Raw genomic sequence first — 65,815 nt, forward strand, 5'->3', positions numbered from 1 at the left:
GATGACTTTACTCTTTGGTTATACTTTCCTTTTGGGTGTTTAAGACCATACAGTTGGCCCAAATAAATCAATTTAGTTTTACATTTAAGGTCATTTGAGGATCTGTTCCTTATGGGTCACATGCGCTTGGGAGAGCTCCTGGCTCCTTTCTTTTACCAGTTCCATCTATGTGAAGATAAGTCAAAGGTCTTGCTCAACCATGTCTGGCTTCACTTGGAAGCAAGGATGAGATGTTTCCTCTGAGTTGACCCTCCTCTTTGTCGACTGGACACTGGTTCAAGTCCATCTTGTGGGGGTCTCCATGTCCTCCTTGAACAAGAGAACAGGTGACTCACCACATTTACAGGACATTTTGAGAGATGTTCTACAGTCCCCTGGAATTTAGTTGACCTTGGACGGCAAGGGGCAAAAACCGTCCTTTAAGTCCCTCTGTCCACATTAGTATAGGCCTCAAACTATGGTTGTTAAACATTCAATAAGGTTAGTTCTACCAGTCTGATACTTTTAATTATCATGTGCTATGTAGATAAGTCTTGGGTAAAAAAACAAATATTCTCAGATGAATCTCGACTAGATATATGTTTTGTTCCTTAAATTACTTGATTAAACTATGACCATAGAAATTTTAAGATTATGTGTATATTATTTTTGTTTCTTCCTTTATACATCATAACAAACCTAAACAGACCTTCATCACTTGCTTAGGCCTTCTCATTATTTCTATTTCAGAAAATATCTCCATTCCCATAGCCTTTTAACATTTTTTGCATTCTTATTTTCTTTTTTAAAAAATAATTATGAGACATAATAGCATTAACAAATAAAGTTTCCATCAGTTTTTAGACTTCTTTTCCTGGGCATGATAAGCAAGGCTTATTCCCTTTTAAGGTTCTAGTGTCAAGCCAATGTTTGATTAAAGTTTTCCTGGGGAACCAATGAATTTATTGAGTTACTTACTGAGATAACTGAGGGGTTGCTGAGGTTTATGTATGACCTGAGGATGTGCACACTGGGAAATTTAATTTAAAAAAAAAATAGTACACGAAGTTGTTCAGGAAAAAAGTGATGAGGAGATATGGGAGGAGTTGGAGGGGAGGGAGTGGGGATGGATTTGATCAAAACACCTTATATTCATGTATGAAATTCTCAATAATTTTTTTAAAGTTAAAAAAAATCCTGGAGCCAGGGTTTCCAGGGAGAAGGGCTGGCAGTCCATTGCTCAACTTGGTGAAGACCCTGAAGCCAAGATCTGGGTGTGGTCCCACAAAGCCCCCAAAACATTTTTCTGTTTCCTGTGGAGATTCGGTAGGAGGAAAACTGAGTCAGTGTGGCCTCTCAGGGCAGTGAGGAGGCTTGTGAAGCTAAGGGGAAGGTGTCCCCTATCCAGGAATTGCCTGGACATAACCAAGTAGCTAGGGTTGTCTTTATGCTTGTCAGCCAGTGAGCAAGCGCATTTGGAACCTTGGTGGTCATTACACGGTACCATGCAGGAGCGGGGAGTGCAGGACACTTTTTTTTCAGCACACATTTTTGTAAGTGTGGCATTCAAAGGGGAGTGACCACTGAAATACCAGTCTGGTAGGAATCTGTGTCTGGGGATTGGGGGAGGGGGCACTTTGAAGCTCCTTAATCTGAAACTAAATTCAAATATTAGGCAAGTATAGGCTGGTATCATACTTTTTCTAATCCACAGAGTTCTGTTCTCAAAGAGAATTTTTTTTTTTTCAGAACACTGCACAGTTTTACAGGTGGGTAAGAGAGTCCTGGTAATGATTAAACAGTGCTGAGACCTAACCTTACACCAACTTCACAAAGGGACTTAAGGCATGGTTCATAAGCCATTTGTGTGTGTGTGTGTGTGTGTGTGTGTGTGTGTGTGTGTGTGTGTGTGCGTGTGCGTGCGCATAGGTGCACAGGTATGCAGGTGCCTGGGCTCCAAGAGCACTGGATGCCCTAGAGTGGAGTCATAGGTGACTGTTAGCTGAGCCATGGGTCCTGTAGGCTGGGCCCAAACCCAAGTCCTCTATGAGATCAGTTTGTGTTCTTAAAAGCTGAGCCATCACCCTGCCCAAATAGCTCATAAAAGTAACCCAGGAATTGAATCCCCTTATTTCATTTTCATTTGCTTAACATTATATATTGTTTGTGTGTGGGCAGGCACACAGGTTAGGCATTGCTAATGCTGAACTCAGATAACTTGAGGAATTTGGTTATTTCCTTCTACTCTATGGATCAGTGGAAGCAATCTCCTTTGCCAGATAAGCCATGTTGCTGGCTTCATTTCTTTAACATTGTCTATTAATTTTTATGTGCATGTATATGTGAGTCTGTGAAGTTGTATGCCACATGTGTGGGGTGTCCTGGGTGTCCTGGACTTACAGGTGACTGTGAGCCAAAAAAACATTCATGCTCGGACACGATCCTTGGCTCTTCTGAAAGAGCAGATCTTAATCGATTTTCCATCTCCTTATACCTAATAGCACATTAAAAAGTACTCAAATCTTTTGTTGTTGGTTTTTTTTTGCTTTTTGTTTTGTTGTTTTACATTTTTATTTAATTTATCTGTGAATGCATGCACCTGCACAGAATAAGGCAGGAATGCTGAAATCAAATAACTTTTGGCAGTCTGTTGTCCCCTTCCACTGTGTAGATCTCAGGAATCAAACTCAGGTCCTCAGACTTAGTTGGAAGCTATTACCCTGTGAACCATGTGGCTGGCTCCTTTATTTTAAGATGAGTTTTTATTTATTGTTTTTATTTTATATGTATGATATATTGCTTGCGTGTGTGTAAGTGAAACTATGTTGTGCAATGCCCGCAAAAATCAGAAGGTTTCACATTCCACTGCAACCAGGTTAAGGATGGTTTTTAGGCACCTCGTGGGTGCTGGGAATCAAACCCAACTCTTCTGCAAGAGCAGCCAGTGCTCTTAACCCCTGAACCATCTCTCCAGCCCCAAATTTTTTAATTTGTATGTGCATATATGGGCACATCTGTGTGCCTATATGCCACATGTGTGGGATGTCCCAAAGGCCATCACAGATCACAGGGTCCATGGAGCTGGAGTTACAGGTGGTTGTGAGCAGCCAGCCATATGTGCTGGGACCTGAACTGGGGTCCTGTGTAAGAGCAGAATATGGTCTTAAGATCCGAGCTGTCTCCCCAGCCCCAAATGTCCATTATATACAAAAAAATAAACAACAACAAAACAACAAAAAACGAGCTGAATCTTTTTTTTTAACATTTTTATTTACTTTATCTTGTGTGTGCTTATGAGTCAACAGGGCCACAGGTGGGGGCACAGGATTGGGAGTGCAAATAATGAAGTCAAATAAAATGCCAAAGTTGGTTCCCATTGTCAACCATATGTGTCCTGGGGCTTAAACTCAAGTCATCTGGTTTGGCATCAAGTACTTTTAATCTGTATGCCATTTCTCCAGCCCTCAGTAGAGACTTCTCTGTATTTGCTATTGTATCTTCTTTTATGCCATCATGGCTATTGTTGGCTAAAAAAATATAGATTTTTGCTGTATGGTTTGATATAGGAAAGGGCTTTTCCTCATTCCAGAACACCATGAGTTTATTCAAAACTATAATATTCTCACGATGCTTCCATATAGATTTGGTTTTTACAACTGAGAATCAAAGCTTGGTTGACTGGGTGAATGTATTAGTCACTTTTCTGTTACTGTGATAGAAACGCTGACCAAAGCAACTTATAGAAGGAAGAGTTTATTTGAGCTTATGGTTCCAAGGGAATTACAGTCTGTCATGGTGGGGAGGCATGGTGGCTGGAGGTGGCTGGAACAGGAGCAGCAGAAGTTAAGCTCTCACATATTCAAGCAGGCACAGGAAGCAAGAGAGCAACCGGATATCTGGGCAAGGTTTAAGAACTCTCTAAGCCCACCCTCAGTGACGTGCTTCCTCCAGGATAGCCACACATAAGACTGCCCAAAACAGTGCCACCATCTGGGGACAAAATGTCCAAATACTTGGAGCCTATGGGGGGACATTCTCATTCAAACCACCACAGTGAATCAAAGTTGACATTCTCGGAGAGAAGAAAATGCCTTTTATGCAGTTCTGGGGATTTGATCCTGAGGTCTGAGTATGCTAAAAGAATACTCTACCCTTGAGCTCCATCCCCAGAACACAAGTGTCCTTTCTCTTCACTGGCTAGTGACTTGGTTGGAGGGAAAGACAGAATTATCCAGAAGTAGGAATGAAAATGTCCTAGAATATTGAAAGAGAACTGATGCCAACTAGGGATACAAGATGGAGTTTGTTTTCTCTGCTGAGTAAAGAATTCAAAAGAAGGAGAGAAGTGTTACCAGAAATCTTAGGGAATCCTATCAGAGCCATCATGTGGTAACAGTGGAACTCCCTCTCCTGGTTCTTCTCTCATTAATAAAAGTATTTTTGAATGGACACAAATAGAAGAATTAGGATAAAGAGTAGACTCAAACAAAAGTTTGAGGATAGATTATCAGAGTTTCAAAGGAAAATTTCAGGGAGGGCAAGCTGTAAATCTCCAGCTGGCTGGAGCAGTCAAATGGAGAGGATCAGCTGGCAAAGAGGTCAGCCATGTGGAGGCAGGCATGGAGGAGCTTTAGAAAGACAGCAAGGAAGCTTAAACCATTACTTAGGGAGTTTCAAAGAATACTTAGCCTCTGGGCAGTCTAAAGAAAAAGACAGAAGAGAAGAACATAATTACTGAAAAGTAGAAAGACCCAGCCAAACCCCATGGTGGCTTATAGGGATCTCAGGGGATGGGAATTCTGAGAAGGAAAAGTATATTATCGTAAGGTGAACCCCACTTCCTAGGTGTGGTACCCTAGCGAGTTCCCTGAGCTGCCCCACCGGATTAAGTCTTCAGGGAGGAGACAGGACCTGTCTCCACCTAAAAGTAGATTCCATTTGTGTAAGAGAAATGCTTGAAATGTTTGTCTACTGATCCAAGCTTCTTTACAAACTTTCTCAATCACATATACTGTATAGAATATTGTCTTGGTACTTTGGGACAGCTATATTTCTCATAGTTTTTTGAGACAAGGTATCTCTGTATTTCTAGCTTGCCTGCAATTCTCTGTGTAGACAAGGTTGGCCTCAAAATCACAGTGATCCCTTGCTTCTGCTTTCCCAGTGCTGAGATTAAAAGTTTGTGCCACCATGGCCCGAAGTTTTACATTTAATGATGATTCACTTCAAATTATGGTCCCATCTTCACTTGCATGGGAAACAAAAAAAATGAAAACAAGTGCTCTTTTGTATTGTCATCCTTGACGTGCAGATATCTCCTGTTTATATTTGTGGGGTTTTTTCCTCTCTTGTTTTTCTAAGTGATTTCCATCTTGCATCATAGAACAGAGCAATGTGCAGTTTCTACCTTTTGTTCAGGTACACAATGTTTTCCAAATGTTTCATACTAAATAAATACTGAGAACTGTAGAATACTGGCTATCTGAGAGAATTAATTTCCTAGAAAGATGATTCAGTAAACCTTTATAGAACTCCTGCCTTATCAAGAAGAATAATAGCTAAGCATTACTGGAGACACAACTTGAAAGCAGGATCCCTGTCCTCCAGGAAAACATAACATAGCAGAAATTGCACAGAATATCAAAACTGAAGACAGAAATCTGTTTCAAAATTTACACTGGTAACCCTGATGAAGTTAAGTCCTACAATGCAAATTCTGTGTGTATGAAAGAGAATCAACTGGGGTCTGGAGAGATGGCTCAACACAGGCCGTTCTTGTGGAGGAACCAGGGTGGGTAACCAGCACCCCATGGCAGTAAACAACCATAGGTAACTCCAGTTCTAGGGACTCCAATACCCACTTCTGTTTTCATCAGACATTGCGAGCACAGGCATGAGGTGTACTTATGTACATGCAGGAAAAACACATACATAAAATAAAAATAAAAATTTTAAAAACAGAAAGAACTCTCAATGGGAACCCACCTCAAAATATTCACATCTAAGAATAAAATAATAGTTGGGAAGGACTGCCAGAAAACTAGGAAACTTAAAAGTTTTAAATTGACGTTGTTCATGATCTAGTGTAGGGTCTGACAAGGACTGAACTGCCTTACTAAATGAAGATCCTGATAAGTATGACAAAAGCAGCCAGAATCCTCTGGCCGGGACTCAAGAAAGCCAAAAGCAGCTACCACTGCTGAGATGACACTAAACATCTGAGCATTATTCTTCTGTGGCTTTTGTCAGTAAGGTCAGCCCTTTTTCAGAAACTCAGCAGGGAAATTAGGATGTACATTACTTTGTGAACTGGAGACGGGACCTTAGGAGCAGGAATCAGGAAATCACACCCTTAACTCCAAGTCCAGGGAATCTAATTTTCTCTCTTCTGGCCTCTGGGGGCACTGATTGCTCATAGGTTAAGATTGAGGACCTAGGGCTAAAGAGATGGCTCAGCAGTTATGAGCACTGGCTGCTACTGCAGAAGACTGTTGCTTGAATCCCAACATCCACATGGAGGCTAAAAATGATCTGTAACTTCAGTTTCATGGAATCCCATGACCTTTTCTCTCCTCTGTGGGCATTGCATGACATGAACACAGCTATATACACACAGGCAATATACAGACACAAAAAGTAAAACTAATGCTTTATGGGATAGGATTTAACATATATGACAATGCATGCAATCAAGTGAGGGAAGCTAAGCGGGGTCACAGATGGTGGGGGGGTCTAAATTTGATTAAGATTTAGTGTATGAAATGCACAAAAACTCGATAAATTTTTTAAGTAAAAATAAATAATTCAAAGATTTTTTTTAAAGATTGTGGACCCACATGGTGGCTCAGGATTGCCTGTAACTCCAGATGCAGAGAATCCCATGCCCTCTTCTGGCCTCTGCAGCACTGCATGCACTCAGTGCATATGTGGAAACACAGGCACACAAAAATGGGCATTTTTTAGAAAAGTGGAGCCAGGGTTTCCGGGAGGAAGCCTGACAGTCCAGTCCTCTACTCAGTGAAGACACTGAAGCGGGAGACCTGGCTGTGGCTTCAGGAAGCCCTGGCTTCGTGGGGATTTATTAGGAGGCTGGCTGTGTCAACTCACAGAGCAGCGAGGAGGCTTGTCGAGGTAAAGAAAAGGAAAGTTGGGTCCACCTAGCCAGGAGTTACTTGGACATAACCAAGTAGCTAGGATTGTCTTTAGATTACGTTTGACAGCCCATGAGGGAGAGCATTTAGAACCTTGGTGGCCATTACACAGTAGCGCGCGGGAGTGGGTGATGCATGACCCTTTTTTTTCCCTACACATTTCCACAACTCTGGCATTCAGAGAGGGGTGACCACTGAAGTACCTCTGTGGTAGAAATCTGAGTCTTTGGGGGACTTTGAAGCTCCTTAATCTGCAACTAAGTTCAAATACTAGGCAAGTGTGGACTGGTATCCTCCTTTTTCTAATCCAGAGTTCTGTCATCAGAGAGATTTTTTTGGTACATTGTGTAGTTTTGTAATCATGGTATAGATTAAACAGTGATCAAACCTAACCTTACATAGACTTCACAGCAGGGTTAGACTTAAAGCTTGATCCATAAGCCATTTTTTGGTCTTTTTTGAGACAGGGCCTCCTTGTAGTCACAGCTGGCCTGGATTCGCTGTGGAGACCAGGCTGGCCTCAAACTCTGCCTGCTTCTGCCTCCTGAGTGCTGGGACTAAATGCATGTGCTACCATGCCTGCATTAGCCATTTTTTAATTTATTTTTTTATCCTGTATATATGTGAAGTGTAGAATGCTGAACTCAGTTCCTCAGTCTTAGCAGCAAACTCCTTTACCCACAGAGGCATGTTGCTGAATTTCTAAATATTTTTAAGATTGATTTATTTTATTTATTTATTTATTTATTTATTTATTTATTTGTTGTATGAGTGTATTGCCTGCATGTATTATATGCATCTGTGTCATGCAATGCCTGCAGTGGTCAGAGGAGGGCATAGGATCTCCTGGATCTGGAGTTATGGATGGTTATTAGCCACCATCTGAGTGCTGGGAACTGAATCATGGTTCTCTGCAAGAGCAGCTAGTGCTCTTAACCATTGAGCCATCTCTCCAACCCCTATTTCTTTATTATTTTTCTGTGCATACGTACGTGTGTTTTTGTGTCTATGCAACTTATGTTGGTGTGCCCCAGAGAGCAAAAGATGGTGCCCTGGGGCTGGAGTTACAGGTGATTGTGAGCTTCCAGGCATGGATGCTTGGAACTGTACTTAGGTCCTCTGCAAGAGTAGTAAGTACTGGTAACCACTGACCAGTCTCCCCAGCCCCAATAGCCTATTAACACACACACACAAGGGAATTGACTTTTTTAAATATTTTATTTACTTTATCTTGTGTTTACATGTGGTGGGCAGGCACACACCATCCACCACTCAAAGGGGGTAGTTGGATAACAGACTGAAGGTGGTTCCTGCCTTCCACTGTGTGGGTCTCAGGAATCACACTGAAGTCTTAAGACTTAGAGACAAACCCTTTTACTGTTGTGCCATGTTGCTAGCTCTTTTTTTCTTTGTTTGTTTTTTGAGACAGGGTCTCCCTGTAGCTCTGGCTATCCTGGACCTTGCTATGTAGACCAAGCTGGCATCCATTTCTCAGAGAGCCACAGGCCTCTGATTCCTGAGTGCTGGGATTACTGGTGTAGACCACCATGCCTGGCTCTTTTTACAAGATTATTCTTAAAATTTTATGGGCATATATTTGTGTGTTTGATTGTGTGTCGATATCCCACATGTGTGGAGGTATCTCGAAGGCTAGAAGAGAGCTTCACATCCCCTGGAACTGGAGTAACAGGCTGTTGTACACTGCCTGGCATGTTTGCTCGAAACATTACTAGGGTCCTCTGCAAGAACAGCAAAACAGTCTTAACCACTGAGCCAGCTCTCCCTCTCTAGCCCCTCATAAACCATTTTTAACAATGTCATCTGTGAAGTTTTCCAAAAAGGGAAGTGAAGGTCTTTTACAAGTGGCTTGGTTATTTATTTCAAAATTCCTATGTGTCAGCCAGTCAGAGACTGAAATAAGAAGTAAGACACTGAAGGGGAGCCCTTTAATTTCTCATGTCCCATTTCCTAACTAATCATCCTGCCTCAGAATCTGTTCTCAGCAAGGATCAAATGCAGACTCCTTCAGTCACTTCTTAACTGTTTTGTTTTTTGTTTTGTTATTTGAGACAGGGTCTCCCTGCAGTCCTAGCTGGCCTGGAATTCACTGTGTAGAGTAGGCTGGCCTGGATCTCATAACCTGCCTCTGTCTCCCGAGTGCTGAGATTAAAGACATGAACCACCACAGCTGGCTTTTTGTCCCAACCTTCAAAACCAACGTACTTTCTGTACATATGCAACCCCAGAATGCTGGGGAAGCACAATCACAGGTTGCACCCATGTACAGTGTTTATGGACACCACAGTGGTCTATGTAGAAATGTCACAAATTGGTGGTGTAGACTGAGGCAGTAATGTCTACCACTACACCCAATGAAACGCCCCTGTTTCCATTAGCTCAGGCTCATTAGGCTGGAGAAAGGTTCATTTAGCCTTAAAGACACATTGGTTTCTGTTGACACAAAAATCTAGAAAGTGCCACAGTATCTCCTGTGCCTGGATGGACAAGACACCAAGCACATCTTCGAATACCTGTGGCATCCTCAGAAAGAGTTTTGTTGCTGTTTCTGCTGAATCACCACTGAGAAAATCGGCTATCCAGGCTATCCTTAGCCTGGAGAATATATAGAGTCATATCCTGAGAAAACGTGGATTCAGGAGAAGGTTTATGCTTATTTGTACCCTTCCTGTCTTGTAAGAACCTTAATCATCACCATCTCTCTCATTTTCAGTGACATGACATTTAAATATGTTGTAAATAAAGGATAGCCACCATAAGTTTTTTTTTTCCAGTTGTAAACACTTTAATACACCAGAACAAATATGTACAGTTTTCTTTGTACATATTCCAAAGTAGTTCATCCTGCAAATTTTAATGGTCTGGTTCCATCTTGGGAGGATATTTGCTAGGATGAACTTCGTTACTTTTTCTCTAATTATATCTCAGATCTTACTGTCTCAGTTTTCCTGTCAATATTAATACAGTGGAAATTGGAAGATTGAATAGTCCATGAAGTACAAGTTTCAGTTTTCACTAAAGTATTAAAGGGCATAGTGAAGATGAAAGACTAGGATAACCTGTTAAGTTTTAGAGGAACTCAAAGATGCCTTATTTGTGAAAATTGGACAGGAAGCACACAGATTAAACATTGGATTATCTCAGAGCTCCCTTTGGCCATTGCGGACTAGTTTTCTCCTCCACTGAGTTTTCCTAAACTCTTAAACAAAACGAGGGCATTGTTTGACATATGCCTTCATTGAGCTATATTTTACTTTAATGTTAAATAACAAATAAAAAGAGAGAAATAGGCCCAGTGAAGTAATGTATTAGCGTGAGTGTGCTAATATTTAACTGTTGAATTTTTAAATATTTTACTTACTATTTTTATTTTAAGTTATGAATGTATTGCCTGCATGTATGGAAGTGTACTTGTGTCATGCAATGCTGGCGGATGTCAAAAGAGGGCATCAGTTCCATTCCCTGGAACTGGAGTTACGGATGGCTACTGCCTATAGGGACCTGAACCCAGGTCCTCTAAAAAGCAGCCAGTGCTCTTGACTGCTGAGCCATCTCTCCAGCCCCCCTGACTGCTGAATTTTAAAGGGAGGCAGGAGCATTCCTGTTCATTTGTCTTTAGTAATAAATAGCAAGTGAACATCTGTCAAGTAACCATTATCTCTCTCCCTCCCCCCTCCCTTCTCACTGTCCCTCCCTCTTTCTCTCTCCCTGCCTCTTTCTCTATCTGTCCTTAGGAAGAAGAGTCATTCATCTGTTTTTGTGCCAAACATGATGATACCTCAGTCGTCCTAGGCAGCACCAAGGAGATACCACTGTCACACAGAATAGTAACGCTGCTCCTATAGCAAGCAATAGTAAGATGAAGGCAGATGAGTGTTTCAGCACTCACATGGGGGATGCGAGAGAGAGTAAAGTATTCAAAGCAGAGTCAGCAATGCAGCTCACAGATAAAAAAATCTTCGTCCTGAAAGTTCTCACCAGCACTTCCAGAACTTCCATTTCAATGAAGTACTTGGACCAAGAAAGACTGCCAGCCAGCTTCAGAAATTATGCCATCAGTGGCTAAGACCAGTGATCCACTCCAAAGAGCAGATCTTGGAACATCTGGTGCTAGAGCAGTTCCTGGCCATTCTTCCCAAGGAGGTCAAGAACTGGGTGCAAAAGCATCATCCAGAGAACATCAAAATGGCTGTGGTTCTGGCAGAATGCTTTCAGAAAGAACCTGACAAAATGCAGAACAAGGCGAGACTAAGAATTCTTTGTAATGGACAATGAAAGAGGATGAAGGTGGATTTGTCTTGGATGGGGTTACCAGAAAGAGAGAGGTCAAACTTCTGTTGTTCCTTTAGAATAGCCAGACAGGATCCACAATCAGTCATGTGTCAACAGTATGTCCATAAGGCTGAGTTCCTGGCAGTCTTTCATGGCCTTAGAGAAAAAAAGTCTTTTTTTTCCACTTTACGGTAAGGATGATTTGAGGGTGGGGTCTGCTCTAGAAGGCAAGACTGTGGATCTTAGAAACAGAGAAATAAAAGGCAAGAAAGAGTGGAAAGAAAACAAAGCCCAAAAATGGACTGTACTTACAGAGACCCAAATAGAGTATAGAGAACAGAGTGTGGAGATCAGACCACTGTTGGAGACTCCAAAGGAAGAGAAACCATGGAAAGCCAAAGGAAACAGAGGCTTTAAAGAAAAATACAAACAGAAGTAGAGAGAATTTGGATGCTGATGGCAGTGTCCTTCAAGATGAAAAAACATACCTCTAGGCTGGGAGAAAACAGCCTCTTCCACTTTACTGTCCCAGTGGCACGTTCTTGGTGCTGTAAGGGAGTAGGGGAACCAAGGCCTGCCTTTGGATGATGGCACTATTTCTCTTCAGGAGTCAACTTAAGACTATAAGGCAGAGTAGTAATAGTAGTAGTAGTAGTAGTAGTAGTAGTAGTAGTAGTAGTAGTTTCTGTTGTTATTTTGAGACCGGGTCTCCCTGTAGCCCCAGCCAGTCTAGAACTTGCTATGTAGAACAGTCCTCAATCTCATAGAGATCAACTGCCTCTGCCTCCCAAGTGCTGGGATTAAAGGTATGCTCCATTACATCCAGCCAGAGTATGCTTTTGATGTCTTACAGTAACTAAATCATGTCGAGGGAGGTTGGAGTGCATCTCTTCCTTCACTTTTTCCTACATTTCATCCCCTTTCCCTCATGAAATCATTCCCTGATTAAAACTTTTTAAATGTAACTCCTTATCTTTTTTTTGTCTTTTTGAAGCAGGGTCTCCCTGTAGCCCCAGCTGTCCTGAAACTCACTATGTAGACCAGGCTGGCCTTGAACTCACAGAGATCCGCCTGCCTCTGCCTCCCAAGTGCTGGGACTATAGGCATGAGCCACCACGCCTGGCTATGAAAAGAGAAAAATCACTTAGGCAGGGATCAGAGTTAAGAAAGCAAGTGGTGAAGGCAGCTTTAGCCACTCACCAGCATGCCCAACACTCATAGTGTCTTCAGCAATGTCTGTGTACACAGGGCTGGAGGCTGCTGGGTTGAAGACCTGGAAGAAATCTGGGTTTGTTTTCATTGCATCTTCACTCCAAGGCTCTGCATATACCTCTTTTTAAGATCATAGTAACAGTATCCTGTTAGTTTTTATTAGTTCCTTCAAAGTCACACACTACTCGGATCTGGGCTCTCTCTTCTTCTTCTTCTTCTGTTTTTTTTTTGTTTTGTTTTGTTTTGTTTTTTTTTTACCAAAAACTTTATTGAGAATTTCATACATACATATAAGGTGTTTTGATCAAATCCATGCCCACCCCTTCCCCTCCAACACTCCCCCCTCTGAAGAGGTAACCCTAAAATCTTTTAACGATTAGATACAAGTTTCCAAATACTTTTGACATTTTTGGCCATTGGAACAAAGTATTTTGCTAAGAGGCCCAAGAACATTTTGACTTTTAACCAAGAAACTGGCTACTTTTCTTTGAGTTTTTTTACCCTAACTGCCTAGTCATTTCCTACCTCCTATTCTTATCACACCATCCTCTGAAGGGGTTACCAAAATTGCCAATACGGAATAGGTGTGCAGCGCTCTGGCTTCTTCCATGCTGAACAGGGACACAGGGTGAGGCAATTGGAGTACCCCTTCAGTGGGTCTATCTGAAAGATTCCCAAATTGCATAACTCTTGTCTCTAAGGGGAGAAGAAAGTCCTAAACATAGCCACAATTGGGCTTGTTGATGGTTGTGCTCATTCATTGAAGGAATGCCAAGCAGGGTCATTGGACCCTCACCTGAGTATCCAGCCACTCTTCCCAGCCAACTAGTCCAGACTTGGAAGACAAAAGAAAAATAAGGAAGAACTCAATAGAGGGATGCTTTTGGGTTCTCCTTTAATTCCTTCCTCCCCTACCCCAACATCTAAAACAAGTGTTGTGCTAATGAAGGTGGGGATTATTTCTAGGTCACTACCCATAGGCTGGAAAAGGAGACTAGTCTCAGGAACAGCAGCCATGACCCCAAGATTCATGAAGAAGCTATCACAACTGGGCATATTCTACCAAGAATATTGGGCTACTTACTATATATTATAAGAACTGATGGGCTTGTGTACTGACAGAGACACCTAGCCTGTATGTGAAAGAGGTAAGGAACTTCATAATAATTCTGTTCTCCTGGAAACTATGATAGTAATTTGTTCAGCTACATGATTCTGGAAGTTTTCCATGTGCCTGACCATGCTAGTAGTTATGTTTCCCCATGGGAGTGCAGTAGAGTAGTGGTGGTTGGAGTTTGCCTGATGTCTCAAAATTACCAAATCACGAGTCCTAGTAAATCATATTATCATCTCTGCTTCTTTGAAATTGAAGACAAAAGAGGAAGATGGAGCAAGGGACAGCTTGGGCCATTGTACCCTTCTAAGTTACAGGAGAAATTGACATCATAAAAGGGGTTGTTAAAGTGGTAGAATTTGAAGAAAATTGCATGAAAAAAACAACAAAAGGTAGATATCTCCTACATTTCCTCCTGTTCACCAGAGCACAGGTCCTTTATTTTCAAAAAACCTCTTGATGCTTACCAATTTCTGTAAACAATTTAATTTCTGAAGTTCAGTTTTTTATTAATTGTTCTCATGAAATATGAGTAACTAATAATCTTGAGATTGAGTTCTGTGGTAGTAGGTATTTGGCGTCGGTTTTCCATGAGATAGCTGCTTCTGGACACTACACACACGCCTGCCAAGGTGACCCCTCTTTAGTGAAGGTATATCCCTATTCTTGTGTAGTAATTATCTCAGCATGCTCATGAACAGGAAGCAAATATTTCTCTGGGTCTTTTGTACCTACAGCTATGCATACTCCACATAGATCAGCCCCTTCTGAGCAGAAAAGCATCAAAGATGGGAAGATGGCATCGAGCTCACATTGCCTCAGGACCAGGTGAGCTGTACTTTCCACCTGTTTTTAGGCAGCTTGTTTTTGTTTTTTCTTGATGCCAAGAATTATGCTGCCTACTACGTATTCTGGGGTTTGTTAGACTATAATGCTCTCCAGGCAACTAAACTTCGCATGATTTTGAATGGGAATTGGCTACTTCCCAGGATATGTACAAATATACTTGGCTCTTCCTTTTGTGTCATCTCTGCTCCCCCTCCTAAATCCTATAATACTAACTTCTTCAGCATCTAGCCTCATCTAGCCTTCCATATGGGTCACAGGCGGGTGACAGAACAGCTTCTGCAGTCAGAAGTACTGAACCAAAGTAGTTCTTTAAAATTTGTTGACACTTGATGGTGTGACCATGCATTTTTCTAGCAAAGAATGGGAAATACTGTACCCTTCTCAGAAGACCCTCTACAGTGATGTAATGCAGGATATCTACAAGATGACCACTTCCTTAGGTAAAGATATTTCCTTCCCTTTGTGTACAGTTGAGTATTATGTTGTGTCCTCAGTTTATGGAAAATACACCCTTGTGAGAGAGCCCTTGTGAGGCTATAATTTAGTTAGTTTTTTTCTTAACTATTGAATCAGGGGAGTTCTTTATATATTCTTAATTCTAATGCTTTGTCACATGTATGGTTTGCAGTTACTTATTCCCAGTTGAAGTACTATATTTATCCTCTTCCTGTGGACTTCTACAGAGTAAAGATTTTTAATTTTAGTAAGTATCAGTTTTTTGTTGTTTATTTTTTACCTTTTAGATTTCTTTTTGTACTCTTCATTTTATTATCACATATAAATTGTACAAATTGAAAGATTTCGTTGTGATATTCACACGGATGCGTTAATCATTCCATCTGCACCTCTTCTACCCACTCTCCACAGTCTCCACAGTCCTTAGCTATCATTCTACGAATATTCTGTTTTTGCTATTGTTATTGTTGCTGTCATTGTAGCTTAAAATGTTTTTTATTGAGTTTTTGCGATTTTCATACAATATAGTTTGATGGTATTTAGATCCTCGCCCCTATGCGCACGTCTCCATGTCCCCACCAAATTTAATGCATATATATATGGCCTATAGAATCTGATTTGTGTCCCCAAATGTCCTTCAGTATGGGTCCATCCTCTGGACCCACCAAGAGTCCCATGCCTCTAAGACACTCTATCTCCTCTTCCCAGCAACCATCATTTGACAAAAGTTCCTTAGGTTGGGTCAGGATTTCTTACCCACTTCCCCATGTCTATTCTGGGATACTTTTTGATTTGAGCTTCCACAGGACCTGTGCATGCTGTCACCATTGCTGAGAGTTCATATGAGTAACTGACCAGCTGTCTAGAAAACTCTGTTTCCCTGTGGTGATCCACCCCTCTGTCTCTTACAATCTTTTCACCTCCTCTTCCACAATGATTCCTGAGCATTGGGAGGCAGAGGTTTGAAATGGGTGTCCCATTCAGGGATAAGTACCATGTTCCCTCTTGTTCTCTGCACATTGGCCAATTGTGGGTTTCTGTATTTTTTAAATAATTTATTGAGAATTTCATACATGCATATAAGGTGTTTTGATCAAATCCATGCTTACTCCCTCCCCTCTAACTCCTCCCATATCTCCCCATCACTTTCTTCTGATAACTTCATATACTCTTTTTCTTCTTTGATTTATTTATTTTTATGGGACTTTTGGCTACTCTAACATTCCCCCCTCTGAAGAGGTAACCCTAAAATCTTTTAAGTATTAGATACAAGCTCCCAAGTTCTTTCAACAGTTTTGGCCTTTGGAATGGAGTATGTTGCAAGGGGCCCAAGGACATTTTGACTTTTAGCCAAGAAACTGGTTACTTTTCTTTGGGGTCTTTTTACCCTAACTACCTAGCCAATTCCTACCCCTTATTCTTATCATACCATCCTCTGAAGATGTTACTCAACTTGCGGATAGGGAATCAGGATGCAGACTGCTCTGGCTTCTTCCATGCTGAACAGGGACACATGGTGAGGCAATTGGGGTACCCCTTCAATGGGTCGAACTAAAAGACTCCCAAATTGCATAACTCTTATCTGTAGGGGGAAAAGAAAGTCCTTGACTGATGAATAGGAGAAGTAAAGGCAAGAGTAATTAGCATCACAGATTCTAGACAGGCAACTAGAAAAAGTCAGAACAGGGCAAATTTCAAATGTTCATATGAGAGTCCATAGGAATTTCTTGACGAGAGTTTCCAAAAGCATCCCTTTATTGGGTTCTTCCTCATTTTTCTTTTGTCTGCCAAAGCTGGACTCGAGAGTGGTGGATTCAGGATTTACTTTCAGACACTTTGATAGCTTTTGGAGTGGTTAGAATCAGTGTCAGTTCCGTCTCAAAGGCTTCACCACGTGAAAACAGGATCTGGGCGCTCTCAGGCAGGCTCTTGCATTCTCAGCCCCTATGCCAGAGGGAGGCCAGAACAGGCACCTGGGTTTCTGTATTAATCACTATCTGCTGCATAAGAAAATTTCTCTAGTGAGAGTTGAGAGAGGCATTCATCCTATGTGTAGCGGTTGCATTGAAGATGTGTCATTTCCAGTTAAGAGTCTCATAGACACTTTTATTCTCTTCATTTGACGGGTTCTGAAACTCTGTAATAGTCTGCATCTCTAACTCTGTAATAGTCAGGCGCTCTCTGACAGCCTTAACAGGATGGAGCCAAGGCACAAGGAGGGCCAACTCAAACAGGATGACTGGTTCTTACTAGCTAGCAGAGAAGGCCTGAGCTCTGGAGCAGCTGAACTGAAGATGAACCCAAAACTGGACTGAAGATGAACGGGAATGGGCGCAGCAGTATCTGGCTAACTCACATCAGCCCGATATGGCCAAGGCCCAAAGAAAGCCAATGGGAACAGGATCAGGGATCAAATTTTTCGTGCTACAGTTTATGGCTTTCTTGAGAAGACTGGAATTTTTAACTAGCTTTGGGTACTTACGATTTTTTCCCAAATCCTTTATAGTTTTATTTTTTTATATTTAAGTCCTTTTGAGTTAATTATATATATATATACACTGTGAAGATCGGTTTGAGGCTTATTTATTTGCCTGTTGTGCAGTTGCTACAGCCCCTCATTGAAGATGCTATCCTTCCTCCACTGAACTGTTTTTGTGCTTTTTGTCAAGGACAGTTGGCAAGTTAGTGTACATCTGTTCCCACTGAGCTGTTTACTGTCCTTCTGCTAATGTTATACTCTCTTGATTACTGTAGCTGTATATTAAGCTTTCATATCTGACAGAATTTTCCCACTTCATTCTTTTTTATTGAAATTTCTTTAGTCATTGTGTGACCTAGGTCTTCCATGTAAATTTTACTTCAATTTTATTTTTTTAAGACAAAAATATTTTATAAATATGTATACGCTAGAAAAACGGAAGGTAAATGTGGAGTAGCTGAAGGAAAACAAGGGTTGATATCACTAATATAATTAATAGTGTATATTAATATTTGTAAAATTAATGTCTTATATATAAAACAAAGCCTACCTCAAACAAATGCAAGATGTCTCTTACACAAAATGTGATAGCTCACAAACCACCTATTTCCTATACTTAGGAAACATACTAAATTATTTCACCATAACTTTTTACAAAGGATACTTTACAGGTTTTTTTAATTGACTTGCTTATGAGTTACAAAAACTAAAAATATTTGGCTTAAAAGTATTATTTTTTATGCCATGACAAAAATAAGTTTGAGATGTTTTGTCTGTTTTTTGGTTTGTTTTTCTTTTGTCTGTTTTAATAAACTTATTTAAATTACTTTTACATATATACTAGATCAATATATGACTTAACTTCTCTTGTAGTAGAAGCAAGAAATACTGGCAATTCTCTAAAAAAGTTAATATCTCTTTTTAAAAATATATTTGTTATTTTTTATTTTATGTGTATGTGTATATTACCTGCATGTAAGTGCACTTGTGTTATGCAATACCCAAGGAGGTCTAAATATGACATCAGATTCCCTTGGAACTGGAGTTACAGATGGTTGCTAGGAATATGGCTGGGAATTGAACCTAGGTCCTCTGCAAGAGCAACCAGTGCTCTTAACTGCTTAGCTATCTCTCCAGTCCCAGAAACGTTAACATCTCTTGGTTCACATAGAAACAATAAGCATGCTAACTAGGATAGTGATTTTTTTTCAATTAAAAAAATTGTGTATGAATATCTTTGTCTACATGTATGCAAATGCACCTATGTGTGCAATGCTCACAGATACAAGAAGACATCAGATCCCCTGGAACTGTGGTTACAGATGGTTGTTAGCTGCCATGTGGGTGCTGGGACCCAAACCCAGGTCCAAGAGCAGGAGAGGACTCCAATAGCAGTCAGTGCTCTTAACAGCTGAGCTAGCTCTCTTGCCCCTAGGCTAGTAATCTTTAGGGAACCAGGCTAATCTTTTTCCCCTGATGTAGCTGAATGAATCACAATTCCATCAAATGTATAACATTTCTGTTATGTCTTACTCTTTTCTATATTCTTTATCTCCAGGTTGGAATAGCCCTATGTGGGATATGTGTGTGTTTGTGTGTCTCTGAGAATGTATGTGTGTATGCCCATGGAGGCCAGAAAAGGCCACTGGATCCGTTTAGAAGTGAGTTACAGGTGTTCTTGAGCCTCCTGCTGTAGGACATGGATACCAAGATCAGAACAGGAGTCTCTCAGGAATGTTTTAACCCCTGAAACATCTCTCCATTCCTGGGCCTATAGTTCTGGTTTATTCCCAACCTTTGTTAGGTGTTTAAAACTTAAAAGGCTCTCTACTAACATTATTTTCAACCTTTTGTTACCATTTTTTCCAGTCTTCTGTATTTTTCTACCTTTTCATCTGCCTTTACCTGTCTATCTAAAATTTTCAAGTCAAGTTTATGCAAACCTCTTTCTCGAAACCCAGACATTTCAGCAGCCGCAGGTTTCCAGTTTTTTGCCTTTTATCTCCTATTTTTAATGCACAAAAATGCTCCCTGTTCTTTTTTGAGGTAAGTGTGACTTTCTAGGAATACTTTTAGTCTAAACAGAAATTGGCTCTCATTTTCCAACTGGCTGTTTTTTTCATTTCTTTTTCCTCTTAACTGAGAAGTATTTCACTGAGATTTCCAAGCTTCACTTGCCAATTTCTATTTCTTTTTTTGTTCTTTTTTATTCTTTCCTACTTTGCTGTGAAAATTACATTGTATTTCTTTTCCTTAAAGTTGAATTTTTCCTTTTTTGCTATCTTTTAGTTTTCCAACTCTGAAAAGACTTTTCCTTCTAGAGTCAGAAACTTTTGATACCATTTCTCATATTATTATTAAATTTCATTTTACATTCTTCTTGGAAGGTATCCTAGAAAATCTCCTACAAATTCCTGCTTCTTTTTTAAAAATTATTATTATTTTTATTTTCTGTGTATGTGTGTATTCCCTGCATATAGATAAGTGCACCCGTGTCATGCAATGCCTGTGGAGGTCACAAGAGGCTGTTGGATACCTGGGACTGGAGTTACGGATAGTTGTTAGGTGCCATGTGGGTCCTGGGATTTGAACCTGGGTCTTCTGCAAGTACAGCCAAGCGTACTTAACCGCTGAGCCATCTCTTCAGCACCCCTGGCTTCCTTTTATATTTTTTATTTTCCTTATCTTTATAGATTTGTGGTAGTCATAATTACACCAGCTCCTTTTGACCTCCTGTTGGCCATAGAAAAATTTAAAAATCCACCACTTCTTCCAGAATAATACTATGTGTCATGTTGTGTATCTGAACTTTGGTTGAGATTTCCTTGAAAGCTTTCTCTGTTTCAGAATTAGCCAAAACTCATGGCTCAATTTTTCTTCATTTGGTGCTCAACTCTTTGCTCATTGTTTTCTCTTCCTTGATAAGATCTTCATATATGCTCTGCACTACTTTAAAAGTGTTATTTGCATTTTCAATTTCTTTTATTTTTCTGAGCTTTGTGTCAAAATCAGGTATAGGTTTTCACACCATTTAAATGATGCTGAAGATTCTTTACATTGCGATATATTTTGCCCAGTTCTTGTTAGAATTATGTGTTCTGTTTTCCTGCTGTTAATGAATTTATTTTAAAATTATTACAAAATTACTTTTTTTGTTGTTTGGGGCTCGGGAAATAGCTCAGCAGATAAAGTGCTTGCTGCATAGGCATGAGGACCTGAGTTTGTTCCTCCAGAACCAACATAAAAAAAGCAAGGTATGGTGGCATACACTTGTGTTCCCATCACCAGTGAAGTGGAGACAGGTAAATCCCTACTGTTCACTGAAGAGCCAAGCCAGCTTATTGGTGAGCTCCAGGTTCAGAAAGAGATCCTATCTCAAAAGCACAAGGAGGATGACACTCAAGTTGAACCTATGGCCTCTACATATATGAATAAACACATATGCGCCTACATAAACACACACACACACACACACACACACACACACACACACACACACAGTCAAGGCCTATAGAGTCACACTCTCACCTTTCAACCCCAAACCCTAAAGAAATTGGTGTGTTGATTCGTTTTTTTCTGTGATAACAATTTGATTTAAAAATATTTTTGTTATGTGTATAAATTCTGCTATTTTTTCTGCTTCTAATTTTGAAGCTGAAAAGAACAAATGCTACCCAAAATATTAACAACCCATCATTCTGTAGTGGCAGTAGTGTCGCTCTCACTCTGGTTCTGTTGGCCTGGCCAGACTCAGCCTCCAAGATAGCTGCAGCATTAACTACTACAACCACCACAGCTGTCAAAGAAGGACATATTTACTCACTGAATTACTCTGCTGCTGTGGCTAGCTATGACAGGGGGCTTGCTCCCCACATACTCCCCTTGTCTCTGCAGACTGTTCCTTGAGCAGACTAGAGGGGCCTATGTAATTCTAGAGTCAGTTTATGTAGGCCTACAACAAACTTGGTTGACATTTTGCTCCCAAAATACATTAAGCCGAGGCTTGAGAGATGGCTCAGCAGTTAAGAGCACTGACTGCTCTTGCAGATGACCCGGGTTCAAATCCATCACCCACCCATGGTGGCTAACAACCATGAGTAACTCCAGTTCCAGGGGATCCAATGCAGGCCCTGTCCTCTGCAGGCACTGCATGACACAAGTGCACTGGCATAATGCAGGTAATACATTCATACATACAAAATGAAAATAAACTTTAAATTTTTAAAAATGTTAAAACTGTAAATTTGTTTGAAGTATACTGACATCTTTATTGTGTGGACTCTTCCAATCCATGAATACACTGTCTCAATTTGGCTGTACTTTGATTTCTTTCATCAACTTCTTAGAATTTTCAATGTAGCAATAAATGGTCTTCAAATTCTGTGAGGTATATGTTTAGGCTTTCATTCTTATTGTAGCAATTGCAGTGATATTATTTTTAGTTTTGGTTTCCTCATATGTATTCTTCTTATTTTTGTTACTTTTATTTTATGTGTATGAGTATATTGTTTGCATCTATTAAGTGCAACCATACCAGGTAATGTCTTTGGAGGTCAGAAGACGGCATCAAATCCCCTAGAACTGGAGTTACATATGGTTGTTAGCCACCATATTGGTGCTGAGACTCGAAACCAAGTCTTCTACAAGAGCAGCCAGTGCTCTTAACCACTGAGCCATCTCTCTAGTCCCATATATATTATATATTATTTTATATATGATGCCATGAACTTTATGTTTGGGTCTTGTACTTTGTGCTTGTAGTAAAAGTCACCAGAGATTGTTGTTGTTGTTGGTGTGTGTGTGTGTGTGTGTGTGTGTGTGTTTGTAGATTTTTTTGGGTAACCTCTGGATCTTTTTTGTCTTGCCTTACTGAATTAGTTTCAGTTTCTTGTATTCAGTATTGAAATTTTCTTGGCCTAGAACTTGCTATGTAGACCAAGCTCCCTTTGAGCTCACAGAGATCTCCTGCCTTTGCCCCCCAAGAGTACTGGGATCAAAGGCATGTGCCACCACCATATTCAGCTTCTCTCTCTCTCTCTCTCTCTCTCTCTCTCTCTCTCTCTCTCTCTCCAGCTTCTTGCTGTGTATCTCAATCAGACCTTGAATTAATGACTCTCTTGCCTTCATCTCCAGAATGCTGATATTATAGGTGTACTGACCTTTTCATCCTTCATTAAAGCTCACTGTGCCATTGTATGTTATTATTATACAGTATTGCAGTCAGGTAATATTTTGTTGATAATTTTCATATTTAACTTCCTGCTGGTGTTAGTCTGTCGTTTTCCTTTTTAGTACTGCCTCAGTGTGATTTGAGTGTTAGCATCATATTAAATGACTCTGGTAATATTGTTCCTCTTTTCTGAAAGAGATTGAATGAAGGAAGTTGTCAAATTTTTTTACCTAATTTAAAATTTTTTTATTTTATTTCTTTTTTCAGTTTTAGTAATAAAAATTTATTGAGAATTCCTGGGATAGTGGTTCTCTCCTCCCACTCTGAGGGAGGGAACAACATTGTAGGAAATTACTGAGAAATCGCACATTGACCCAACCCCCTGTGCCAATACAGGGAGGAGGAAAGCCATTCTCTCCAAAAGGATTGGTCTTCTGTCTTCCTTAATCCAAGAGGGCAAGTGCTGAGGGACCATCACATGATACTGGTGTCAGGAGGGGTGTGCAAGAGATTCCCCCATTCCACTGGAGCCTCAAAAACTGGAGAAGAAACCCATCCACTTCTCTGGGGGTGGAGTTTCTGATGATCACATTCATTTCTTACCGGTGGTGAGGCTGTCACTTCCCTGGGTAAAGCTTTCATCCTGGAGATTCAGCACGAGGTTGTAGGCTGTGAGATAGATGCAGTTCTGTGATGTGGCAGTCGTCTTGGAGATGTTTTGGGCAGCCCGCAGCTTTCCCGGCTTGATGTAGCCGGGATTCTTGGTGAGGGCTTCTCCAAGCATCTTGGCAGCCTCAGCCTCTCCCTCAGCCTGCACAGCCTTCTGCTGCTGTTCCTGCTTAGCTTTTTCCACCAAGAATTGGGCTCTCTGGGCTTCCTGCTGGGCCGCTTGTTTGGCTTCTACAGCAGCTGTGTGCTCTGGCTGAAGCTCAGCTCTGTGATAGCTACACCATCCAGAATAAGGCTGAAGTCCTTGGCTCGCTCTCTAAGCTCCCTTAGGATCAACAGGGACACCTGGGCCCGCTGGGTAATCAGCTGTGAGGCACTGAACTTGGCTACAACACTCTTGAGCACCTCGTTGACAATGGATGGCAGCACTCGTTCCTCGTAGTCTAGCCCTAGACGCTGGTATATGCTAGGGAACTCCTGGGCTTTGGGTGGAGATAGCACACGCAGGGAGATGTTCACCATCTGCATGCAGGTCTTTAGAGCCTGTGGGTGAGGAGATTTTTCGGGGTCTGGCCCGAGTGTCATAGATGATGGGGTACTGGAACCAGGGGATCCTGAAGTGAAGGCCCTCATCCAGGATGGTGTCCTGCTGCACGCCAACGATCCGATTTAAAAAAATGGCTCTGTGACCGCCTTCCACCGTTCACGGATTCGCTGACGCCATAGGCCACGGCACCTGCCCCCAGCAGGCTCTTCAGCGCGGTGCCCATGCCCTGAGGCCCGGCGGGCAGGCATCCTGCCAAGGCCTTCAGGTTCTGGGCCATGTCGGATCCCACCGAAGGCGGTGGAACCAGAGGTCAGGAGGCGGTGCCGCTGCTTCTACCTCACTCCAGGTTGGAGACCTCGCCCTGCACATGAGCGTTGGCGGGAGAAAAACTTTACTATTTTATGTGTATGCGTGTATTGCCTGCATGTATGTGAGTACACCCGTGTTGTGCAATGATGCGGAAATCAGAAGAGGGCTTCAGATTCCCCTGGAACTGGAGTTAAGGACAGTTCGCAGCCGCCGTGTGGGTGCTGGGAATAGAACCTGGGTCCTCTGCAAGAACAGTCAGTGCTCTTAACCGCTGAGCCATCTTTACAGCCCCGGAAGCTGTCAAATTTTTTTATGTGTATGAGTGTATTGCCTGCATGTATGTAAGTGCAACCATGCCATGCAATGCCCTCGGAGGCTAGAAGAGGGCGTCGGATTCCCCTGGAACTGGAGTTACACATGATTGTTAGCCACCCTGTGTGTGCTGGGAATTGGATATGGCTCCTCTGCCAAAGCAGCCAGTGCTTTTCACCACTGACCCATCTCTCCAGCCCTGAAGATGTCAATTTTTAAAGTGTTTGATAGGATTCTCCAGTGACACCTGTGGATCAAGAGATTTTTGAGGAGGAAATCCTCCAGATTACAAGCTCATTTTATTTAAGGGCCAGAGTGCTATTTGGGATGTCAATTTCACATTAGTTAAATTCTGTACTTTTTTACTGTTTTCCAAGAGTTAGTACAATTTTATGAAATTTTAAAATTCATTAATATAAAGCACATAGTACTCTCATGCCATCTTTTAATATGTAAAACGATATGCCCTATATTCTTTTTTTTTTTTTTTTGAGCGTGGCAATTTGAGACTGAGTCTCACAGTGTACCTCCTGCTAGTACTGAAGTCATGATTCTCCCCTGCAGGTGTCTCCCTGGTAAGAGGATTATAACCAGTCAGGCTCAACAAAGCCGGATTATACTTGATGCTTCTTGTTAGTGATTTGTTTTCTCTTGGTTTTTGTCAGTCTTGGTAGTGATTTACAAATTTTATTTTTATAAAAATTACATTTTATTCCACTATGATTTCTGTTTGTATTTTTTAGTATTTCACCTATTCATGTTTCAGGCTTAATTTGCTATATCAACTTGAGTTGTGAACTTAGATTATTGACCTGTGAACCTTTCCTTCTATAGGCACTTACAACTACCAATATCCCTTTGATCACTTAACTATATTCTGTATGCATTGATGTAGTTTAATTTCATCTTCATTAAAATCTAAATAAAAATTTGAGTATTTTCTTCAAACCACACATTGTTTATATTATTTCCACATGTCTAAAATGTCTGTTACCCACTTGCACTTTTCTACTAGTTGGATTACACTTCCATCAGATTTGCCTTTTCCTCGAATTATGATTTCTTTAACTCTTAGACTTGTGAATTACTCCTTATCATATCCTGATCATTTTGTGTATTCTAATAAGAGTGCTTTCGTCCTATTTATGTTTATTTTAACAGACACCCTGCTTTAGAAAATTTAGCATACAGATTGTTTATTACTTTTATGCAGCTTACTTTCTTCAAATGAGTTTTGTTTCCACAGCCTTTGTGGTATTAATTTTGTGTCTTTGGTTTCTCTGATACTACTAGGTCTACCATGGGTCCTGAATGGTGCTATAGTTCTGAGGGCAGGACATAGAGGCCATTTTCTTAGGCCAAGTATCTCACCAAAGAAAGAGAATCTCAAACCCTTGCAGAGAAAGAGGCTTCCTAGGCCAAGTGACCTGTTATAGTAGGGTCCACCTTGCCAATTCTGCCTCTTCACTTTGGTGTCCCCTGTTAAAGGAAGAAAGCCTCATGTCTACTTTTTAAAAGAGACTTCTTGATCATTAGCCTTTGTGTGGCTTGATCTCTCTGGGTGATCATTCTTATATACATTACTATCTCTCAGCTGTTTATGGGTAGCATTTCCATCCAGGTATAGAATGCAGGTATCCCCTGTAAGCTACCTGACACACATGAGGAGGATTCCCTTTTACACTAGTGTCTGGTTTGCCTAATATTTTAAGAAGTTTTCACTCTCAGGCTGAGAAAGGACCAAGTTTATCCAGGCAGTCTTCTGAAGCTAGTTTAGGGTTAGAAAATACTGGGTTTGAATTACTGCTTTCTGTGGGGTGTTTAGGTGTAATAGCCCTTGCTATGTTTTTCTAAAATCCTTGAGTCCCCAAATACTTTGACTTCTTTCCACTTTTTAGTGTTGTCATTTGTGGCTTCTGACATTACTCAGTGATCTTGTTGTGTCGAGTGGGTGGGAGAAATGAACCTGGACCAGTTTCTCCAGACTGAAACAGAAAGAATTAGTTGAAGTGTTTTGTTGTTTTCTTTAAGTAGTCATCATTGATGATTCTCTTCATTTCATTAATTTCCATTGTTCTAAGAAACACCTGACTGATTCTTCCCTTTATTCAAACAGGTTTAAAGTTCAAAAGTGGCACTGGAAATGATCAGAGTAAATCTGTTTCTGCATCAGAAAGAGAAGCAAGACCATCAAAAGTGTCAAGGAAGACTAGACTGAAAACTGCCCAGGAAAATAACAGCAAGGAAAACCATGGGGCACAGATACATGGTCAAGCTTTTCCAAAAGAGGGAAAGAAAGTTAGCTTTAGTTAGTAAGGAAGAGCTTCCAAAATCCATGGCTAGCAGGGAAACCACCAGAAGAGTCAAAGGTTTCAAATGTCAGAAGGGTAGGAAAAGGTTCAGAATTAGTTCTTCCCTTAGTAAACAACACATAGTTCACACCAGAGAGAAGCCTTTTAAATGTCAGCAGTGTGGTAAGCAGTTCAAGCAGAAATTGGATCTTACAAAGCACTGCCTGATACACCAAGGAATAAAACCATATATATGTCCCTGGTGTCAGAAAAGCTTCTGTCATAGTGCAAATCTACGTATACACAAAAGAACTCACACAGGAGAGAAACCTTTTCATTGTCAAGAATGTGGGAAAGGATTCACTCAGAACATTCACCTTATTAAACACCTGAGAACTCACACTGGCTAGCAGCCCTTTACTTGTAACTTGTGCAAGAGAAAGTTTAGCAGATGATCTAGCCTTCTTTGACATCAGAAACTCCACAGACAGGAAGCAGGTCTAGTGCTGCCAACCTGAAAAAATTACCATATGCAGTGACAGAATTTAAATACAGTTAGGAGTTGCCTAATGATAGGAACCTGTTATCAAAGGAAAATTTGGGAGAGGTATATATCTTGTGTCACAGAAAAGAATCTGCAGTGTTTTCCACCCCCAGCATTGCATCTTCAGTTCTACCACACAACTGATTCATACGGGGTACTTTATGAATAAAAGGATGAAAATTTCGTTATCAAACATGTCTATAGCTTTCTATTTCTATGCTGTTCTCTGACACTTAAAAGCCCCTGAGCTCAGTGACATAAATATGTCAGGTATCAGATGTCATGAGCCCTGATTTCATTCTTCATAAATTCTCAGAAGAGATATAAAATGCCAGTGCAGGCCCCCTGAAGGGATTTCAGAAAGAATTAATATGTTTGGGACAGTTTAGATGGCTATTATTTTTATCTCCATAGACAACTTTTGTAGTTTGGCTTTCTGTTACTGTGATAAAACACTGACTAAGACCAGCTTGGAGAAGAAAAGGTTTATTACATCTTACACTTCTAAGGTATAATACATCACTGAGAGAAATCAGGGCAGAAGCTAGAGGTAAGAATCTGGAGGCAAAAACTGAATCAGAGACTATAGGGGAGTGCTGTTTACTGGTTTGCTTCCCCTGGTTTGCTCAGCCACCTTTCTTGTACATATAGGGAGCATCTGCCCAGGGATGGCACTAGCCAGTGGGTTAGGCCCTCCTACATCAACCAGCAATCATGAAAATACCCCACAGACAAGCCAACATGTCTATGCCTCTTCCCAGATGTCTCTAGTTTATGTCAAGTTGACCAAAGCTAACCAGCACAACAACCAAGACTAAGAATCAAAGAACTTTATTTTGGAGCAGGATGTGAGGATTAATGTGTTCTCCCCAGTTCGGGTATCCACACTCTACTTGTCCTCCTGGGTACCTACTACATCAGTGCCTTCTTTCAGGGATGTCTAAGGGGCAAGCCAACCCAAACCTAGGAACCTTGTAAGCAGCTGACCTCCCCTTGTGATTCTGTATACACTTATAGAATGCAGTAATGAAGGAGGCAGCACAGGCCTCATCTAATTGTCTCTCTGTGCTCAAATGACTTGATTATTTTGACTTTCACTATGTGAACTAAATGGATGCATACTGTTCCTGTACCTAAATGGGAGGTTCACTTTTATGGTTTTTTGGCTTTAAGCACTTACTACTGATTGCTCTGTGGAGAGGTTTGCAAGGAGGGCTTTGTGTGACCTCTTAGACTTGGTGCACATAAGATACAAAAAGGGAACATCTAGAAGTAGTCCAGCAGAGGAAGACATGGCTTCTGTAGATGGCCATAATCAGAACCAAGACAGCTGGAAATTCCTTTCTGATGTTGGGCGTTAGCCCTGCTCCATTTGCTTAAGTATCTCTTAACAAATGGAAAATGGAAGACATGGATTGGTGTGTATGACAAAGGTTAGTTTATGATGTTGGCTAAGGCTGCTATATAGTTTTAAACATTACTTTCTATTGCAAATGACATACTTCAAATTAAATCAAAACATTTTTTGAAATCAAACACTCCCCCAATGACAAACATTCACGTTTTTGGAATAGATGACTTAAGATATTTTTTCAAAGAGTCTTTGCTGAACCTGTTTTCAGATTTATAAAATGGGGGTAATTCCTAGGAGCTACTTTGTAGATTAAATGAGACACATGAAAGCACACGTCGGAGAAGTGGCGGGACGTATTAGGTGTCATTCTTCATTCATCTTTCACCTAACAATTTAGAAAAGAATATAAAAATCACGTTTGTCGAGCATTTAGTCATACTTTGTGTTTTCCATCATTTCCAAGTTACACACACAAACACACACACACACACACACACACACACACACACACTGTAACATTAAATAAAGCCAAGAGTTGAGTCCATTCCCAAGGTGGCTTGGGGGTTTTATTGCTCTTGGAGGGCCTCAAACCTGCCACCGTCTCAGGATATCTCCTAGGAGTATCCAGGGACTCCACTCCTGAGCCCTTTACCTTATTGTCATCCATTTGACAATTAAGCACCAATGTCTCGGAAATCTCCTTATGTCCCCTCAATTTTGAGGCTTTCCGTGCCCATCTCCCTCTTCTTGTTCTGTATCTGTCCCAGGATCATTGGCATGCTTTTTCCCTTCATGTATTCTGTGTTCTAAGGCCCATAAGTTTCTTGTTTTCCTTGAGGAGGAATCTCAAGATGCAGTCCAGCAGCAGCACCTCTTCTTATTACCCATCAGTCCCCCAACCATGAAGCTGGTGGCATTGTGGGAAGCACAAATCGGGAAGACCTGGGGGTGGAACTGACCAAAACAGCTCAGAAGCACCTTGATGTCTCCCCTCCTAACCCTGTCTGCCTGCTAGCCCTTTGAAACTCAGCCTATTCAGCTACTCTTTCCCCTCTGTGAACTGACCCTGACAGAGAACACAGGGAAGCAGAAATGCTAGTGGCTGGGGAGCTCAGAGGCTGCTCCCTGAACTTTCCAAATTCTTGCTTCAAAGTGAAGGAGGGCAGGGACTGGCTTTATTCAATGTCAAAGTCTTCATTGACAATGGATGCTAGTGAAGAGAGCAAGTACAGGGTCAGTGTTAGGGACTGTGAGCTTCTAGGCTCCTGGGCAGTGGGGCAGGTGACCTCGGCTTTCTACGACCGACTGTCCCCACACACATACCCAAGAGGATCTCACTTAAGATGGCATTGGAGTCAGGGAAAGTAATCTGGACTAGTGAGTTCATGAAAGGTTGATTATATTTTGCTACTTGAAGAAATAGTCCAAAAAGCACAGTGAATATCCACCCTTTCTCCATCTATGAGCAATTGGTCTATGAAAATTTGTTATACATCTTTTGGACCTCTGAGCTTGGCAATGGTGTACAGATACTGCTGTAAACTAGAAGCCCTCAAATCTGCTTGTAGGCACTGTTACCTGTATGATGAATGGACTCACGAGAGCTGGTGCTTTGGAACAAAACCACTTTGTGCCTTTGCAATATTGAAAGTTCTGCCCATTTCTTGAATGTCATCTCTGTAAACTTAATAACCAAATGAGACTGATGAAATGGCAATCAGAATTTTATCTCATAAAGCAGAATTGTGGTGAGGCACTCAGTATTCACCCAGTTTTGATTTTCTGTGAGGATCTTGTTTCATTTTCTATATGTATATATGGATTTTCTCATGTAGCTTTTTTTCCTTCCAAATTGTAATTATATGAGTAAAAGTGACATTTATATTACTAGTATGATTAAATCTATCACATGGGAAGCAATATTTCCCATTTCTAAATGAATATCTTAAATATTTCAGTTTGGAAGACAGGATACCACACAGTATGGTCTGAAGGTAATCGCAGAATTATAATGTTCCTGTTACACAGTACAGTGTATTATACACATTAACTGCTCAGTGATTTCCTTTTTATTTGTTTTTATTGAACTTAAGTATAAATTTACAGATACTTATCATTGCCCTCAAAGTGCTATGTGGTTATGAAATGACTTTTCTGTTAGTAATTATATAACAAAACCTATTTGTACTTGTTACTTCTAGTAGTTAACTTACATAGATAGTGTTGTCTGACTTGAAAATATATTTGTAAATTCATTTAACTCAACTGGACCAACATTCTTCAGGAAGAAAGTCATGGTCTATAGTTTAAAAATAAAATAGATACTTGTACAGTTAAAAAAGAAGCCAAGTGTAGTGGTGCATGCCTTTAATCCCAGCACTCAGGAGGCAGAGGTAGGCGATCTCTGTTAGTTCAAGGCCAGCCTGGTCTACAAAGTGAATTCCAGGCCAGCTGGGGTTGCAGATAGACTCTGTCTCAAAAAAAAAAAAAAAAAAAAAAAGGAACCTCCCTCCAGGAGTTTTGTGTATTTTCAGCTGTGAGGTGTGTGCAAGCTCCCTAACTCCTGCAATTCAGCAGTGTCCTGGACACTCAAAGCACAAAGAGGCATCTCTTGGTATGGGGTGAATTAGCACCTCTTCAGGAATCCATAACAAGTTCTTCAAATCAAAAGATACTTGTAAGAAAGAAGACATAAATTTTCCTGTTTGCCTGGCGGGTTTTTAGGAATCCATTTTCAAGTCCTAAGTTCCATACATTCTTCTTGAAGCTTTCTGTTGGAGGCTTATTTTTTACATTTATTTCTGTGTGTGTGTCCAGATGAACTGCAGGAAGTCCACTCCTTGGACCACCTTACATACATTCACTGAAAACGAGACAGATTTCTATGTGCTAATGAATGTGCACTGCAGCCCGCGTATATGGATGAAGGAAGAAGGCAAGCTACGTACCATCTATGTAACACAAAGCTATTTTTGAAATGCTGAGAAATTGCTTCCTGAGGTTCAAAGTGGGGTGAGGAGTTTGTGCTGTTCAATCTCTGTCCCATATATACTTTGCACTTAGCATTTAAATGTTTTATGTAATAGTAAACACAGTCTATGAAGGCTGTCTTGGTGTAAAATAGCATGGGAACCGAAAATATAGCAAGATGAAAATTTTAGGATGCTAATGATGCTTTCTTCATGCAACCTGCACAGCTTAAAAAAAAACTCATCTTGAAGATGTTGGCTTTACTGGGGTACAGACCATTCAGAAAATGATTTTTAAAATTATACTGTGCACATAGAGAAACAAATATGAAAGTTTTCAAACTAAGATGAGTTAATTTTGCACATCAGGGTAAGATCCTAAAACCAGTGAAAAACACAAATTGACCTGATTACAAAGCATACACAACTCACAGAAGCGGGAATCAAATGAAGACACACTCTTTAAATGGAGCATAAATCCTCCCCCATCTATCCCCAAAAGAACAAAATGGAAGCCCTGCTGTCTCCTAGGACTTCACACGGGAATCTACACAGCATCACTTCTGCTCTACTTGATTCTCAGCTGACGCAAGCCTGCCAAGGTTCCAGGGCAGAAAGAGTAGACTCCACCTCTCCACGAGTATGGGAGTCTCTGGTGGCTGCGCAAACAGATGACCACACATTTAGGCACCTAAAGTAGGGCAAATCTATTTTAATATAGTTCTGGAAGGCGTAAGTATAACATCAAGGTACTGGCTAGGTCTAGTATCTTCTGGAAGCTTTAGGAAACAAACCATTTTGTTGTTGTTGACCTTTTTCTGGCTTCCACGAGACATTTCCCATTGCTTCGCTCACAGCCTCTTTCAGGCATTAATCTATGCTCTGCTCATGGAACTGGAGTTACATATGGTTAGCCACCATTTGGGTGCTGGGAATCAAGCCCAAGTTCTCTGCAAGAGCAGCCAGTGATCTTAACTACTGGGCCATCTTTCAGCCCCAGCCCTGGTTATTCTTAGGAATACTCACCCCAGGCCAGGAGGTGAAGACTGACAGCCGATAAAGGAACACAGTTTATTCCCTGGAGGAGTTTCCTGGAGAAACATTTTCCCTACCGAATGCTATGGGGAGTGCAGGTGCAAGGGGGCAGAGTACAATGACAATCCTCCTCGCTTGTACTGAGCTACCAGAGCACTGACTTCCCTGCCTTTCCCCTTTAGTTCTCTGTGAACAACCTTGGCATGCCAGGAAGCAAGCGTTTCTGATTTCAGAGGATCTGGTTGCAAAAACCTTAACAGGATCTGCTATGGTTTCCCCCTGCTATCAGGAAGAAAGACAAGAATGGCATTCTCGGGATGAGTGTTCTCAGATTGTCTTTGAGAGACCAAGCTGCCCCTAAGTCCAAAATTGAACCTTTGGTTTTTACTACCAGTTTAAAAACTAAGCACCTGTTAAAAGTTGCTCTGTGGCACTGAAAAAAAAAAGGTAACCAACCGGTATGAAGTGAACAAAGATGCAAGCATTCATCCCGTGGAGCAAGGCAACCTCAATCCTCTACCAGGAAACAGGTATGTGTCTAATGATTACAAATCACCTCACACCCTTCTCAAGTGTCATTCCATGTTCTCTCTGGCATATAAGATAAAAGTCTTCAAGAAAATTAAAACTGACATACAGCAGAAATAGAAACTTGTTTATTAATCAAAATGCAAAGTCAAAAAACTGGACAAGAAAAGATCAGTATTGTTTGCGTCTTAGGGCAGAGAAGGAAATGAAATTGAAAAGGCAACAACAGACCATGGAAACATTACAAACAAAAATACAACCTTAAACGAATGGCAAGTGACCACAGCTAGAGCTGAAGAACAGTTCAAAACCTTGACCGAGCTGGAGATGTAGCTCAGTGGTAGAGTGTTTGCCTTGCATGCACAAGGCTCTACATTTGTTACTCACAGCACCAGCAAAACCAAAACAACCCAGACAAGCATGACAACAGAGGTAAACAGATCTCTGTGAGTTGGAGGTCTGCCTGATTTACATAGCGAGTTCCAGGCTGAACAGGATTACATGGTGAGGCTGTCTCAAAAACAAACACACAACAACAAACAATCTCTAAAACCTAACCGAGTTGGAGATGTAGCTCAATGGCAGTTTCCTTGCATGTACAAGGCACTAAGTTCACTCTTCAACACCACTAAAAGCAAAATAAAACAAAACCCTATCTGAGTTACACATGTAGCTCAGGGCCAATTTTTCTTGTATGCACAAGGTACTGAGTTTACTCCCCAGCATCACCAAACCAAAACCAAAACCAAAACCAAAACCAAAGCCAGACCTCCCCAGGCCTGGGAAAAACCACATTTAGGACGTGGAAAAAGTAGGTGAATGTTCTAGAACGGATATGCCTTGGGTGGATTTTGCATATAGCCAAAGGCAAATCTCCATTCTGAAATAAGACAAAACAAATGGTTCTTTCGAAACAGCCCACTGCAGGGGCAGGCTCTTAGGAGGTAGTGCCTCTTTCTGCAAGCTCTCGGTCCCTCAACACGTTCTTGGGGAGTTCTTCTGTAAGGTTTGCGGGCTGCTGAGCAATAAGGCCTGCATTGCTCATGGAGCTCTGGGAACCCTGGACTCTCTGGGAACTCAGGCTTCTCTGGGATGCTTTCTCCCCTGTGTGGACTCTTAGGTGTCTCAGCAGGCTGGATCTGTGTTTATAGCTTTGCTCACAGTATTCACATATAAAGGGTCTCTGTTCAGTGTGTGTTGTGTGATGTGCAGTAAGATGAGACCGCCCTCTAAAGCTTTTCTTACAATAGGAGCACAGATAAGATTTTGAACCTGTGTGAGTTTTCATGTGTTCTTCTAGACTCGACTTATACACAAACTTCCTCTTACACTCCAGGCACTGATAGCTTCCTTGGTCAGAATTGTTTTTCTGGAGCTCATTAACAGGTGTCACCTGAATGAGTGGCTTGCTCGACAGAGCATACCCATAGAGCCCTTCCTCCTGGTAAATGGATTGGTGCCCAATTCGGCCTGACTCATAAAGGGACCCTATCTTACTGTCAGAGTCCACATGAGCTACCTCCCCAGTGTGAATTTTCAGGTCAATATCACATTTCTGCTTATGAGTAAAACATAACCCTAACTGAGCACAACAGAAAGGCTTCCCCTCGATGGGGCTCTTCTGCACGTGGACTCCAAGGGTGAGAGGCTCTACTTCACTGGAGCTTCCCAGCATCTCTCCTGGGCAGGGCCTCTGGGGTTCCACAGGCTCAGGGCTATCAGCCAGAATCTGTTCTGGAGGTTCATCACCAGGAGGTTCCAGCTGTTCATATTCTTTGATTAATCTGAAACCTTGGAGGAAAAGGCAGAAAATGCACACATGACTCAGTTTTATCTGTGTTGATACATGTTCTTCATTCCCCCTACCATTATTAAAAGCTGAGAGAAGAAATGAACATGTTGGGTGTTATGGTATTATATAGAAAATAAAGGGACAAGAAGATGATCAGAAAGTAGGTGGAAGCTCCCACATGGCACTCCCAACCTCTTTTCCATGATAAAGGCTGCATTTCTCTTCTTTCTTCCCTGTCATCCACTGAAACATCCTCTACCTGTCGTGGAGTCTGGTGAGTTCCTATGTGTGTGGAATCCAGCAGTCCATCTTCCTATGGCTCTTTTCCCACCTCAGGGCACAAACTCTAGTATGGCTCTGGTATTGTATACCAGAGAAAAGATGGAGGGGGCAATTTGGAACTTCACCACAAACTGTCTCTGAGTTCAGTCTACTCTCTTGTGCACACAACTGTCTCTGTACCTGTTCCTTCCTCAGTTGGGGAGCCTCTGACAAATGGGATCTGCTTTTGCTTTATTATATTCCTAGAACAGAAGGCGAATGATGGATTGTAAAAGCCTATTGTGCTCAACTGAAAGCTACTCTCCACTCGTCTGTGGAAGGGGTGAGACTACACAGGCTTAAAGTCCGTGAACTGAAGGAGTGTCACAGACCCTGAGAGGAAAAATATTTATCTAAAAAGCTAATCACCAAGTAATCTTTCTGTAGTGTTTTCAAAAGGAACTCTCTCATTATTGCCAGAGGATGTGAGAGAGAGAGAGAGAGAGAGAGAGAGAGAGAGAGAGAGAGAGAGAGAGAGAGTGTTTTAGAAAGGACAAAATATGTTCCCACTGGGACAGAGATACAGAAGATACAGAAAGGTAGAAGCTAGGAGCTGCCTACTAGAATGTCATCAAAACGTGTTCAATTTCAAATGGTAACTGCATTTGGTTTGCCATCTTATTCAGATGATCTCTACCTATTGGTTTCAGCTGAAGCTCAGAAGTAGATTTTACTGAAAACAGTACAAATAACTACCAGATAATGCTTCTGACTGTCAGTCTAAGGACAGCTCAAGTTTCTTGCCCTTACTCTCCCCATTAAGTCCTAGTTCCCCAGCTCGCAGTCTGTTTATAGCTGGTTCATAATTGCTGCACTCTAGCATTGCTCCACAACGGTATGAATGGAGATGGATCTTAACCCAATGCGCTTCCTAATCAGGCACCAGCCCTGCCCATTCTGGGGCCATCCTCCACGACATTCTGGACTATCAAAGTCCCATTCCTAAGATCCTCACCTATTTCTCTCTTGGGATCCTCTGCTCACAGCCCATACAAGCTAAAGCCACTGTGCACCCTCAGTTCCCATACTCTACTCATGCACATTGAATGAAACACCATCACTGCTTCAAGTAAACCTGACGCTTACTGGAAATATTTTCATGATCTCCACACTGCTTCCTTCTGTCTGCCTACCAAGGTGGTGAGGACATCCTAATCTCTTACCATAAGGCTAAGATCAAGCTGTCTGTGGAGAACCAAGTAGGTGGAGGGGAGCATGAGCTAGCACTGGCATAAGGTATGATTAGAGGGTACAGTAATTCAGGAGGACATGGAAGCTCTCGAGTTCTCAGACAGAAACAAAGAACGGGAGAAAAACAGAGTTTGCCTTACCACTGTTCAGAAAGAGCTGGCATTGGCCACCACTTCTGTTCATCTCCTGCAGCTCTGCTGGTAGGATCAAGGGAGGCCCCTGGATGGGTTCGATTGCCTGGACTGCAGGTGGCTTCAAGTGCATTTTTGACGGTGTGTGTAAGGTACACAACAGCATCAGTTCTTTCAAGATCATTTCACGAATGTGGATCTGGGGAAACATTCAGAATCCATCAAACCACTGGAAATAGAGCTACAATTACCTCATTCTAAATACACCACTAACTAGCAGCAAAGCAAGGAGAACCACACATGCAGCTTTAAGCTTTCCAACAGTCACTAGAAGTAACACTAAAAAGGAAGAAGTCTGGCTGGGCATGGTGGCGCATGCCTTTAATTCCAGCACTCTAAATGCAGAAGCAGGCAGATGTCTGAGATCAAGGCCAGCCTGGTCTACATAGGGAGTTCCAGGCCATTTGGGGCACAGGGAGACCCTGTCTCAACAAATAAAAAAGGAGGTGTGGTGAACTATAAAAGCATGTCATATATTCAATTCCAACATTTCTAAACCATCAAGATTTTCACATATGATCAATACAGTTTCTAGTGAGCTATTCCACTCGCTGTCCCCTTTGTGCAAAGTCTTCTTCATGCAATGTCCATTTCACACTCACACCTGATTTCTAGGTGCACTGGATACATTTCAAATGCTCAAGAGCCAGAAGTGGCTTACAGCTCTTGTACAAAGCAAGACCCACTGAAGATATCTTACACACTGTCAATAAAACCAAGAAGATGGAGAAAGGAAGGGAAACCACTCACTCCTCATGCTACTGTCAGAAGGCAAAAATCTTTGGCAGACTTCTGTCCATACTGCCACCTGCCCTGAAGCCAACAGCTCTTGCAGAGCAGGCTTGTCCCAAGCCCCAGAGACCATAAAGCTCAGCTGGAAGCTCCTGCTGCTTCCTCCCAGGGACACTGCCCTGTGCTCAGCCATGCCCTCCCTAAACAGAGGCTTCAAGAGGTGGTTCTGAACAGAGGTTAATACTGCGGTCCCCATCAGGTCTTTTGGATATGCTGGTAGGTAGTACTACTAGGCCAGAGTTGGGAGCATCACTCATAATAGTTCTTCCTAGGTTTTCCCAAATGCAGAACTCCGCCCACCCCACCCTGCTGACATTCGTGTAGGTGAAAAGAACCTAGCAAGAGCCATATTTTTTAATTTATTTTCCCATAAACTGGACGTCTCAGAATGCATTACCAGAGAAAGACCACAGAACTTGTTCTCATGTACCAAAGCCAGGTTTTCACTTAGGGAGATCACATGACCAAAGGCAAACCTGCTCATAACATGGGAACCTTGCTGTTAAATTCCTGGCTTTCCTACCACAATGATTGTGAGCAGAGACATAAAACATGTGACCACTTCAAAATGTCTTCAGGTGAAATGAAGCCTGAAGACATTTATGGAGAAATGAATAATAGTTTATAATGAACTATGTTCCCTTTCTTTGTAGCCTTTCTAGACTCTACTTGACTCATAGTTTTCAACCTGTTTCAACAACAGAATTTCCAGTTTCAAACAGTAAATATTTCAGGTCATAGAGCAATACAGTGATGCTCTTAGTAAGTTATGATGCTTGAGATTTCATTTTGTGACAGTAATTGGAGCATTCCTATTTGTGTGTTGTAGAGACGGGATGGGGTCAGATAAAAGGAGAGCCTCTGACTGCTATGCTGCTACTAGCAGAAGAGAAAGTTGCAGATGACTCTGGGGACTGCTAGGAGCTGTGTAATGACACGGGGTAGAATATCTGGTCTTGCCCCAGATTCCTGGGCACCTCTTTATTATTATTATTTTTTATTTTATGTGTATGAATGTATTGCCTGCATGTATGTGAGTACACCCATGTTGTGCAATGCCACGGAGGTCAGAAGAGGGCTTAGGATTCCCCTGGAACTAGAGTTAAGGAAGGTTAATAGCTACGATGTGGGTGCTGGGAACAGAACCTGGGTCCTCTGCAAAAGCAGTCAGTGCTCTTATCCAATGAGCCATCTCTCCAGCCCCAACCTGGGCACCTCTTATGGTGTAAGAACAAGGATCTCCAGTGGACTTTTCTCACCTGGTACTCTGGTTTCTCACGATCTCGCTGTAGGTTTTCTATCATGGCAAAAAGTCTTTGTCTATTCTCTGGTCCAAATGTACCCATCGTGGTCTCCGTGTCTGCAGGCAGAATACGTATGAATTGCTCCAGCACAAGCATCGCCACGATTTGTTCCACAGAACGTGTCTGTGGCTTCAGCCACTGAGAGCAAAGCTCCCAGAGTTTGCAGAAGACCTCCTGAGGCCCGGCTGCTTCTGTATACTGGAACTGCCTGAAGCGCTCGCGGAAGGCTTCACAAGATGTGTCATACACTTGAGGCACAGGACCCTGGTGACCTAATGAGGAGGCCTGTGTGGCATAGTGCATGGGTGCAGCCATTGTGCCTGTGGGTTGGCAGCTTACAGCTGATCTAGGGCCTGAGGCCTCACATTGCAGCTTCTTTTGCTGTGCCTTCATGGGGGAAGCCACCTGCAACAGGAGAAGAAACCATGAGACAGGAGACACAGCACTAGAGATTCTTGCCCTTCCACTTCCAGAATCTGACAAAATATACCAACTCTTCTCAGAAAAATAAGCATTCCAACTCTATATCCAGTTACCAAAGTTTCACAAAATATCCAGCACATTCACAGGCCCTCTGGACCCGTCCTTCCTACCCCCACGTTGACACTGAATGGGAATCCATGAAAAGCTGAAAGCTCTGCTCCTACGCACATTTCTCCTGCTCCACAGACACTAGTAAAGAGAAGTATCTGGTACTGGCAGCCCTGCTTCACTGTTCCCATGGACCACAGATTGGGAACATCCACCCTTAAGGAGCCCCCTAAAGAGGTGCAAGCAACCCTCTAGCCCCACTCCTGGTAGAATACTGATAATTTTGTGTTTCTGAATACTGGGAGGCCCTGAAAGAAGGAAAGAACACTTAAAATCCTCCTGAATAACCATCAAAAATCTCTGTAGCCTTGAGTCCCCAGTAGTAGTCTTCAAACCAAGGGGTTTGTGCTGGAGCTGTCCTCTGCAAGGGCAACTAATCCTCATTCCCTAAGTCTTTTCTTCACAGACAAGTGTGATTGCATTAGGGACTCCAAGCCCTCCTCTAGCACTTTCTCCTGAAGTAGCCTTCCAACTAGCTCTCCTAGGAAAAAAGCAAACACACTGCAACCAGAGAGGCCCTGGGGAATTTTCCCTGATTCCTCTTGAGGGACACCTACTGAGTTCACAGTAGGTGTCAGGTCTGTCAGTCAGGTCTTAGCATCCTTCAGAGAGATTTGAGCTTGGTTAATCCTCAGCAGAATTTAGGAGCTAACTAGTAGTATTATTTCCTTTGTGTTGAATAACAAAAGAGGTATGAGTCTTAGAGTCATTGAATTCAGTAGACCCAGGTCACATGATAATTGCCAGAGGGAGATGGTGTTGAGGACTGTACAATCTCTTGGTCTCCTGCATACCTGCATTTAATTGGTCTACAAAGTATGGAAATATTCTCAAAATCTCTGAGGTCACAGATGTGGTCATGGGCATGTCTCCCCAAGTCTCAGGACCTGTACCTACTGCTATAGACATATATTCTATCTTTCTCTCTCTCCCTCCCTCCCTCCAAAAAAAAACAACTCTCTCCCTGTTCCTGACTTCCTCTCTGAAAGGAAGTAATGAAAAAGAAATACTCATTACTCTCTTTCTACCCCAAAACCATCATCTTCCACTGACTTCTCCACACCATTTCTATGAAGTGACACCTAGTGCCTGTGTAGGTGAATCTTAAGCACCAGTGTGACTGTACAGAGGAGACTCCCTGTACAATGGAGCCTCTGGCCTCCTTGAGTTTCTGCCACTGTGGACCATACCAACCTCAGACTGAATCTGTTGCATAGAAAACTGCATGTGTACTTGTCATAGTTGGGCTTTAGCTGCCAAGTCAACACACTCTTGAAGTGGGAACTTCAGTTGAGGAATGTCATCTATCAGGTTGGTCTGTGGTCATGTCTTTGAGGCATCTTCTTGATTGCTGAATGATGCCAGGGGGCTTAGCCCACTGTGAGTGATGCCATCTCTGGGCAGGTGGTCCTGGGTTGTATAAGAAAGCAGGCTGAGGGCTGGAGAGATGGCTCAGCGGTTAAGAGCACTGACTGCTCTTGCAGAGGACCCAGGTTCGATTCCCAGCACCCACATGGCCGCTACAAACCATCCTTGACTCCAGTTCCAGGAGAATCCAAAGCCCTCTTCTGACCTCCGCACGACAAGGGTGCACTCACATACATGCAGGCAATATACTCATACACATAAAATAAAAATAATAAATATCATTTTTTTTTAAAAAAAGAATGAAAACAGGTTGAGCACTGGAGCAAGCCAGTAAGCAGTGTTCCTCCATGGTCTCTGCGCCAGTTCCTGACTTCAGGTTCCAGCTTGAGCTCTAGCCCTAACTTCTCAGTGATGGGACGTAGAAGCTAAATGAGTAAACCCTTTTCTCCCCCAAGCTGCTTTTTGCATACAGTGCTTATCACAGCAACAGAGAAACCAAACTAATATAGTACTGAATACGTACAGAGTTCTTTCTTAGTCTTATAGTAGAGTTGGTATATTTTAGAGTATTTTTACTGCATTTACATTGTATTATAAGTCATTTAGATATAATTTATTTTTATTACTTTTTGTTTGGTTGCTTGGTTTGGGTTTTTTTTGTTTTGTTTTGTTTTGTTTTTTGAGGTTTTTTTGTCTCCCTGTAGCCCCAGCTGACCTGGAACTCGCTATGTAGACCAGACTGACCTCTGAGTACCTCTGCCTCCCAAGTGCTGAGATTAAAGGCGTGTGACACCACACCCAGCTATTTTTTATTATTTCTCATTTTTAAAATTAGCATATAGGATGTTAGATATGATCATGACATTTTTGAACAAAGTGTTTTAGTGATTCCCCACTCCCCACGCTGCTGCTGAAGTTGGTCTCTCCCCCCTAATAGCTTTCCTTAAGCCAGCTCTTTTTCATGTCTTGTGTGCCCTTTTGCCCACCTCCCCACATCCTTCTCCTCACCTGTTACTACCCTGGTCTTGGTCTCTTTTGTAGTTTTTTAGGCTTTACCTATATTTACACCTATTTATATGTATACATGTATACTTATAAGCTAAGATTTGCATATAAGGGAGAACGTGTGATTTTTGTCTTTCTGAGCTTGAGCCACCTCATTTAAATTTTTATCTTCCAGACCCACCCATTTTCCTATAAACTTTATGATTTCATTTCTCTTTACAGCTTACTTACATTGTGTACATGCACCATGTTTTCATATTGCTGCTCTATTCTCTATAGCAATGAAACGGAACCAGCCTAGACTCCCATCAAAAAACAAATAGACAATGAAAGACTAGACATAATTTGAAGGAAAGGTGATGATATGTGTAACTTACATTCAAGCTCATTTTAAATAAGTCTGAAGGAATTTCAGTATTTCTGAGCATGAGTGAGCAAATTCTCCATGGAATAGTCTCTAGGAAACACCTATTTTCCTTGGCCTTTGGGGCTTGGAACACCCAAAATATGCTCTAGGCCCCCAAATAGCCCACTAAGTCTACCAGTGCAGGGACCCTCAGGGTTTCTTTTCATGGGCCCTTTTCAGTTCCAACATCATTTTACCACTAGGCTCTGGGTTTCTCTTCAAATCTTTCTGGAATGTTCTTACCCTGGGGATGGAGCAGTGTCTAAAGGAAGGTACCAGGGGAATATGGGAAATCTCCCTGTAAAGCTCAAGAGTGGTACTCAAAATAAAATGAACAGGAAGAGGGGGTAATCCTGTGTGCTCCTCCAAGGGAAACTACATAATCCTGATGGGGGGAAATTGAGGGGAGGTCGTCCTGGGTGCTCCTCCAAGGGGAACTACATAATCCTGATGGGGGGAAATTGAAGGGGGGTAGTCCTGCGTGCTCCTCCAAGGGAAACTACATAATCCAGATGGGTGGAAGTTGGGGGGGGTAGTCCTGGGTGCTCCTCCAAGGGAAACTACGTAATCCTGAGGATTTTTCTCCACTCTGAAGGAGGTCCAACTGGTGAACAAAAAGCTTATTCCAGGGTATTTGGACGGACAGGGAGATAAGTTACTGTGGAAGAAGTTCTGGGGAGCCCTAGGTTGATGTCTTCTGGAAGGAACTAATTTAGTCAAGAGACAGACAGTTCAAATAGAAGTTTATTTAGCACAGTAGTAGTTTACTTAGTAAAGTTAAGTAGAGCACTGCAAAGAGAGATTAATGTGCAGTGCCCCAAGTTGGGGAACAGACCAGTGAGTTCTGGGCTGTGATTTTAAAAGAAGCTTTATGAATTTTTATAAGGTTGGTGTTAGAAATTCTAGGCCTTTTATTCCCTAAGGAGAGAATGATGTAGGGAAGGCCTGCCCTTATCTCTGCAATGGTCATCAGGAGCAACCTTAGCTCCCTACTGTCGTGGGGGTCCAAGGCAACTTAAATTACAGTCACACATAAATCAGCCCTGTCCTTCCTCTTATCTGGTCAACATGATCATCTCATACCCAGATGCAAACCCTTATTTCTCATCTTTAATTATTCTGATCCAGACATTGATGATGATGATGATGATTTGTAACACACAGGCATGATTTGTCCCACATGTGGAGGTCAGAGGACCACTTTCAACAGTCTTTCAGGTTCATTTCGTCCACCATAGGTTCTGGGGATAAAACTCAGCCCATCAAGGTTACCTACAAGCATGTTTACCCTCTAAGCTATCTTTACCTCCAGTGGCCATATGAATCCTAACATTCATTTTAACTCACACATTTGCTTTTGCCATAACACCTGAGAGTAGGGTGAGGAGAAGAGTTACACACAATAGGTCCCTGAAAGTCCCTAGACCTGCACCAGGGCAGGCCACTTGGCATCACTGAGATCAGGGTACCAAACTAGAAGGATGGAACCCAGAATGGAAGAAAATCTCAGGCAGCAAGGACAGAATTTCCAGGTCAATACCAGCTTGATTCTCCATGTTCTGTGATCAAAGTATGCGATGTCTTAGCAATAGTTCTGGAGGGGAGCCAAGCGTGATGGCATTGAGTGGGAGAGATTCTTGGAAGAGGAGTTGGAAGAGAGAAGTAGTGATAGTGGATATTACCAAATCACATTGCGTATATCTATGAAATTCTCAAATAAAACACATTATTTATAAAAAATTAAAATAAAATCAAAAATAAACATAAAAATTATAACCCAGGGCCACATGGATGCACTATCCATTTCTACCAAATATCTGAAGAACACCAATGCTCTTCAAATCATTCGAAAAACTAGAAAAGAAAAGAATACCACCAAACTCATTTTATGAAATCAGTATTACTCTGATACCAAAAACCAGAGAAGGACACAGCAAAAACTAGACCTATTTCCCTGATGAACACAAATGCAAAAATAATTGACAAGATACTTGCTAACCAAATACTGCAACATTTAAAAAGATCCTTCCCCATGCTCAAGTTGACTTCGTTCCAGGGATTCAAAGCATTTAAAAGGGCACATATACCAGGGACAGAAATCCTATGAGCATCACAATAGCTCAAGTGAAAGGACTTTAACAAAGTTCAACACCCTTTCATGGTAAAAGCACTGGAAAAAAAACTATGAATGGAAGGAACACATCTCAACATAATAAAAGCTATGTATGACAAACCTATAACTATTGTAATAAATGGGAAAAACTGAAACCATTTCCTCTAAAATCAAGAAGAAAGATTATCTACTCTTTTCAGGCACATTCAATATAGTACTTGAAATCTTACCTAGAGAATAATGCATGAGTACACAAAAGTGATGCAAATAGGAATTGCATTAAATATGAAGACCACTTTAGGTAATGTATTTTTCCAGACATTAATCTGTTCATTCATGAATTTGGGAAGTTTGCCAATTTTTAGTGTCTTAATTTGTTTCTTCAGTGTTTTAAAGTTCTCCTTATCTTTCATCTCCTTGGTCAGGTTTATTCTTAGATATCTTATTATTTTTTTAGACAGGATGTCATTCTGTAGCCCAGGCTGCTTCAAAGTCACAGCGGTTCTCCTATGTCAGCTTCCTGCCGTGAGCCAGCTGGTATTTTATTTTTACAAAGTTATAATGGCTGAGGTTCCCTCCCCGCCATTTACTCATCAGCAAGTTCATTATTGGTGTAAATCTTGTATGCTGACTCTGTGTCTTGATGCGTTGCTGAAATTGTTTATCAGATCTAAGAGTTTTCTAGAGAAGTCTTTGAGATCTTCTAGGTATTGGGTCATGATATCTACAAATAAGGAATCAATCAGTATAGTGAACAAACAGCTTAGAGAATGAGAAAAAATGACATATAGGTGACCAGTGATTTGTATGTAGAATCTATAAAGAATGACAAATATTAAAGACCAAAATAACCCAGTCAATAAATAAGTTAATGAGTTGAATGGATAATTCTCAAAATCAGACATTCAAGTCATCACTAAGGAGGCTGGAGAGATGGATCAGTGGTTAAGAGCACATAGCTGCTCCTGCAGAGGACAAGGCTTCAGCTCCTGGCACCCATGTGGTGGCTAACTGTCCACAACTCCAGTTCCAAGAGAGCATGATGCCCTCCTTCTAGCTTCTGCAGGCATCGTATCTGCGCTTACAAACATGCAGGCAAAATACTCATAAACATAAAATAAAAATAAAAACAAGTCACCAATAAATATATGAAAAAATATTAAACATTTTTAGCCACCAGCGAAGAGATAAATTAAAGTTGTATTAAGACTGCATCTAACACCACTCAGAATGGTTAAAATCAAACAAATAACAACAAATACTAGGGAGTATGTGGGGGAAACAACCATTAAATGCTGCTGGAGAGAAACTGAACTAGTAGAGCCACTTTGAAAATTGGTCTGGAGGTTAAAATCCAAGCAAATAACAGCAGCAAAACAAAAACACTCTAAAAACGATGCCATTGAACCATATGATCCAGCTATAAAACTCCTTGCTATCTACCACAAACAGTATAAAAGGTACCATACCACAGAAATACTTGCACTATTCACAGTAAACAAAATATGGAATATTAGAGGCCCCTCAACAGATGAATGGATAAAGAAAATGTCACACACACACAAACAAACACACACACACACACACACACACACACACACACACGAGGTTTATTCAACTATAAAGAAAAACCTCAGTAAAATAGATGGAACTGGCAATCATCATATTAAGAGAAGCCAAGTCTAGCTCCTTACTGTCCCAGGTCTGAGGCAACTTGAATTATAGCCACACATTAATCATCCCTGTCCTTCCTCTTACCAGATCTCTTGGCTATTTAATACCCAGCTGCAAACCGTTTTCTCATCTCTAGTTTTCCTGACCTAGTTATTTGTTTTATTTTATTTATTACTATTGTGTGCAAGAGTGTGGGCAAACTCCAAGCATGTGGAGGTCAAAGGACAGTTTTCAGGAGCTGGTTCTTCTTCCACTGTGGATTCCAGGGATAGAACTCATCATGCCAAGCTTGCAGGGCAAGAGCTTTTACCCCCTGAGCCATCTCACACTCCTGCAATGTCATCATTTGAGAGCAAACATTCATATTAATTCACACATTTGTTTTATCATAACCCTGCCTACCACCTGTCTACACGTCTCCTCACCAACTGAAAATAATGCAACACCAACAACACCTTCCCTGGTCCCTGTTTAATCCTTACTTCCCAGATCAAGTGAACCCACCTGGCCTTCATCTTCCTCCTGGGCACCGGGGCCTCTGCAATGCCAAGTGACTCTTTCCCTTCCTAGGGACTGACTGGGAGTAGTTGTGTGCCACTTCTCCTCACTCAAACCTCTATGCATACCACCCCCTCACTCAACCCTCTGGGCATATCATGAGTTGAGACCACGAAATGGGTGGGCTGAGCTCCTATTACTAGGCGTGGCTGCCCTGAGGTCCCCTGGGCTCATCTCCGGCCCTCCAACAGTGCTCCTCACACAGGAGCTTTTTAGGCACTTCAAAAATAGGAGACTTTCCAGTCTCCTCTCCTAAAAGGTTATGTCCCAAGGCTGTATAGAGTTTGGCCTCTTGTGGCCTCTGGCAAGACCCACACACTAACACTAACAATTCTTTCCACAAAAGTCTGAGCCTGTTCCCATGTCTGCCTTCTGAAGCTAAATTGAGCAGGCTTACCTTCAGGAAGCACTTTTTGTGCATATATCTTAGGAAGCTGACTTTTAAGTGCCGGGGTGGAACTGCCCTTGTCAATGACCCCTGGATAATTCTGGGCTAGTGAGGTCAACAAGAGGTTAACCCTACCCCTTCAGTACCTCAAACTTCTGGGTGGCGTTTCAGTCATGGGAAGATGGGTGCTCGTAAAGGAATGTTCAGCCAAAGGTTTAAACATTTTTTTTTCAATTAATTTGTCTTTTCTTATCATATTCTTAAGTTTTAGTCACTATTTCTTTTTTTATATTTTATTTACTATTTTTATGTGTATGCGTGTGTTGCCTGCATGTAGGTAAGTGCACCGTGTCAGGAAATGCCTGCAGAGGACAGAAGAGGCTGTCAGATCCCCCTGGAACTGGAGTTATGGACAGTTCTTAGCTGCCATGTGAGTGCTGGGATTCGAACCCGGGTCTTCTGCAAGAACAGCCAGTGGTCTTAACCGCTGAGCCATCTCTCCAGCCCTTAGTCACTATTTCTTACACATAAAAAGGAGCCGTTCAGCAATATGAAATTCTTTACCAGAAGGGCTGACCTTTCCTGGATCTCTGAAGACTAATGCAATGGGAGATGGCAGTCCCACCCCTTCGGTAGAACTGAGGGTATAGCTAAGGAGTTCTGCAGTTTGCTAGCATCTTCAAAAGTAGCTACTGTACATCATAATGGATTTTGGTACAAAGAATGAGAAGAAAAGTGGCTGATAGCAGATTGTTGTTAGTCCCTAGGGAGATGAACTGGCCAGGGAAGACTAGCAGACTAGCAGATCTCTTTAAATCCCTGAGGCCTGGGTATTGCCTGATGAGAATGAGTTTGAACCAAATCTGTACATATCCTCCTGAATACTTTGAATCACAACTAGATTATTTACATTTTTTATGATGTATATCACATAAGATTTGTTTAATCATAAAGATTTAGGTACTTTCAAATACAGTGTCTGTCGGATATTTGAAAAATTGCAGATAAATATTGTGATTATAGGTCTGCATAACAAATGTTTCACAATCTCCCTCTGTACATTTATTCTGATACAATTTGTGTGTAAAAAATGAGACTGTTATCTGAACACTATGAAAAAGGGTAACAGGCAAACCTGTTACAAACTTATTATAAATCTTATCTAGGAAATACAAAACTTTTTAAGAAAATTTGAATGATATTTTAAGATTAATCTTTAAATATGTAATATTTTCTTCTTTGTAGTTCTGTCATGTTTGGTTTGTATACCAAGCAATGGGCTTCATTACGACATGTTTATCATTGTGCTCTGCTCATATTTATTACTCTCCCTTGTCCTCCTTTCTCCCTCTTGATGGTCTCTTTCCACCCCCTAAATAATCCTTTTCCTTCCTTATCTATCTAAATATCTATCTATCTATCTATCTATCTATCTATCTATCTATCTATCTATCTATCTATCTATCTATCTATCTATCTATCATCTTCTATCCATCCATCATCTCTCACTTCTCTCTCTGTATCTCTCTTTGTGGTGTGTGTGTGTGTGTGGAGATTGACCTATACATTTATGTGTGTGCATATATATACTGTTAACTTTAAATTGTGCATATGAGAGAAACATAATGTTTGTTTTTGTTTTCAGTCTGGCTTATTTCTTTTAACTTGATGATATCTAGTACAGTGGCAGCATCAGTAGCCAAATTACAGCAGCCACAACCCAAGGCTTGTGCATCCCAGGCCTGGTGAACTTGAGTTCCCTACAGAATATCCCCAAGACACCTGCCTTGTGTGCTGACTCTGCAGCAGCCTTTGGTGCCACTGCCTCTTCAGTCTTCTGTGAGTAATGGACATGAGCAGTGCCTCTGTCCCTGTCTTTGCCAAAACTCTAACTATATACACAACTGTGTCTCCCAACAGAGATGTGAACCTGACCAGTGGATTAAGAAATCCAGTGCAGGGGCTGAAAAGATGGCTTGGTAGTTCAGGGGTTAATAAAAGTACTTGCTACTCTTGCAGAGGGTCCCAGGTTCAGTTACCAACAACCACCCTTACCATCAGTTCCAAGTGATCCCATACCCTCTTCTGACCCCAGAAGGTATTGCATGCACAGGCACTCTTACATACCTGCAGGTAAAACCCTCATACACATAAAATAAAAATAAATAAAAATTTATAAATGTTTTTAAAAAATAAATCCAGTGTTTCCAGACATGGTGGCACATGCCTTTAATCCCTACATTTGGGAGGCAGAGGTGGGCAAATCTCTGTGAGATCAAGGCCAGCCTGGTGTGCATAGCAAGTTTGAAGCCAGCTGTGGCTACCAGGACATCCTGTCTCAAAAAGATTAAAAACAAAACAAAAATAAATCCAATGTTACCATCACAACGTTCATTCTAAAACATCAGTGGTATCTTTCCACATCTGATCATAAGTCAGTGAAATTCAAACCAACCATTGACAGAATGGGTCTGGAATGACACTGGATTGTTTTGTCTATAAGTACTGTAAGAAAGTGCACTGGTGGTCAGGATTTGGAGATTATTCCCCTGAGTCTCTGCCTGTACAAATGTAGCTGTGATCCTACATTCACTCCCTGGTGCCTGATTTGAAAGCAATGATTCCCATAACTTTGGTTCCTTGACCGACTGGGAAGCCTTGCAGTTCCTTCAGACCAGGTTGGCCCTTTGAGCCACTGTCATCTTCGAACCTCGACTGAGGCCAGGCCTAGCCCAAGGATGACCAGGAAGCACTACCTGGCCAATTGTCTGTTATCCAAGACTCCATGGGCTATGGCATGAACCTTCAGACTGTGTTCCACATAGTGGACTTGACAGGTAAGTGGACCTTGCACCAATGACTTCAGGAACTGGTAAGTCACTGCAGGGCACCCTGATAGACAGATACACCAGTTCAATGGAAGGGTAGCTTAATCAATTCCCAGAAATTTTCATAATTGCCTCAGTTAGAAAAACTTCGCAGGGAGGTTGCTGTCTCAAGTCTGATACCAAAGAGAGTGCGTCTGGAGTGAATGTGTGTGTGGCTCCATGGTCATTGAGACTACAGTGTCTAATTGGGCCCTATTCTGTGGTTCTCTGCTAACCTCATACAGCTAATCAGCAGTGTTGGCTCCTAGGGAATTAATTCCCTTCTACAGAACCTAGCCTGGTTTGGGGTTATAAACAAACATGTTTATTGCCAAGAGGTGTGTGCCAAAATCCTTGAGCTGGAAATGGCCAGATGGGCAATGTGATCTCTGTCCGGAGCAATGTCTGCCCAGGAGATTTTTGCCTCTGTTTTGTGACAGCAACACAGTTCGAGGTATATCGTGGGAGGGCCACCCTCATAGTCCCCAGTCTAAGTTTAAGAAAGTTTCAGTAAAATGTGAAAGTTGTATATTGTGGAACATACCTTTAATCCCAACACTAGGCAGGCAGAGGCAGGCAGTTCTCTGTGAGATTGAGGCCAGTCTGTCTACATAGTGGATTCCAGGCCACCTGGGGCTACAAGATGACCCCGTCTCAAAAATCAAAAAAGGTATATTCAGGAGATTACAGTGTCAAAATGTCTCAAATAGACTGAAAACTCTGCAACTTAGAATGTCCAGCCTTTGATGTAGAATGGCCGCCAGAGGGAACCCTTGATATGGCTAAGGTAAAAGCAGTGCACAGTATGGTGATCGAGGAACTGGACCACCCAGACCATTTTCTATATATAGATTCTTGGCTACAAATCACATTGGTCCAGCCCTCTGAATACAGTTCTACACTGGCAGGCAAGGACAGAACAAAATCCTTCCTGCCAAGACTCAATCCTAACCAAGAAACAAATTTCCCACCAGCGAGACTCCACTTGCTCTCCAGGGAGATCCAGGGAAATCTTGATGCTGCCACCCTTTTATGGCTCCCCACCTAGGGCAGAAGCCACTCTTTTGTCAGAGAGTCTGCCACCATCTGTATTTCCCCTGAGGCCTGAGAGTCATGCCTTTCAGTCCAGAACAGACGTCTTCCCTCTGGCAGGCCAGAAGGCCCCAACATGTGGCATGGGGTGGCAGCATAAAGGGAAGGCAGCCTACTTTGTACTATCAGCCCTTCTCCTTGACAGACTTGTTTAATTGGAAGCACCCACACCCTTGGATACTCAGAGAAACCACAGGCCATGATAGACCTAGTGGAATCTATTTATCCAACTCATTTTCCCACCTGGTAGATAGTTGCTAGCTCCTCATAACCCTCCTCAATACTGAGGAACAGCAATGGGTGTTAACTGAGACTCAAAAATGGTTAATGAGTCTCCACCAAGAGAACTTAATGCTGAGATATGGTTCAGAAACACCCTCACAGAAGAAAATCCTTATTGGGAACCCAATTCAGAGAGTGATAGGGCTCCCTAGGGAGGTGCCAACAAGTCCTATGAGAAGGACTGAAAGGGGGAGCAAAGAAATCCATCAACATGTCCGTAATCACTGAAGTTCTCCAGAAACAAGACAAGAGTCCCTCTGATTTCTACAAGAGGCTATGTGAAACCTACCTGTGCACTCCTTTTGACACTAAAGTTGCCCCCAAAACAATGAATGGCCAATGCTACCTTTGTGGGCCATGCCCAAGGAGACATCTGGAGATAGTTACAGAAAATGGAAAGGAATGAACAGAGCCAGGTGTTGAAAGTTGCTAATAAAGTATTCATGAATTGGGAACAAGCCACTAGAAAAGAATCAGAAAAAAGAATGAAAGAAAACTCAGCCTTCCTGGTGGTATCTTTGGATCCAGCCGGTCTGTCCTGCCCCCTTGACACACACGGAACCACACAGGAGGATACAGGGTATCTCAGTCTTCCCTGGAACTGGGACTCCAACCCTTGGTTAACAAATGAAATTGCTGATTGGTATACTATTTGAACAGATGCACAAGGATATGCAATTGTAATTACCTGGGAATTGTACACAGAATAATATTGGTGTCTCTCCCTGACTTCCCTCCTTTACTTCTTTCCCTGCACAGACACATAATGAGGGTAATGTAAAACACTTCTTTTGTGTTTGTTTGTTTGTTTGTTTGATGTGTGTGTGTGTGGTATACATACATGTGTGCATACTTGTGTTATGGGTGCCCATGCACGTGTGTGTGCATGCATGCAAAGGCTGAAAGTTTATGTCAGGTTTCTTGCTAAATCACCCTCCATTTCCTTTATTGAGGCACTGAACCTGGAGCTCAACAATTCCAGCCACTCTAGCTAGTCAGCTTGCCCTGGGAAATCCCCTGTCTCTGTTCCCAAGTGCTGGGACTACAGGCAACTGCCATGCATGCCTACCTCTTACATGGATTCTAGAGATCTGAACACCAGTCTCCACACTTGTGGGGCAAGCACTTTATCCATTGAGCCATCTCCAAAGCCCGTCATGAAACACTTCTAAAGATCAAGGGAGTGAGGAGTGAGATTTTATATCAGATGATCCAAGAATTAACTGCATGCTACTCACTTCGTTTGGTCCCAGGATTTCTGAATTGATATTTTGCAGAATCTTGTTGGTCACTACTCCTGTACCTCATTCACTCTTACTCTTATCAGGAGACACCTGACCTCCCATACTGTATTGAAATATGTATTGGGGACTTAAGGAAGTGCTCCCCAAAGAAACCCTGCTCATGACGAGATATCAAATTACATATTACCTCTTTTTGTTTTTAGAAAGGGACACTTTGGGTCTGGGAATATGGTTCAGTGGGTGAAGTCTTTGCTGTGCAAGCCCAAGGACCTGAGTTTGGATCACCAACACTCACACAAAAGCTGGGCGTGGCAGCTCATTCCTTGTAGGGCCAGTGCTTGGTGGGGTCAAACTGGTGGATCCTGGGGGCTCACTAGCCAGCCAGTGTTGTTAAACCAGTAAGCTCCAGGGTCAGTGAGAGACCTTGTCTCAAAAAATGAGGTGAAGAGCAATGACCTCCACGTGCTCGTATACAAGTGAACACACACACACACACACACACACACACACACACACACACACGAAGGGGACAATTTCAGTCTCAGTATGAATGTCCAAGCCATCAGCCACCACAAATGCCAATGCTTAGGATTATTGAAATAGTTCCAATAGAGTTTGTAGTTAGATATATAAGAAAGAGCAAAATCTTCATTGATTATATTTCTATTCATTGTCAATAATCAAATACACACATGGTAATTTTTCCATAAACAATTTTTGAAGCTTGAGGACAATTTTATTAGAGTTTAAAAGGAAAACCCAGGCCAGGCAAGGCAAGTTTTAAGTCTCAACAGCTGCCTGAAGAGGTGATTGGAGAAGATAAAAAATGAAGTCATGCTATTCCCTCAAATGATATTTATCTCAGCACAAGTATTTTATTAAATCCAAGACCAAAGGGGCAAGGAAACTTCTTAGGTAATGAAATGAGAGTTTTTCAAAGAAACTCAGCAGTTGGTCACACACACAAAAAAATAGGACATTGATGAGATAAACATTTAGTCCTGGAATCTACTTTTAAAATAAAAGTTTGTAGGACAAACAAAGACTGATGGGCTTAAGTAGTGTGATAATAAGGCATGAAATGTGGCATCACTAGCTGGAGAACTCAGAGTACAGAGGATGGGGAGAAGTCTAAGTAGAGAGGTGCCTATAGGATATCCCCATAGCTTGGCATTGTTGCTTTCTACCCACAGCACACAGATACAGCACATACCTAGTTGACATGGTCCCATAGGTGAAATTACAGGATCCTTTGTGTAAGCATAAATTAAGATTCTGAACACAAAATATAGAACGCAGAGTCCAAACTAAATTCAGTTCCAGAGTTACAGTGTCTAATGGTGGATCTGTTCATATAAATAAATAACTGGTTTATCTATTTATTTATTTATTTATTTATTTATTTGGTCTTTTTGAGAGAGGCTCTCCCTGCAGCCCCAGCTGGCCTAGAACTCACTATATAGACCAGGCTGACCTTGAACTCACAGAGATCCACCTGCCTCTGCCTCCCAAGTGCTGGGATTAAAGGCTTGTGCCACCACCACACCTGGCAATAACTAATATTTTATAGCCAGTCACCGAGATGAAATCATCTAATCCAACTTCATAGCTTCTGTAGAACTCCACTCATTTTTTTAAGAATCAGAAAAACACGGGAAAATTATTAGACTGAATCTCTGTGGCCAGGTGTGGTGGTGCACACCTTGTTTGGGAGTTAGAGGCAGAAAGATAAGGAGCTCAAGATCATCTTTGGCTACATAGCACGTTCAAGACCAGCCCAGGCTACATGACAATGTGTCAAAATCAATGAGATGGTGATCATCATATCTCAATTAAAGAATAAAAAAAAAATTACAGAAACCATAAAACTTGTTGTAAAATGCAGCCAAAAGAAGAGTTCTTCCTCTTGAAGACCAATGTCAACAAGGGTTGGAGTAGGGAGGATTCATCTGCATTCCTGGGAGTATTAGTGTTCAACTTGGTTCCTAGGTTTCCTCAATCACCTCTCCTAGACCCTAGAGGAAAAACGTGTTTTTCCACCAAAAAGAGAATGTGACCTGCCCCGTGGGTCAGCACCTTGCCCTCACAACCTAACTCCAAGCTTACAATAGAATATGGTTTATGATAGGCCTTCTCAGGATTCAGTGAGACATGCTGTACCTGCCTGATGGGAACACTGAAAACCAAAGCCCACTACTGTTCTTCTCTCAGGTGGATCAGAAGTAGCATAAGAATCTTAACCAGCATATGGTTAAGGCCCACAGGAAACTCAGAAGACCAAAACAAATCTTAATGTGAGGTGCTGAGACCTATACTACTGAGTAATGTACAGCTGGCTGCTCTTGCAGAGGACCTGGGTTCGGTTCCCTGCACCCACATGGTGGCTAACAACTGTCTGTAACTCCAGTTCCAGGGTATCCAATGCCCTCTGTGGGCATTGCATGATACGGGTGCCCTTACATACATTCAGGCAATACACTCCTACACATAAAAATAAAATTAATAAAGAAAATTAAAAAGAAAACAGGATCCATTACTGCTGCTTTCTAGAAACACACTTGATCACCATCAACAATTATCATCATCTTAGAATAAAAGAATGGAAAAAAGGTATTCCAAGCAAACGGAACTAAGAACCAGGCATCAATCATTCTATAGTAAAAGGAAGCGACTACAGAAAACTTTTATTTGCTCAGTTACTTGTGCTTTTTGAAGCAAAACAAAAACCGAACAAATGTCGAGACTTTCAAAACCAATATATCAAACTTCAAGGGAATAGCAAACCCATTGACCTCACTGACCGGACCTGGTTTCAGGACGCTGACAAGAGCTTTCCCACAGACACTGGCTCTTCTTAGACTGTGTCTGAAGCTACACACTCAGTGAGTGTGTCACAGGATAATACACACTGCACTTGGAGCTTCTGGTGGACTGAGGAAATGGAGCCTCGATTGAGGCCAGAGCAGAGCCAAGAAGAAGCTAATCCCTCTGTGAAAGCCAGCACAGAAACACTAAGGAGTGAGTCCAGGAGGCTCAGGAGGGCCCAGAGATCCCCCCTCAAGTGGTAAAAACCTTGCTATTTCCATAGTTACCCAGAAGTGAATATGGAGTGGAGAAGTGGGTATCATGGGATGGGTCATGTCTGTTCCTGACCCACTAGAGCCAGAGCCTGTATCCCCCTACCAGGAGGCTGTTATGTCACAACCAGCAGCCCCTCACCTGGAATCTGCATGCCTGAGTGATAATAACTGACTGCTTCAAACCCTGACTAGGTCCATACCTGTGAAGATCCCTGAGCCTTTCAGTCAGTGGGACTTGGTTAAAGTGGGAGGCCCTAGCAGCTATGCAGCCCTGGGACACAGGCTCCTTCACAAACAGTGAAGGGAGTTCCCTTCCACCAGGGACCTAAGGACCTGGCTTCTTCATGCTTTGATGGGGCAATGCACCTCTGCTCATCAAGAAGGCAGAATAAGGAAAAGGCCTTGGGGTCTAGTTCCATGAGGCCTAAGAAAAGTAGGCCTAGGAATATCACATTAAGCCCTCTTGTCCAAGGTCTCATGTGCTGGTAGGGACCACTTTGTCAGGCCTGTGTCTTAAGAACTGGTTACCTCATGTCATGATGGGTCTGGATGTAAGGTAAGGAGATTAACAGGCAGCAGATCCTGTCAGGCCCTAAGGAAGGGAAGTGGGCAGAAATACAAGCAGTATGCCATTCTGCATCCCTGAGTCCTGTGTTCCAACTGAAGGGACAGAGGCAAGGCAGGCATTCTTGGTGCCAGGGGCTGGAGTCGGGAGAGGGTCAGTTGGTAGATGAGACTTAGATGAAGGCAGCTGCACTCTTTCATGCCCATGTCCCTGAATGGGCCTCCAAGGAGTCTTCAGAAGGTGAGGAACAACCTGCATGGATATTGGCTCACCTTTGAAATAGCACTTGAAGACTCTGCACTGCCCACATACGATTTTAGTCAAATATTTAGGCTTTTCAAGGACACTTCCCATATTCCACATGTGACTCCTTTTCAACAGTGCTTCATTTCCAGGATCCTCAGAGGCAGAAACTTTCCAAAGAGTTTGAGGAGAAATCAGAACACTGGTTATGGAATGTTGAACCAGGTAGGGACCACGGAAGGAACCCCAAGGGTCACTTCCCAGGAAGACCTACAGGGAAGTTTTCAGTTAGTCTGGAGCTGGAGGGCTGGACAGCTGCAAAGATTAAACAGATTTATGGTTGCCAAACACCCTCAGCCTGAAGCCTAAGCTAAGGAACATAGAAGCCTCCTAGGAGAAGCTTCCGTGGAGGATTTGTTCAGCAAGCCTCAGAGATTCTGAAACCCTAAGGCTCAAAAGGGTTTGAAGCAGCCAATTAATATCACTCAGGCATGCAGTGTGGATATAACTTAAGCACATCCTCCCATATACTTTAAATCATGTCTAGATGGGCTGGAGAGATGGCTTAGTGGTTAAGACCACTGGGTACTCTTGCAGAGGACCCGAGTTTGATTCCCAGCACCCACGTGGCAGCCAACAGCCGTCCATAACTCCAGTTCCAGGGGAATCTAGCACCCTCTTCTGACCTCCACAAACATTGCATGACACAGGTGCACTTACATACATGCAGGCAATACTCTCATACACATAAAATAAAAATAATAAGTAAAAATTTTTAAATCATGTCTAGATAATGTATAATACCTAGCAAAATAAATGCGGTGTAAATACTTTTTATGCTACATTATTTGGGGAATAGCAACAAAACAACTCTGTCCAGTTTAGTACACATGTAATTTTCTCTGCAATAGTGTCAATCTCTGGTCAGTGAGGTTCATAGGGGCAGAACTCAAAAATAATATGGCCCCATTTGTACTTTGTGGGATACCTCTTCTGTTCAGTTACACTGATTCCTATTCACTTCTCATGCATGCAATTGTTTCTGCACAAGGAAATTTATGAAGTCAATGTTATGAGTATCCTCTTGCTACAGACCCAGGTACCAGGTGTCACTTAATCTTTGCAGAGGAATGGTATCAGCAGGGATGTGGGAAGATGGGCCTAGGTTGGGAAAAGAGTAATAGGTACTTGTTTTTCATGGAGTCATTCAGATCATACAAGACAAACAGAAGCTGTAAGGGAAGGGACAGAGAGGGGGCAGGGACTTGTCCATACCACAGCAGTAGGGACAGGTGCTAAGACCTGAGGAGACATTTCCAGGACCACCTCTGTGACCTCAAGTTCTGAAAACACTCCTACGCTATGTAAACCAATGGGTATGAAATGCAGGTAAGCAGGAGACTAGGGACTATAGAGTCCTCATTACCATTTCCTTCTGGAAGCTACCATGTGACCTTGGTTCATTGAATTCAATGGATCTAAGACTCAGACCTTCTTTTCCATTATTAACACAGAGGAGATAACACCACTATCCATCACCTAAATTCTCATGAGGATTAACTACACTCCATTCAGTCACATGACACCCATTAGTGTGCACCAAAGAAAACATTCTGACCACAGAACCTGCCAGTGCCTGCAGTATATAGGAAGCAGTTCATGTTGAGTCTGGAAGAACACATGAAAACACACACAGGTTCAAAATCTTATCTGTGCTCCTACTGTAGGAAAAGCTTTAGAGGGCGGTCTCATCTTACTGCACATCACACAACACACACTGAACAGAGACCCTTTATATGTGAATACTGTGAGCAAAGCTATAAACACAGATCCAGCCTGCTGAGACACCTAAGAGTCCACACAGGGGAGAAAGCATCCCAGAGAAGCCTGAGTTCCCAGAGAGTCCAGGGTTCCCAGAGCTCCATGAGCAATGCAGGCCTTATTGCTCAGCAGCCTGCAAACCTTACAGAAGAACTCCCCAAGAACGTGTTGAGGGACCGAGAGCTTGCAGAAAGAGGCACTGCCTCCTAAGAGTCTGCCCCTGCAGTGGGCTGTTTCGAAAGAACCATTTGTTTTGTCTCATTTCAGAATGGAGATTTGCGGCTATATGCAAAAGCCACCCAAGGCATATCCGTTCTAGAACATTCACCTACTTTTTCCATGTCCTAAATGTGGTTTTTCCCGGGCCTGGGGAGGTCTGGCTTCACCCTTAGTGGGAATATGATTTGGTCCCAGGGCGGTACACTGTAAGCATATGTGACAAGCACACATACCACACGATGGCCTTGTTTTCACAGCCTAGGCCCCAATTCCAGGAACCAGGGGTGTGCCCAGCTGCTCTGCAGCTAAACAATATTGGCGCTGATAACAGTGTGAAGCAGAGATGCACAAGCTCTTCCTGTTTCACTCTCTTCACCTCAGTGCTTGAGCAGTGTAGAGGTGCTATCCTGAGCAAGGCTGATAAGCACGCTCTCTGACATCTACCTCTGTACACACCAGAACAGCTGCTGGCTCTGTGCAGCCATGGCATGTTTCTCCATCCTTTGAGACTTCCTTTGTTATGTGGACCATTTCAGATAAGAAAGGCCAAGTCAACAGCACCCTGAAGCACAGCAGACAGTACCCATCACATGACTACTGTGATGAAATGGAAAATATTTATATGAAGTAAATGTACAGCAGGTCCTTTTCTTTGATGTTGGAAATGATGGTAGTAGAGATGGCTTTCAATTGGCCAAGTCTAAATTTGGTCACTGTTCCATTTATTTGAGTTTACGCTCTTATTTATGAATTATCTATGGTGCATTATTGTACTTTTCATTTCATTCCCTCTTGTATATTTTAGTTTTTAGTTTTTGTGTGAGTGTATTGCCTAAGTGTAGCTAGGTGCACTCATGTCATGCAGTACCTTCAGAGATCAGAAGAGGGCGTCAGATCCCCTGGAATTGGAGTTACAGACAATTCTTAGTTGTCATGTGGGTGCTGAGATTCGAACCTGAGTCTTCTGCAAGAACAGCCAGTACTCTTAATCACTGAGTCATCTCTCCAGCTCTCATTCCCTCTTCTTGCTCTAAGAGCTAGACACTGTTGACCCTTTCCTATCCACGTTTTATTAGCATGCATTTTTATTAATAAAGATTTTCCTTATATTTCTGTTTTGTGTTTGTTTTCATTTTTTGGAAAGCATATCCTATGTATCACCAGAAATAGTGGTTGGTCAGTATTCAGGAGGCTGAGGTAGGCTGCACTGAAAATTCAAATACCAGGCTGTGCTATGAGATGAGATGAGAGAGAGAGAGAGAGAGAGAGAGAGAGAGAGAGAGAGAGAGAGAGAGGGATTTGGCAGTTGTTTTTTAAAAAATATTTTATTATTTTTATTTTATGTGTATGAGTATATTGCCTACATGTATAGGAAGGAAGGAAGGAAAAAAATAGAGGGGCTGGACATGCAAGATACAGTTATAGACAGTTGTCTTGGATCTCTGAACTGAGTTGGCGTCAGGACTTACTTTCCTGGTCCCTGATGTGCCTGTAGAGACATTCTATAGATTGCCTTCCTCATTGGGGTAGATGCTTACAGGTTCTTTTTCTCTTTGTACAAGTTTTGAGAATCAATTCTCTTGATGCTAAAAACCAGTCTTTAACAGCTGCCTAGCTTTCAAACTGGCAGTATAAATGGAAGGATAATTTTCAGACCTAGGAGTAGCCGGCCTTTCCATGCCACTCCACACTCACTCTCAGGATTTGATCCTTGTCTTTCATCCTGAAATTAGAGATAATCCAGAGTGTTTCCTCTACAGTTTGTGCACCTTGATCTTCCTGAATCAGCAGGGCTTGCTTTCTAGAGTGCCATGGTTGTTAACCCAGGACTGTACAAGCCAGTGGCATTCTGAAAATACAATCTTTAAGTGTGGTGGCATATGCTTAAAATTCCACCATTTAGGAGGCTGAGAAACACAGATTACAAATTCTAGACCAGCCTTGGCTTCATCGAAATTTGCAACCTAGTCTAGAATACTTAGTGAGACCTGGCCTCAATAAACTAAAAAATAAAAATAAAGTAGTTATGAAGGGAAATAGTCTTGGGCCTCTCTAAGAATGATCACTCTTTGTATTCAATCTAATAGCTATTGCACTTTAAAGAAGCATTATTCCTCCATCTCTTCCTAACTCCCAAAGTTCCCATAACAGGGAGATAATGTGGAGGATGGGAGGAGTGAAAGACAAGAATCACCCCTCTGTTTGTAGTGGGAGGAAAGTAGCTCTGCTGCAATATTACCTGGAAGTCTTAAGTTCACCCTTAGACTCCCAAAACTTTACAGTCAGAGCAATCCCCTACATAGTGAAGGAGGCCCCTGTGCATCAAAACACAGAGAAAGAGTGAAAGACGACTGTGTTTCTCAGTGCTGGATTTCCATTTCCAAGCTGAAGAAAGGTGTACCAAGTCACATCTTTCCAATATGTACCAAATAAATGCTCTTTATATGTCTTAATTGATTCCAAAAACCTGTTAAGTCAAATGTTTCTTCAGTACCATGGCATCTAATAAGTTACTAAGAGCAGAGACAGCTACCCCCTTCTAAAGGTAGGATGTGTGTGTGTGTGTGTGTGTGTGTGTGTGTGTGTGTGTAATTCAAGTTTGGCTGTATTGAATAGCAAATAAACATTGGTGACCACCAAGTTGGTCCTAAAATCCAAGATACAAATAACCAGTAGGTATAATCACAGTCTCAGAACCTATTTCCAAAAGAATCTAATAAGTGAACACTAGCTGCCACGCTGATGGCACATCACATGGGACTAAGGAAAGCAATGTTGTGTGTGTGTCAGAAGATTATGGATTATTATAAATGGTCTAGAGACTCCAAGAGGTATGCTGCCTCTCCCTCAGATACCTTTCACTGTAGTACAAACTTCTTCATAGCTCCTGACGTCTCTAGACCACTTATGATGGTCATAGATTCTAGAGCCTTGTGGTGGATAGAGCCCTCAATGTTTTTGTTGCTGAATCAGTCCACAGCTCTGTCAGATTCTGGAAATGGGTTATGATTAAAGAAACAGAGGTTGGAATGATGGAAAGTCGAAGGCAGTGAATGCAAGTAACCTATAGAAAATGGAAAAGTCAAGGAGTCCTATTCTTCTGTAGAGACACCAAAAGGAAGACTCCTGAAGATCTGTTTTAAAATTCTGATTTTCATAATTTCAAGACATTACATTTGTGTAATTTTAAGACAGTGTATTTGTGTTGATTTTTTGCAACAGCAATAGAAAACTAATACAGGTGCTTTATTGGGTAGACCTTGACAAGAAATATTAGCACATTCATCATGAGGTACTATTTTTTATGAGTTTTTATATTTATGTATTATTTTTAATTTTTATGTGTATGAGTGTATTACCTGCGTGTACATAAGTGCGCCCATGTTGTACGATGCCCAAGGAAGTCAGAAGAGGGTGTTGGATCCCCTGAAACTGGAGTTTGTACACTTGTTAGCTGCCATGTGGGTGCTGAGAATCAAACCCAGGTCCTCTGCAAGAGCAGCCAGTGTTCTTAACTGCGGAACCATCTTTCCAGCCCCAATTTTTTACAAGTTTAAGAACAGGCCAAATAGTGCTACTAAATGGAGATGCAGTGGGCAAGTTGCCACTTATCTACAGAAGAAGAATGTCATGAGTTTCCGTACTTAAATGCCCTGTTCACATTTATATTAGGCTGCAATAATTAATTCAACTTCCGGGGCCGGGATTGTTGCTTTCTGCTGATCATAAGCAAACAAAAACTTAATATTTGTGTATTTGTTTGATTCACTGGGTGACAGTATCAGCGTCTACAATTGGGTATTTTAGGACAGTGGGTGCTGTGACATTGGAAAATTTAGGCAAGAGTTCTGTTGTTCAAGATGAGGAGTATGTTTGTGTCCTCCATTTTATATTTGATATCTTCCCTAAGAGTGTAGGGAGTACATTTTAAAAATTTAGTCAGATCCCCAAATACAACTGGACTTTGAGCCCCAGAACTGATTAAGGTTATGAAGGTTTAATGGTAATGTATTTTAGTAAATGTCAAAGCCTAATTCAGAACTTAAGGATATAACAGCAAATCAGTACCTTTTCACCCTTCTGTTGTATATATTATTTTATACATATTGGATTTCCAATTGGGTCAAATTGTGGACTCTTCTTTTGAGTTTTTGTTTTCTTGTTTCTCCTCCCTTCATCCAGATTTTAATTTTTCATATTTTATTTGTTATTTTAATTTTATGTGTATTAGTGTATTGCCTGTATGTAAGTGCACCTGTGTCGTGCAATGCCCTCGGAGGTCAGTAAAGGGTTCCAGATCCTCTGGAACTGGAGTTACAGATGGTTGTTAGCCATCATGCGGATGCTGAGACTCGAACTCGGGTCCTCTGCAAGAGTAACCAGTGCTCTTAACTGCTGACCCATCTCTCCAGCCCCCCTGTATCCAGATTTTTTAAGGAGGCATTAGTTATACTCTCTACCCTTTTCAGATGTACTGGCTTCTTCTTTCAGAAAACATTAAACCATTACCATCAGATTTAGGAACCTCCTCCAACAGCAATAATTGCTTTATTGGATTTAAGGATTACAGGCTTAAAACAGGTTCAAATTAATTAACCCGTTTGGTTGTTTCATGGACACCATGCAGGTCAAGAGGTCTTTTGTAACAGAGTCATGGGTAGCAGCAATAGTGAAAACATTTTGTAGGGTTCTAGTGAGTCCTTTACTTTTAGGAATGTAGAGTCAGCATGTAACATGGTAAGTGCTCTTCAATCAAAGGAGTGCCTACTCAATGGGTTTATGTATTTCACAGGACATTAATTCTTTCCATTGAGTGCTATAGAATGTGAGTCCATGACAAACTGAGATATTTAACCAGTGGTCATTTGATAAGAATCATTTTTCTTAACCTAATATTTGTGATGCTTTATGCTGGAATAAAGACACATAATACTTGAAAAACACAATTAAGTCTGCAATGTGACACATGATCCAGCATCATTTTAAGGAGGATGGCCCCAGCTCATCATTCTACTCCAAAAGGCTAATTGTTGAAACTTCCAAAGAGGGCTATTTAAGTAAGTAGAAGCTTGATAAGATGTTTCAAGTACAGAACAAAACACAGCTCAAAGAACAGTTTTCCCAACAGGATGCTACTCCCAGTGGATCCTTTAGATAGGCAGCTGACTTGGTTAGCAAATAAACCAAGATATAAAAGATACTCAGTGAAGTGGGCACTGGGCACTCGATAGACAACATGCTCAGGGTCCTAGTACCTGTTGCAACCTGGCAGAGATGCGGTAGATACTGCATCCAAAAATGTGTTTTGGATTCGAAGACTAGGGCACGTGGACACTAAAAAAATTAGTACTCATACACTGCAGCCTTCTGGGAGAAAGCAAGGTAGGCTTCCCAAGGTGAACATAGAATTCTGTCAGAAATCAAAGCTCAACAGTAACATAAGATACTTTGTGACAGGAATTTTCTGAACAAACTCTAAGATAGGCGTGATTATCCTTTACAGATGAGAAAATAAGGCTTAAGTAAGTAAGTATGGCAGGTATAAGTACAGCTTTATAAAACGTCAGCAATAGGATATGGACACACATTCGCCTTACGTTAGCAGTTGTGCTCGTAACCCAGTCCAGGTAAAGTGGGAAATGTCTGAATAGCAAGTTAATTTCCAAATCAATGGAAAAGTCTTATTACATCTGGACTTCTACAAACGAGTAATGAATATTGCACACATTACATGCCATTTGTAATTACCCTCTTAAATACAGGATGCTGCTGCTAGTATACTAACCGTTGTTCTAATTGGACATGAAGCTCACCTTTTCATCAGTGCCTCTTACAACATTAATAAAAACAGATTTTTGCCTGAGGACACATATCCCTCTCTGCCATCAGCAACACTGTAATCAGAGGCTGAAGGTCAAAATGGCTGTAGGCTATAGGATCCCATGATCTTAGATGAGACAAAGAATCATGACTCACCAGAGCACCAGCAGCAGTGCTTCCAGCTAAGCTTTGCAGACTGGGGCCCACTGTGCCCACAGACAGACCTCAGGATCCCCAGTTCCAGTGAGAACTGGAATCAAGCTCATGCATAAATACAAGGGCAGTCGCTTAGCTCTCTGGGAGTACAGTACATGCTGATTTACCCCAGCTGAGGTTCTCAACGGCAGATGCTGGCAGAACTCTCAGGGACACAAATGGAGAGCTTCTCTAGTGAATACCAGTGATCCTATACCCAAGAATCTGCCTATCAGCCAATAGAGAGCAGCTTGAGATTCAAAAGCCCTTCCCCTTCAGATACTGTGAGTACCACCAGCTTTCCTTTACTACAAGAGCTCTTCTTTGGGAGTGGGAACAGGAGGGAGAAAACAACCCTACAAAAGAAAGAAAACATTCAAGGAAATAAATACAATGCGAACTGCTTAAGTCAGAGGGTGGTAGAGATGACCACAGTGACAAACGGTAATGATTTATGAGTACTCACTGAATGTCAACCACTATTCCTGAGTGCTTTTGTAATATCATCTTATTAAATCCTCACAAACAGCTAAGGATGAAGGTGTTGATTAAAAGGAGAACCTGGGGATGCTAAGTCATACAGTGCAGGGTTAGACCTCGGAGCACTTGTTCCTTACTGTGTTCTTACTTACTTGTTCTCAATAACTTTGTACTAATTTGGACAAACAATCCCCACCTTGATTCTATGCAGCAGTGTTGTTGTTTATCAGTTCAATTAATTTCTTTATAATGGGTAAAGATGCCATACTTAGTTTAATTTATGTGGACATTTTATCCCTCGGAAAACTAAGCTGCCAGTTCCTGAAGGAGCAATATTGATCTGGGATAGAGGGTCAGGAGGGAGAGGGAAACTTGCATTTCTTCACATTATATGCTTTCCCCCTAAGTCCAGGATCTGATTCGTTAAGAAGTCATGATGACTTATATTGGGTATCAGAAGTTTGGTACCATATATAATGGCAAGATCTGGGTACTGGCCACTACCACCTAGCTTATTCCTAGTTTAGGACTATAAACAGTGAATAGATGTGTGGAAGAAGGGGCAGGTGGGACCTGTGTTTAGGTACAGATACCATCTCCACATCTGTTTTTGGGACACTCAGTTATCTTGGCCAAAGACTTCCTTAGTTCATGAAAACTCACTGAACTTTACCTTCTCCTGTGGTAGCAGTTACCAAAATGTTCTAACGGTGTTCATTACATTTCAGTACAGCCTAACTAGTCAGTGGGCAGTGTTTGGGCCTCTAAGTGCAATCATCCAGTGAGTTGCAAGAGCCCTTAGTCCTAATCTAGATGTGGTGGCACATGCCTTTAATCCCAGCACTCATGAGGCAGAAGTAGGCAGATTTCTGTAAGATGGAGGCCAGCCTGGTCTACATAGTGAGTTCCAGGCCAGCTGAGGCTACAGGGAGACCCTGTTTCAAAAAGACCGAGA

The 65,815-nt window shown here is 41.9% G+C and overlaps 1 protein-coding gene and 1 pseudogene across 1 annotated transcript; one reads left to right on the plus strand and one right to left on the minus strand.

Moving 5' to 3' along the window:
* Window positions 1–11,105: 11,105 nt before the first annotated feature.
* LOC108491206 (zinc finger protein 75A) lies at window positions 11,106–27,431 on the plus strand (the record flags this gene model as incomplete). Its single annotated transcript, XM_017800017.2, is given in 4 exon segments — window positions 11,106–11,409; window positions 14,901–15,035; window positions 26,654–26,820; window positions 26,822–27,431. Coding segments are annotated over 4 exon segments (1,131 nt in total), but the record flags the coding sequence as incomplete, so codon positions are not given.
* Window positions 23,293–24,193, minus strand: LOC103740133 (annotated as a pseudogene).
* Window positions 27,432–65,815: the final 38,384 nt, after the last annotated feature.

The sequence above is a fragment of the Nannospalax galili genome, unplaced genomic scaffold (assembly GCF_000622305.1).
Source record: "Nannospalax galili isolate Female #2095 unplaced genomic scaffold, S.galili_v1.0 scaffold901, whole genome shotgun sequence".
In the NCBI taxonomy this organism is placed as follows: Eukaryota; Metazoa; Chordata; class Mammalia; order Rodentia; family Spalacidae; genus Nannospalax; species Nannospalax galili.